General features: G+C 45.1%; 3 protein-coding genes across 3 annotated transcripts; all 3 read right to left on the bottom strand.

Annotated features, from left to right (window-relative positions):
* Positions 1–6,109: 6,109 nt before the first annotated feature.
* Positions 6,110–8,646, bottom strand: LOC308151992 (uncharacterized protein). The gene is made up of 2 exons (XM_080524896.1): positions 8,164–8,646; positions 6,110–7,959 (listed from the first exon to the last, which is right to left on the bottom strand). The coding sequence occupies exons 1-2, from the start codon at positions 8,312–8,314 to the stop codon at positions 6,983–6,985; spliced, it is 1,128 nt and encodes a 375-aa protein (XP_080381022.1). The 5' UTR covers positions 8,315–8,646; the 3' UTR covers positions 6,110–6,982.
* Positions 8,647–19,665: 11,019 nt separating this feature from the next.
* Positions 19,666–22,194, bottom strand: LOC308152048 (uncharacterized protein). Its single transcript, XM_080524954.1, has 2 exons — positions 21,712–22,194; positions 19,666–21,507 (listed from the first exon to the last, which is right to left on the bottom strand). The coding sequence occupies exons 1-2, from the start codon at positions 21,860–21,862 to the stop codon at positions 20,531–20,533; spliced, it is 1,128 nt and encodes a 375-aa protein (XP_080381080.1). The 5' UTR covers positions 21,863–22,194; the 3' UTR covers positions 19,666–20,530.
* An 11,057-nt stretch (positions 22,195–33,251) lies between these two features.
* LOC308149463 (uncharacterized protein) lies at positions 33,252–35,788 on the bottom strand. The gene is made up of 2 exons (XM_080522319.1): positions 35,306–35,788; positions 33,252–35,101 (listed from the first exon to the last, which is right to left on the bottom strand). The coding sequence occupies exons 1-2, from the start codon at positions 35,454–35,456 to the stop codon at positions 34,125–34,127; spliced, it is 1,128 nt and encodes a 375-aa protein (XP_080378445.1). The 5' UTR covers positions 35,457–35,788; the 3' UTR covers positions 33,252–34,124.
* Positions 35,789–65,367: the final 29,579 nt, after the last annotated feature.

Below are 65,367 nucleotides of genomic sequence, written 5' to 3'. Positions count from 1 at the left end.
GTAAAATGTGTTTTTAAGTTAAACAATTTAGGCTACTCACTGCCTTGTTTAAGAGGATTGTTATCTGACTGTAGTGTCTAGTTTGAATGTGAATGAATGAATGTGTGCAATAGCAACACAAATAAAGTTTTTTCCCCAAGGAAAAAAAAAAAAAAAACTTTAATGAACTTTAATGAAAAAAAAGGTTATCAATTAATCGATAATTGATCGTTAATTCTTGCGATTATCGAAAAAGAAATTTTGATCGTTTGCCCAGCCCTAGTCTGCACCAGCTCCTCGTCAATCTGCAGGGGGGGGGTCATACATACAGTCATCTGTAACAGGCGTCACACTGCTGCAAACACCATTGCTTCCTTGAACTCTGACCTCACACTAGCCTGGGTCCTCCGTATGGATATACATCAACACACGTGACCGTCACAAAACACCCAAGGTTAACCTGCTATCCCACAGAAATGGCAATTTAAGGCACAGGTGAGTGGGGGGATTTAACTTGAGCAGTGAGTTTACCATATCCACTCAGTTACACATACAACATTCATTAGCACCGTTGCTAAAAAAAAATTCTCATTAGCAGTCTCAGCGCTTCTGTCAGGGTAGTGATGCAGCCAGGAGTGAACCTACCTTGAGGAGGAGCTCCTTCTGCCTGCCGCTAGGGGGGGCTGCAGCACCCTCAGCACCCCCCTTCCCGCGTGCGTCCCTGCTAGCAAACAAGTTTTTCAGTTGTCAAACATGAGTTGGTAAGTTCTGTTATGTTTCAAATGTCTGCTTTGTGCAAGCCTCGCTGCAGCTGTTAGCCGACTAGCTAGCAGACTTGTGATAACTTCTTGCTATCGACGTTATTACAGTGATATTTGTCGACCATCCGTCTAACTTAGCAAATGTATGAAATGTTAACAGCTTGAAGGAAGAACCACGCAGCGTGTCCGAGTCTGAGGGAGCACAGGGTACAGCGATGGAGGAGACCGTGCCTGACACCGGTAGGGCTGTTGACATCTTTTAAAAGTTAGGAATGGGATGAAAGTGTTCGTTTTCTTCTAACGTCAGGTTTGTCTACAATACGTGTAAATCTAGCTGCAGCAGACGGAAGATGGAGTCCCTGAAGTTCTCCTCACTAAGGACATGGAGGAAGAGGAGAAGCAGTTGATGGAGGAGCGAGTGAAAAAAGAGATGAGTGTTAGTTTTCTTCTAACGTAATTTATTTTTTCTCTATTTTCAAGTCGGAGGAAAGAAGCGTGGGCGTGAGGAAGATTACAACATTGCCGATGTCAAGTCTGAAGAGGTAGGCTAACATACTTTGAAATGGGGCAAATGGGCCTAGTTAATAGTTTCATTTTGATTTAATTGTTTGCATGTTTTTGTGTTTCAGGAAATGATGTCTAAGGCCAAAATAGCTAAAGTGGAGGAAGAGGAAGAGGTAAGGAATTGTAATCACAATGTAAGGGATACATTTTATAGTTTTCAGCCTATTTTATAGCCTGAACCACCATAAAGGGATGGTTCAGCCTATATTCATGTTTAGGTGAAATATCATCGGTTCTCATAGTATCAGTTGTCCTCATAGGCCAGTAGTGGAATCCTGTATGACCTTTTCTACTGTCCTACCTAGGCCTGTAGTGTATCCTCGATATAAATATAATAGGATGAGAATGGATCAGGCTAAATAATCCTATGATGGCATCTCTGCCAGAAGACAACAAATGTAATGCTGAATTTATAAGGTCACTATTGTATTCTGTCACTGTAATAGTTTTTAGGCATATCATTAATTCAGTTCTGACTGTATTTGAATGCTCTTGCACTGCTAATTGAGTGGTTAAGATTACTTCACTTACCTTTATGAGTTTTCACAGTAATTTTGTGGAGTGTTGTTGATATCAGGGTATCCGCGGTGTCTTGAAAAGTATTAAAAGTTGATCAATCAATTTTGGGAAAATCAAGACCCTTAATAAGGGTTAGGGTTAGTGGGGTGTCCTGCTACACAAACGGGAGATGGGGATCCTGCGTTATGAGCCATTGCTGGTTCATGTGACCTGGTTTGCACAAGGTGTAGCCTACTTACAGTTCACATAAAAAGGTAAAGTATGCAGGTTCCCAGAGAGCTGATCTGCGTTGTGGTAAATGGTCATTTATTTATTGTGTTGTCTGTTTCAGAGTGAAAAGCCACGGGGCTTTGCCAGGAACCTTGACCCAGAGAGGATCATCCTCGTAACAGACAGCAGTGGTGGTGAACTGATGTTCCTGATGAAATGGTGAGTCTCACATGCACAAATGCCGACCTTGTACTTGTTGTCAAGTCACACATTCACTCGTATTGCTTTTTGTAGTCACTTTGGAACCCAACTTTGTTTGGAACCCAACTCTACATGGCAATACTTGAAATTGGGGGTGTTCATGATTAACAGTTATTAGATTACGTCTAGTGATCGCAAGGTCGGCAGATCGTTGGTTCGAACGCCGGCTGGCTACATGTCGAGGTGTCATGGGCAAGACACTGAACCCCAAATTGCTCCCAATGAGCAGGTCAGCACCTTGCATGGTAGCTTGCCACCATTGGTGTATGAATGGGTGAATGAGAGGCCATTGTAAAGTAGGGCTGCCACAAACGATTATTTTCATAGTCGACTAGTCACCGATTATTTTAACGATTAGTCGACTAATCGGATCATAAATTACAGCTTATCGCACAATTACTCAATCGCTCTTATTTAGCTATCATCTTCTAAATCAGCTTCTAAATTTAGCTTGAAGTTGTTAGTTGTTGTTGTAGGCATGTGCTAACTAAAAATAAAGACAATTAAAATGATTGTTCACTCAAAAATAGATATTTTAATGAACTTTGCAGATTTATTTCTGGCATCACATGCATGTAATGTAATGTAAAGAGTAGTAGAGAGTGCAAACTGCTGAGTAAAATGAGGTAGGCTAGGCACTAGGCAACCAAAAGAATACAAAAACAAAAATAAATACTTGTACAGAGTACAAAAGTTTTGCTTTGCTTCACTCATCTCTGGCATCAAACATACATTTTAAATGTATTGAATAGTGCTGCAAAATAAAATGAGGTAGGCACTAAGGCAACTAAAAAAGAGCAATTATCCACAAAAAGAAATGTTTGTAGAGAAAAGGTTCGTCAGCAACCATGGACAAGGGTCTCATATCCTTAACCAGCATGTTCAGGATTGATCCGGTCAGGACGGTGGCTTGCTGGGGTGTGCACGTTGGCATCTTGACAAGATAACTATCCATAGTAGAACGCGCCTTCTTAGCACTGTAACGTTAAGACAACATTTTTAGCTATTTGATAAGTATTGCTTTGATGACAACGTTACAGCACATAACGTAAAATAATGTAAGAAGGCTTTTAACGTAACGATATCGTTAGCCAATAACAAGCTAACTAGCTTACCGAGACGAGCCATCGTCTTCCTCGTCATCTGCCACAACGTGCTTCCTTTTGAGATGCTCGCGCATCATAGACGTGCTGCCATGATAAGCGAGTTCAGCTTTGCAAACTTTACATTTCACATTCTTTTTTTCAACGTTGTGGTTGAAATGCCCCCACACTTTAGACGTACGAGGACGGGAAGACATTTCTCTGTTTGTTTTTCCGGGGATGTCACGTGTGCCCCGGATGACCGACACTGCGCATGTACATCAAAGACACTGGGAGACGCTAGCCAGTGGCAGCTTCAGGGAAGAAAAACGAATGCTTATCGCTTATTTCAGCTACAAAAAAACATGCGACGACGTCGATTACCAAATATGTCGGCGACGATTTTGGTAATCGACGTCGTCGCGACTAGTCGACTAATCGTGGCAGCCCTATTGTAAAGCGCTATGGAATAAGGCGCTTTAAGTCAGTCCATTTACCATTTAGATTAACCGTTGACTAGAAATGTAACCGGTTATTCTTATTGATTGATTTGATTCATTTAGTAAAATAACATTGGCAGATGGTGGTGGGTTGATAAAACCAGAGGTGTAAGTTTGATAATTAAAAAAATTGACTTTCTGCTGGGTTTTTCCCTAACTGAAAAAGGGTCTTAAATGGGGGTCAGGGGAGAGTTATGGCTGCTAGGGGGGTTTTAGGACGGCTTTTAAGGCCCATTCCCGATTCCCTTCCCTACGGCTCGTTTTGGAGTGCTGCTCACTTTGGAGCCAAGGCCTCTGAACAGAGCCACAAGGCGTAGGTAGTGGTTGAAATCTTTCCCAATTAAATGGGACAACCCTTCAAGACCCTGATGGGTCATCAGTAGTGTCATAGAAAAACATTGACGTTAGTGATTCATTCACAATTTAAATTTTTACACTATCAATCGATCAAACACGTCAAATCAAGTCATCAAATAACAAATAACAATACTTAATTATCAGACCATGACAGAATAACAGTGCTCTGTAGGCTATCAACTGTGCTCCTACCGTGCCAGTCTGCACTGATATAGGACAACCGTGCAACAACTTCGTGGCTTTAGTTAAATTCGGGTGTCATATGCCATCAAAGGGGGGAAATACGACATGGAAATATGTCAAAATGCATGACTATCATGCCCAAATCAGCCGTAAAATATGTAACATTAGGTAGATAACGTTAGTAGACACGGAGCGCAGTTTTAGTTTAATAAGTGCAATAGCGTCATATGCCATCAAAGGGGGGAAATGCGACATGAAATGTTAAAATGCACCACTATCATGCACAAAACATGTAACGTCAGATAGATAACATTAGACACAGAGCGCAGATTTATTTTTATGGAGTTCTAAAATCCGATATGACAGGAACGCTGGAGAAACAGCCGCTGTCCATGTTATTAGTCAGCTACATGATATAACCCATCAATAATATGGCATAATAACAACTGTTCGGATTAGATTGCGTGTTTTGGTTCAAGAAGTGCCATAGCTATAGCTTCATGCCATCGAAGGGGGAAAATGCGACATGGAAAAATGGTTGTGCTTGTTATAAAGAAAAGGTCTATAATACATTGAAAGGACATTAAACTAAGATAATAATATGGTTATAATTTTTCAAATCTTTATTAACAAGTAATTACAGAGAAACTAATAACATTTGTGGTTGTCTTCCACATTGCCTAGAGCAAAATCTGATTTCTGATGATTCGCAAGGCATCCTGGGAGGTAGGGCCATGGGTCTGAATGTAGTCTTGTCATGAAAAATCTCCAAACAGAGCCATACTCTAAATGAAAACAAGAATTGGGACACCCCTACACGTGAACGTTCAAAACTGAGCCGAAGGGGTGTAATGGGATTGGCCCTAAATGGTCGATTCTGGTGGCTCGTAATGAATACTGGACATTAATCACAGACAATTTGATTGCCATTAAGTTGGCTGGTATACAGGCTATATGGTTTTACATCCTTACTATAGAATTACTAAAACTGAATCATAACCCATCCCTGCGTACTCCCTGCCTTTTGAAGTCCTCCTTACTACCGTACTTTTCATAATGCACTTCCAACTTTTGTTTACACTTATGTGAATCTGCCTTTTTATTAGGGACATTTTCAGAAATGTCTTAAATAAATACGCTTCTGTCCTTGCTAGTTTGTAAGCTTTGGGTTGCCATGGAAATGAGAGCATGACTGACATGATGGAAGTTTATCAAACTTGCTACTAAAGGTCTATAATTAGTATGAGTCCTGAGCTATTCTTTTTCTCCCTCTGCTCTACAGGAAGGGGTCAGACGAGGTTGATCTGGTTCCGGCCCGTGAGGCAAACACTCGCTGTCCTCAGGTGGTCATAGCCTTCTATGAGGAGAGGCTCACCTGGACTGAGGATGAGTCACAGTAGCACCTGACAAATGTCCCTGTTCAAATGTCCCTGTTCAAATGTCAAATGTCAAATGTCCCTGACAAATGGCCCAAATGGCCCTGTTCCTGCCATGTTTTGCAAATAAAAAGACAAACAGAAAGAGATTGTCAGGTTGATTTATTTTCCAATGAGGAATAGGTTTAACACCCAATGTGACATATATGTATTTCAGATCTTTGCCACTAGGGGGTAGTATTTAGAAAACAATGTCAGATGTGTTCTATGTGGTCTAATAATCTGTTTTATATCCCCCATAATTTTTCTTGAAGGAGAAATGGATCCGGGTTCTTATGGGTTAAACATGATCATGTTTATTAAGACCCAGCAGAAGCCAACCAAATAAACATATGTTTATAGCCACTCTTCAGTCCTAAGCAATGGGAGGAACTAAACGAAATGATATGGGAAGGGAATTATAAAAGTTACGTTGTTTGATATCTCAGGGTATCCGCGGTGTCTTGAAAAGTATTAAAAGTTGATAAATCAATTTTGGGAAAATCAAGACCCTTAATAAGTATTAAAAAGTCTTATCACGATTTTATGAGGTCTTGAATTTTGTAGGTATTTTTCTGAATTAGACTCTGTCCAAAGAGTTTGAGTCCTAAAAACTTTGAGTAAAAGTTCGTGAATTTATTAGTTTGATTAAAAAACAAAGATGAACCGGAAATTCTGTTGTATGATAGTGGTCTAGTCTATTGCAAACTCAAACTGTTAAGTTAAAGGTCTCACTGATGTAAACGGTTACAGCTCGAAATGGCGGTGAGGTCTGGAAAAATATTGACAAGGTCTTTAAAGGTGCAAATGGTTGAAACAATAGGTCTACTAATTGTTTTGTTATACAGTTGAGAGATGGGACATGTGACCAATCTCAAACATCGATCTCTGGATGCAAAAGCTAACAAAGCCTACTACAATAATGGAGTAAAACAACCTTATATTTTGGTTTATGATAAGGTAATTATAGCTGCAGCAAGATCAACAAACAAAAAGGGGCTGCTTTTGCATAATCATTTCACAATACAAACATATAAATCGCAGTTGAGAGAATGTGGTGGAACGTTGTTTTATTTCACCAAATAATCAAGGTTACCAATCCAGACCAATTTGTAACAATCAGAATACACTATCATTTTCATAGTAATATTTTAACTCTTCAGCTGAAAATCTCCCTGCTGCTTAATCAGCATGTCAAAGTCCTTCACTGTCCTCAGAAAGAAGTCTTTGATGTGTTGGAGTTTCTGAGCAGCGATAATGCGGACCACCAGGGTCTCTCCTAGGGCCTTGGCCTCACAGGGGCGGTGCTGCACCCCATGGGACGTGTTCCTGAAGGGCTCCACCACCAGCAGGCCTGAGCCTTGGGATGGAGCTCCCTTCTGGGGCCTTGAGGCTGGTGTCTCCTGGATGTTCTTTGCCAGATAATTTCTATAAGTAAGCAACAGCTCTGTGAAGTTCTGCAGGTAGTACTGGTTTAGTTCAAGGCGGCTTTCTGATGCAGAATCCACGGCCATTAGACGGTTGCTGTGGATACGCATGTGCACGTGGAACGCGGCGCCGTTCAGCCACTGTTTCATCCCAGCCGAGCTCATGCGCCGCTGCATCAGCATGCGTTCCATGAAGTCCAGTAGCTCGTACCTCAACTTCCTGTCGTAGAGTTCTAGAACCTCCGCCATCTTGGTCTGGTTGTTGGCGACTCCGGAGACCTGCTTCAGGTACTCGCTGACGAGAGTGGCGATCTGAGAGGAGGTGTCCGCTCCAAAGATGCGCTGAATGGGGTCAAGGCGTGATACCTGCCCCTTTATCTGGTGGGCTAGGACCTCGAAGAGCAGGGAGAGAGCCAGAGCTACGATCCCCACCCCCCCGTAACTCACCTTGGTACTCCCCCCAAAGGCTGACGTCAGGTCCCGGTTGAAGGCTGTTAGCTGTTCAGATGACAGGTTCTGCTGGATGGCAGCGTATTGCTGCTCCAGAGCAGTGGTGGAGTTGAGGGAGAGCAGGGTGATGAGGGTGGGGTCCAAGGTGATGTCAGGGAGGATACCTGCTTGGCTCGCCACTTCATACAGACAGTTGACAGTCTCTGGAGTCTCTGGAGTGCAAGCATTGTTCCCCATGGTAGGACTGCTGTCTAGAACCATACAATACAATACCATACAATCATTATAATCATAAACCATACTTAATATACTAGAAAATAAATTACATTTCTTCATTAATTAAAATTAATACAATATATACAATACAGTGATGTATGATATAAAACACTACAATAGAGTATGATGTGTCCAAAAACTATATGATACAATGTAATACGATATGATGCAATACTCACAATGATACAATACACAATTCTGTGCTCCAAAGACTAACACATGGGCTCCGGGTCTGAGGGACGGTGTACTGTCCAGGACACAAACATCGTATAAGCAAACAGTGGATTGCAGGAGACACATTGATAAGAAAGACTTCATCCAATGGAACATGCTCAACGAATCAGATCATCGTCCAATGAAAAAGCAGGTCATTGTCACTAACTGATAGGGCGACAAAGAAGAGACATGGTGCATGTTTGTGTTGGGAAGGAATCTCAACAGTCTAAAAGCAGCTTCCTCTCCTCGTCTCCTCCTCCACAAACGGGGTTAAACACCCCTGTCTGTAGCCGTATAGAGGGACCGTTATTTACATCAAAAACCCCTCCATGTCTATCAGGATCTGGCCCAGCTCATGAGCGTGCGGCCGGTTCTTTGATTATCAGGCATAATAAACCTGCGTCAATAAAGGGCATTGTTACACATAACAAACACTCTTTACAGACGGCAGCCCATCCCTTTCGAAATGACCCCACCTTGGGCTGTGCCACCTCCTCGGTGTGCAGCGGCGGCTGGGGTCATACAGAAATTCAAGCTTTTTCTGTCGACTGCACCACAACAGACGGCCCAGCCGCTGTCGTTGCGTTATGCAGAATGGCTAGAAGGGGCAGGTATTCTGTCGGGCTGGCTGGACAGGACATTGAGGAGGGGATATGCACTACAGTTCATTCAGCCTCCTCCGCCCTTCAGGGGCGTGAGAGAGACTGTTTTGTCCTGCCCGATAAAAACACGTGCGCTCCAGGAGGAGATTACGAATCTCCTAACAAAGGGCGCAGTGACAATGGTTCCGAGGGACCAGTGGGACATGGGGTGGTACTCCCCGTATTTCCTTGTCCCAAAGAAATCCGGAGGCATGAGACCCATACTAGATTTAAGGGTCCTCAACGAGAGAGTGGCGAAACGCCCCTTTCGTATGTTGACGACGAGGCGCCTTCTGTCTTGTATACAGAAGGGCGACTACGGAATCAGCATAGACCTGAGGGACGCGTATTTTCATGTGCCAATCACAGAGAGGCACAGGAAATTTCTACGTTTTGCCTTCCAAGGGAAGGTTTACGAGTACACGCGCCTGCCCTTCGGGTACGCGCTTGCTCCTCGAACTTTCTCCAAATGCGTGCAGACAGCACTCGAACCACTGAGGCGAAACGGGATACGCATATTAGCATATCTCGACGACCTACTGGTCTTGGCCCAATGCCCAAATCGAGCCATTCGGGACGCAACCTCACTGGTGCAGCACCTCACTCAGCTGGGGTTAGCTGTCAACTGGACAAAGAGTGCTCCGTGGCCGGCTCAACAGTTTTCCTATCTAGGCATTCAGTTGGATACTGCCAAGATGAGGGCCAGTTTATCGGCACCACGGAGAGCGACACTGACGTCAGCTCTCCGGGTGTGTCGAGTGACAAATACAATCACCGCTCTGTCAATGATGTCCTTACTAGGACTGATGTCTGCAGCCCATGTAGTGGTCCCCTTAGGCCTATTACACATGCGCAGACTGCAGAGGTGGTTCGCACGACTGCGACTGGATCCAGTGAGACACCGTCGCAAGTTGATTGTAATACCGAGATCGGTCAAAACCGACCTGAGCTACTGGAGAGACCCGCGCGTCATCGCGCGCGGAGTCGCCATGGGCAGACCGGCATCCCACTACCCAGTCTTCACGGACGCGTCGTTGACTGGGTGGGGAGGAGTGTGGCAGGCAGGTTCGGTGGCAGGAAGATGGGGACCGTTGGAGACGCGTCACATCAACCTGCTGGAACTCGAGGCGGTGAAGTTAACGCTACTTCATTTTGCCCCGGTGTTAAAGGATCTGGACGTGTTAGTCAGATCTGACAACAGGACAACAGTAGCATACATCAATCGTCAAGGGGGAGTACGCTCAGCGTCACTTCATCGCCTAGCGACAGATGTATGTCTGTGGGCTGTCACACACCTGAGTTCGCTAAAAGCTCTCCACATTCCAGGTCTGCTCAACGAAGGAGCAGATCTGTTATCACGGGGAGGCCCGAGGGACGACGACTGGAGGTTAGCACCCTCCATTGTGTCTCTGATTTGGGCACGGTTCAGGCAAGCAGAAGTGGATCTGTTTGCGTCACGGACGAATGCGCAGTATCGCCTTTGGTTCTCCCTGCGCGAACAGGACAACCCGCCATTGGGAGTCGATGCATTCGCACACCACCCATGGCCGAGGGTCCTGTTATACGCGTTCCCACCCCTGACATCTATCCTCCCACTGTTGGCACGAGTGAGGTCAGAGAGGCTAGAGTTAATTCTTGTAGCCCCGGACCGTCCCGGAGCCCCGGGGTTTCCGGAACTGATGGAGATGTTGGTAGAGGGCCCATGGCCCATACCTCATCGACAAGATGCACTCTCTCAAGCCAGAGGCTTGGTGAGGGGGCCGCCTATGATGGGGGGCCCTCTCATGGCCTGGTTACTGAGAGGGACTTGTTAGAACGCAGGGGTCTGACAGACGCGGTCATTCAGACCATTCAGAGTGCGCGCGCGCAATCCACTGCAAAGGGATATGCGGCCCGCTGGCGAGTGTTTACACAGTGGTGTGAGGGACAGGACGTTGACCCAGTCTGCTGTCGGGTCGAAACGTTCTTGTGCTTCTTACAGTCGCTGTTTGACAAGGGATTGGCGGCGGGAACTATTAAAGTTTACGCGGCTGCCATCTCAGCTTGTCATGAGGGTTTTGCGACAACGACACTGTTCAGTCATTCGCTGGTTAAGCGTTTTTTGACTGGAGTGTGTAGGCTTAGACGCCCTCATAGGACTCTAATGCCAAAATGGGACCTGTCGATTGTGCTAGAGGCGCTGTGCGTGCCCCCATTCGAACCCATTGACACTGTGTCGTTGCGTTTATTGTCTCTCAAGACGAGTCTACTCCTCGCCTTGACTACGGCTAAGCGAGTGAGTGATTTATGCGCTCTCTCGACACGGGCAGATTGTTTGATCATATCTGATGACGAAACAAAAGCTGTGTTACGCCCTAACCCGGCTTTTATCCCTAAGGTTAATCGTGGGTTTAGGGTTCAGAGCTGTGCTCTGAGCGCCTTTTTTCCTCCTCCTCACGACGGAGAGAGGGAGAGGCGTTTACATTGTCTATGTCCGGTGCGCGCGTTGGCACATTATGTGAAGCGCACAGCAGGACTGAGATCTTCTCCCCAGCTTCTGATCTGCTACGGCGGACAGAAAGCCGGGGCACCACTCTCGAAGCAGAGGCTGTCCCATTGGATTTGCGAGGCGATTAGCCTCGCATACGAATCGAAGGGGCAGCCCGTGCCGACTGGCATTCGGGCTCATTCCACCAGGGGCATGGCCACATCAGTGGCCATTCTCAGGGGAGTGGGAGTGGAGGAGATATGTGAGGCGGCGTCTTGGTCGTCGCCATCACCTTTTGTACGGTATTACTTGAAAGATATTTCTTCCTCATCCTTTTCTCATTCTGTCCTCAGTTTTGCTGATGACTGATGTAGTGGGGAAGGCACTTGGATTACCCTGGTCATGGGGATTCTATTCAAGTGCTGTCAGGATGAATACGGATGTGCCTGGGGAGGGGACCTTCCTCCAGGACATGTTCCGTTAGATCTACAACCCTACGTGCTCACGTAAGGGCTAGATCAGTGATATTTCTTCCTCATCCTTTTCTCATTCTGTCCTCAGTTTTGCTGATGACTGATGTAGTGGGGAAGGCACTTGGATTACCCTGGTCATGGGGATTCTATTCAAGTGCTGTCAGGATGAATACGGATGTGCCTGGGGAGGGGACCCTCCTCCAGGACATGTTCCGTTAGATCTACAACCCTACGTGCTCACGTAAGGGCTAGATCAGTGGAGCAGACTCGGTGTGGGTTGGGCCAACTTTTTAAGGTTGTCTTGAACCAACATCAGTGGTCAGCTCCGGGTGCCGCTGAGATTGTTTTCGGACTAATAGTCTCAGTGGGGGTACATTTGGCCTCGCTCGCTCCGCCTAAACCAATAGGAGCAGAGCTCCCCTATGGGGCGGAGCTCCACGATATAGAACGATAGTTATGGAGATAGACTCAAGTTCTATGAGTGGAGCGGAGCCCCATTGGGCTGCTGGCCCACTTCGACTTGTTCAAACCCGGCTGTATTGTATGTTTGGGAGAATGAGGAGCGAAGGACGCCCCTTTATATAGCACCCCAGGGCGGGCGCAGGCATCGAAAAATTCAGTCATTGGCTACTTTAGGTAGCGGGGTAAACCAATAGGAGCAGAGCTCCCCTATGGGGCTCCGCTCCACTCATAGAACTGGAGTCTATCTCCATAACTATCGTACTCCGGCAAGTCTTTCCCATTCAAGTCAATTGAGTCTGGCTTAAGCAGTGGCTTCTCAAAGATATTTGTAGACTGTCTTCTCCAGTGTCTGAATCTCCAACTTCACAGGGCATTTGTAGAAGTGGGAGAGCAGTGCCTCTGTGTAGCCAATCAGGAAGTAGAATTTCTGTGGGGGCAGTTTCTGCAGCATCAGAGCACATATCACCAGCACATTACCTCGCCTCTTTATCACAAGCTCATTGGCCAGACAGTTATGGAATGTTCCGAACATGAAGCGTCGCACAGACACATCCTCTACTGTACGATCAGCTGCTCCTCCCTCCCCTTTGAGGTTACCTAAGAGAGAAAAAGATGTGAGGGTTAGCATTGACACACTGTACTACAGCAGTTAGTTTGTTCACGTTCATAACGAATAAGAGGTAACTGATAAGTTTCCAGTTGAGGCCTGAAATGAGCATAGACAGTTTTCTGCTTGATGGCTTTGTTGAATAATATCAGAATTAGAATGTGAGAGGCAGGAAGGCTGGCAGCTCACTGGTGGCCAATGTGATGTGGGTGAAGGGCCTGCTCATAGTTCAGTGGTCTGTCTCCTTTCCCCACACGAATACGGGCTGCCTTGTTCTGCAAAGACAAAATAAGGTATATCAGAAACAGGGCAGAAAGACAGGCAATGAACACAAAATGTGGTCATGCAACAACTGGCCTGCCCATGATTTGGAAAGGTTTTGTTTGAGCACAATCACTACCTTGTGTCCTCTCTTCTTCAGCGCTGGCAGAATTCTGTCCAGTATGAGGAACTTCCCAGATTATATATATATTTTTTTTTTAATAATAATAATGGAAATTAGTTTGTCCACGTGTCACCTGCCGTGTCGCCTGCCGCCTACAGTCTCTCGCTGGAGTTTAAATTTAAGTTAAGCTGGACGCTCTTAAGGACACTAACGTTTTCAGTCATCCTCCTATTTGTGAGTAACTGTTTTTTTACTGCTCCTATGGTGAGTTACTTATTTTCTATATTTTTATTGATAACGTAAAATGTGTTTTTAAGTTAAACAATTTAGGCTACTCACTGCCTTGTTTAAGAGGATTGTTATCTGACTGTAGTGTCTAGTTTGAATGTGAATGAATGAATGTGTGCAATAGCAACACAAATAAAGTTTTTTCCCCAAGGAAAAAAAAAAAAAAAACTTTAATGAACTTTAATGAAAAAAAAGGTTATCAATTAATCGATAATTGATCGTTAATTCTTGCGATTATCGAAAAAGAAATTTTGATCGTTTGCCCAGCCCTAGTCTGCACCAGCTCCTCGTCAATCTGCAGGGGGGGGGTCATACATACAGTCATCTGTAACAGGCGTCACACTGCTGCAAACACCATTGCTTCCTTGAACTCTGACCTCACACTAGCCTGGGTCCTCCGTATGGATATACATCAACACACGTGACCGTCACAAAACACCCAAGGTTAACCTGCTATCCCACAGAAATGGCAATTTAAGGCACAGGTGAGTGGGGGGATTTAACTTGAGCAGTGAGTTTACCATATCCACTCAGTTACACATACAACATTCATTAGCACCGTTGCTAAAAAAAAAATCTCATTAGCAGTCTCAGCGCTTCTGTCAGGGTAGTGATGCAGCCAGGAGTGAACCTACCTTGAGGAGGAGCTCCTTCTGCCTGCCGCTAGGGGGGGCTGCAGCACCCTCAGCACCCCCCTTCCCGCGTGCGTCCCTGCTAGCAAACAAGTTTTTCAGTTGTCAAACATGAGTTGGTAAGTTCTGTTATGTTTCAAATGTCTGCTTTGTGCAAGCCTCGCTGCAGCTGTTAGCCGACTAGCTAGCAGACTTGTGATAACTTCTTGCTATCGACGTTATTACAGTGATATTTGTCGACCATCCGTCTAACTTAGCAAATGTATGAAATGTTAACAGCTTGAAGGAAGAACCACGCAGCGTGTCCGAGTCTGAGGGAGCACAGGGTACAGCGATGGAGGAGACCGTGCCTGACACCGGTAGGGCTGTTGACATCTTTTAAAAGTTAGGAATGGGATGAAAGTGTTCGTTTTCTTCTAACGTCAGGTTTGTCTACAATACGTGTAAATCTAGCTGCAGCAGACGGAAGATGGAGTCCCTGAAGTTCTCCTCACTAAGGACATGGAGGAAGAGGAGAAGCAGTTGATGGAGGAGCGAGTGAAAAAAGAGATGAGTGTTAGTTTTCTTCTAACGTAATTTATTTTTTCTCTATTTTCAAGTCGGAGGAAAGAAGCGTGGGCGTGAGGAAGATTACAACATTGCCGATGTCAAGTCTGAAGAGGTAGGCTAACATACTTTGAAATGGGGCAAATGGGCCTAGTTAATAGTTTCATTTTGATTTAATTGTTTGCATGTTTTTGTGTTTCAGGAAATGATGTCTAAGGCCAAAATAGCTAAAGTGGAGGAAGAGGAAGAGGTAAGGAATTGTAATCACAATGTAAGGGATACATTTTATAGTTTTCAGCCTATTTTATAGCCTGAACCACCATAAAGGGATGGTTCAGCCTATATTCATGTTTAGGTGAAATATCATCGGTTCTCATAGTATCAGTTGTCCTCATAGGCCAGTAGTGGAATCCTGTATGACCTTTTCTACTGTCCTACCTAGGCCTGTAGTGTATCCTCGATATAAATATAATAGGATGAGAATGGATCAGGCTAAATAATCCTATGATGGCATCTCTGCCAGAAGACAACAAATGTAATGCTGAATTTATAAGGTCACTATTGTATTCTGTCACTGTAATAGTTTTTAGGCATATCATTAATTCAGTTCTGACTGTATTTGAATGCTCTTGCACTGCTAATTGAGTGGTTAAGATTACTTCACTTACCTTTATGAGTTTTCACAGTAATTTTGTGGAGTGTTGTTGATATCAGGGTATCCGCGGTGTCTTGAAAAGTATTAAAAGTTGATCAATCAATTTTGGGAAAATCAAGACCCTTAATAAGGGTTAGGGTTAGTGGGGTGTCCTGCTACACAAACGGGAGATGGGGATCCTGCGTTATGAGCCATTGCTGGTTCATGTGACCTGGTTTGCACAAGGTGTAGCCTACTTACAGTTCACATAAAAAGGTAAAGTATGCAGGTTCCCAGAGAGCTGATCTGCGTTGTGGTAAATGGTAATTTATTTATTGTGTTGTCTGTTTCAGAGTGAAAAGCCACGGGGCTTTGCCAGGAACCTTGACCCAGAGAGGATCATCCTCGTAACAGACAGCAGTGGTGGTGAACTGATGTTCCTGATGAAATGGTGAGTCTCACATGCACAAATGCCGACCTTGTACTTGTTGTCAAGTCACACATTCACTCGTATTGCTTTTTGTAGTCACTTTGGAACCCAACTTTGTTTGGAACCCAACTCTACATGGCAATACTTGAAATTGGGGGTGTTCATGATTAACAGTTATTAGATTACGTCTAGTGATCGCAAGGTCGGCAGATCGTTGGTTCGAACGCCGGCTGGCTACATGTCGAGGTGTCATGGGCAAGACACTGAACCCCAAATTGCTCCCAATGAGCAGGTCAGCACCTTGCATGGTAGCTTGCCACCATTGGTGTATGAATGGGTGAATGAGAGGCCATTGTAAAGTAGGGCTGCCACAAACGATTATTTTCATAGTCGACTAGTCACCGATTATTTTAACGATTAGTCGACTAATCGGATCATAAATTACAGCTTATCGCACAATTACTCAATCGCTCTTATTTAGCTATCATCTTCTAAATCAGCTTCTAAATTTAGCTTGAAGTTGTTAGTTGTTGTTGTAGGCATGTGCTAACTAAAAATAAAGACAATTAAAATGATTGTTCACTCAAAAATAGATATTTTAATGAACTTTGCAGATTTATTTCTGGCATCACATGCATGTAATGTAATGTAAAGAGTAGTAGAGAGTGCAAACTGCTGAGTAAAATGAGGTAGGCTAGGCACTAGGCAACCAAAAGAATACAAAAACAAAAATAAATACTTGTACAGAGTACAAAAGTTTTGCTTTGCTTCACTCATCTCTGGCATCAAACATACATTTTAAATGTATTGAATAGTGCTGCAAAATAAAATGAGGTAGGCACTAAGGCAACTAAAAAAGAGCAATTATCCACAAAAAGAAATGTTTGTAGAGAAAAGGTTCGTCAGCAACCATGGACAAGGGTCTCATATCCTTAACCAGCATGTTCAGGATTGATCCGGTCAGGACGGTGGCTTGCTGGGGTGTGCACGTTGGCATCTTGACAAGATAACTATCCATAGTAGAACGCGCCTTCTTAGCACTGTAACGTTAAGACAACATTTTTAGCTATTTGATAAGTATTGCTTTGATGACAACGTTACAGCACATAACGTAAAATAATGTAAGAAGGCTTTTAACGTAACGATATCGTTAGCCAATAACAAGCTAACTAGCTTACCGAGACGAGCCATCGTCTTCCTCGTCATCTGCCACAACGTGCTTCCTTTTGAGATGCTCGCGCATCATAGACGTGCTGCCATGATAAGCGAGTTCAGCTTTGCAAACTTTACATTTCACATTCTTTTTTTCAACGTTGTGGTTGAAATGCCCCCACACTTTAGACGTACGAGGACGGGAAGACATTTCTCTGTTTGTTTTTCCGGGGATGTCACGTGTGCCCCGGATGACCGACACTGCGCATGTACATCAAAGACACTGGGAGACGCTAGCCAGTGGCAGCTTCAGGGAAGAAAAACGAATGCTTATCGCTTATTTCAGCTACAAAAAAACATGCGACGACGTCGATTACCAAATATGTCGGCGACGATTTTGGTAATCGACGTCGTCGCGACTAGTCGACTAATCGTGGCAGCCCTATTGTAAAGCGCTATGGAATAAGGCGCTTTAAGTCAGTCCATTTACCATTTAGATTAACCGTTGACTAGAAATGTAACCGGTTATTCTTATTGATTGATTTGATTCATTTAGTAAAATAACATTGGCAGATGGTGGTGGGTTGATAAAACCAGAGGTGTAAGTTTGATAATTAAAAAAATTGACTTTCTGCTGGGTTTTTCCCTAACTGAAAAAGGGTCTTAAATGGGGGTCAGGGGAGAGTTATGGCTGCTAGGGGGGTTTTAGGACGGCTTTTAAGGCCCATTCCCGATTCCCTTCCCTACGGCTCGTTTTGGAGTGCTGCTCACTTTGGAGCCAAGGCCTCTGAACAGAGCCACAAGGCGTAGGTAGTGGTTGAAATCTTTCCCAATTAAATGGGACAACCCTTCAAGACCCTGATGGGTCATCAGTAGTGTCATAGAAAAACATTGACGTTAGTGATTCATTCACAATTTAAATTTTTACACTATCAATCGATCAAACACGTCAAATCAAGTCATCAAATAACAAATAACAATACTTAATTATCAGACCATGACAGAATAACAGTGCTCTGTAGGCTATCAACTGTGCTCCTACCGTGCCAGTCTGCACTGATATAGGACAACCGTGCAACAACTTCGTGGCTTTAGTTAAATTCGGGTGTCATATGCCATCAAAGGGGGGAAATACGACATGGAAATATGTCAAAATGCATGACTATCATGCCCAAATCAGCCGTAAAATATGTAACATTAGGTAGATAACGTTAGTAGACACGGAGCGCAGTTTTAGTTTAATAAGTGCAATAGCGTCATATGCCATCAAAGGGGGGAAATGCGACATGAAATGTTAAAATGCACCACTATCATGCACAAAACATGTAACGTCAGATAGATAACATTAGACACAGAGCGCAGATTTATTTTTATGGAGTTCTAAAATCCGATATGACAGGAACGCTGGAGAAACAGCCGCTGTCCATGTTATTAGTCAGCTACATGATATAACCCATCAATAATATGGCATAATAACAACTGTTCGGATTAGATTGCGTGTTTTGGTTCAAGAAGTGCCATAGCTATAGCTTCATGCCATCGAAGGGGGAAAATGCGACATGGAAAAATGGTTGTGCTTGTTATAAAGAAAAGGTCTATAATACATTGAAAGGACATTAAACTAAGATAATAATATGGTTATAATTTTTCAAATCTTTATTAACAAGTAATTACAGAGAAACTAATAACATTTGTGGTTGTCTTCCACATTGCCTAGAGCAAAATCTGATTTCTGATGATTCGCAAGGCATCCTGGGAGGTAGGGCCATGGGTCTGAATGTAGTCTTGTCATGAAAAATCTCCAAACAGAGCCATACTCTAAATGAAAACAAGAATTGGGACACCCCTACACGTGAACGTTCAAAACTGAGCCGAAGGGGTGTAATGGGATTGGCCCTAAATGGTCGATTCTGGTGGCTCGTAATGAATACTGGACATTAATCACAGACAATTTGATTGCCATTAAGTTGGCTGGTATACAGGCTATATGGTTTTACATCCTTACTATAGAATTACTAAAACTGAATCATAACCCATCCCTGCGTACTCCCTGCCTTTTGAAGTCCTCCTTACTACCGTACTTTTCATAATGCACTTCCAACTTTTGTTTACACTTATGTGAATCTGCCTTTTTATTAGGGACATTTTCAGAAATGTCTTAAATAAATACGCTTCTGTCCTTGCTAGTTTGTAAGCTTTGGGTTGCCATGGAAATGAGAGCATGACTGACATGATGGAAGTTTATCAAACTTGCTACTAAAGGTCTATAATTAGTATGAGTCCTGAGCTATTCTTTTTCTCCCTCTGCTCTACAGGAAGGGGTCAGACGAGGTTGATCTGGTTCCGGCCCGTGAGGCAAACACTCGCTGTCCTCAGGTGGTCATAGCCTTCTATGAGGAGAGGCTCACCTGGACTGAGGATGAGTCACAGTAGCACCTGACAAATGTCCCTGTTCAAATGTCCCTGTTCAAATGTCCCTGTTCAAATGTCAAATGTCAAATGTCCCTGACAAATGGCCCAAATGGCCCTGTTCCTGCCATGTTTTGCAAATAAAAAGACAAACAGAAAGAGATTGTCAGGTTGATTTATTTTCCAATGAGGAATAGGTTTAACACCCAATGTGACATATATGTATTTCAGATCTTTGCCACTAGGGGGTAGTATTTAGAAAACAATGTCAGATGTGTTCTATGTGGTCTAATAATCTGTTTTATATCCCCCATAATTTTTCTTGAAGGAGAAATGGATCCGGGTTCTTATGGGTTAAACATGATCATGTTTATTAAGACCCAGCAGAAGCCAACCAAATAAACATATGTTTATAGCCACTCTTCAGTCCTAAGCAATGGGAGGAACTAAACGAAATGATATGGGAAGGGAATTATAAAAGTTACGTTGTTTGATATCTCAGGGTATCCGCGGTGTCTTGAAAAGTATTAAAAGTTGATAAATCAATTTTGGGAAAATCAAGACCCTTAATAAGTATTAAAAAGTCTTATCACGATTTTATGAGGTCTTGAATTTTGTAGGTATTTTTCTGAATTAGACTCTGTCCAAAGAGTTTGAGTCCTAAAAACTTTGAGTAAAAGTTCGTGAATTTATTAGTTTGATTAAAAAACAAAGATGAACCGGAAATTCTGTTGTATGATAGTGGTCTAGTCTATTGCAAACTCAAACTGTTAAGTTAAAGGTCTCACTGATGTAAACGGTTACAGCTCGAAATGGCGGTGAGGTCTGGAAAAATATTGACAAGGTCTTTAAAGGTGCAAATGGTTGAAACAATAGGTCTACTAATTGTTTTGTTATACAGTTGAGAGATGGGACATGTGACCAATCTCAAACATCGATCTCTGGATGCAAAAGCTAACAAAGCCTACTACAATAATGGAGTAAAACAACCTTATATTTTGGTTTATGATAAGGTAATTATAGCTGCAGCAAGATCAACAAACAAAAAGGGGCTGCTTTTGCATAATCATTTCACAATACAAACATATAAATCGCAGTTGAGAGAATGTGGTGGAACGTTGTTTTATTTCACCAAATAATCAAGGTTACCAATCCAGACCAATTTGTAACAATCAGAATACACTATCATTTTCATAGTAATATTTTAACTCTTCAGCTGAAAATCTCCCTGCTGCTTAATCAGCATGTCAAAGTCCTTCACTGTCCTCAGAAAGAAGTCTTTGATGTGTTGGAGTTTCTGAGCAGCGATAATGCGGACCACCAGGGTCTCTCCTAGGGCCTTGGCCTCACAGGGGCGGTGCTGCACCCCATGGGACGTGTTCCTGAAGGGCTCCACCACCAGCAGGCCTGAGCCTTGGGATGGAGCTCCCTTCTGGGGCCTTGAGGCTGGTGTCTCCTGGATGTTCTTTGCCAGATAATTTCTATAAGTAAGCAACAGCTCTGTGAAGTTCTGCAGGTAGTACTGGTTTAGTTCAAGGCGGCTTTCTGATGCAGAATCCACGGCCATTAGACGGTTGCTGTGGATACGCATGTGCACGTGGAACGCGGCGCCGTTCAGCCACTGTTTCATCCCAGCCGAGCTCATGCGCCGCTGCATCAGCATGCGTTCCATGAAGTCCAGTAGCTCGTACCTCAACTTCCTGTCGTAGAGTTCTAGAACCTCCGCCATCTTGGTCTGGTTGTTGGCGACTCCGGAGACCTGCTTCAGGTACTCGCTGACGAGAGTGGCGATCTGAGAGGAGGTGTCCGCTCCAAAGATGCGCTGAATGGGGTCAAGGCGTGATACCTGCCCCTTTATCTGGTGGGCTAGGACCTCGAAGAGCAGGGAGAGAGCCAGAGCTACGATCCCCACCCCCCCGTAACTCACCTTGGTACTCCCCCCAAAGGCTGACGTCAGGTCCCGGTTGAAGGCTGTTAGCTGTTCAGATGACAGGTTCTGCTGGATGGCAGCGTATTGCTGCTCCAGAGCAGTGGTGGAGTTGAGGGAGAGCAGGGTGATGAGGGTGGGGTCCAAGGTGATGTCAGGGAGGATACCTGCTTGGCTCGCCACTTCATACAGACAGTTGACAGTCTCTGGAGTCTCTGGAGTGCAAGCATTGTTCCCCATGGTAGGACTGCTGTCTAGAACCATACAATACAATACCATACAATCATTATAATCATAAACCATACTTAATATACTAGAAAATAAATTACATTTCTTCATTAATTAAAATTAATACAATATATACAATACAGTGATGTATGATATAAAACACTACAATAGAGTATGATGTGTCCAAAAACTATATGATACAATGTAATACGATATGATGCAATACTCACAATGATACAATACACAATTCTGTGCTCCAAAGACTAACACATGGGCTCCGGGTCTGAGGGACGGTGTACTGTCCAGGACACAAACATCGTATAAGCAAACAGTGGATTGCAGGAGACACATTGATAAGAAAGACTTCATCCAATGGAACATGCTCAACGAATCAGATCATCGTCCAATGAAAAAGCAGGTCATTGTCACTAACTGATAGGGCGACAAAGAAGAGACATGGTGCATGTTTGTGTTGGGAAGGAATCTCAACAGTCTAAAAGCAGCTTCCTCTCCTCGTCTCCTCCTCCACAAACGGGGTTAAACACCCCTGTCTGTAGCCGTATAGAGGGACCGTTATTTACATCAAAAACCCCTCCATGTCTATCAGGATCTGGCCCAGCTCATGAGCGTGCGGCCGGTTCTTTGATTATCAGGCATAATAAACCTGCGTCAATAAAGGGCATTGTTACACATAACAAACACTCTTTACAGACGGCAGCCCATCCCTTTCGAAATGACCCCACCTTGGGCTGTGCCACCTCCTCGGTGTGCAGCGGCGGCTGGGGTCATACAGAAATTCAAGCTTTTTCTGTCGACTGCACCACAACAGACGGCCCAGCCGCTGTCGTTGCGTTATGCAGAATGGCTAGAAGGGGCAGGTATTCTGTCGGGCTGGCTGGACAGGACATTGAGGAGGGGATATGCACTACAGTTCATTCAGCCTCCTCCGCCCTTCAGGGGCGTGAGAGAGACTGTTTTGTCCTGCCCGATAAAAACACGTGCGCTCCAGGAGGAGATTACGAATCTCCTAACAAAGGGCGCAGTGACAATGGTTCCGAGGGACCAGTGGGACATGGGGTGGTACTCCCCGTATTTCCTTGTCCCAAAGAAATCCGGAGGCATGAGACCCATACTAGATTTAAGGGTCCTCAACGAGAGAGTGGCGAAACGCCCCTTTCGTATGTTGACGACGAGGCGCCTTCTGTCTTGTATACAGAAGGGCGACTACGGAATCAGCATAGACCTGAGGGACGCGTATTTTCATGTGCCAATCACAGAGAGGCACAGGAAATTTCTACGTTTTGCCTTCCAAGGGAAGGTTTACGAGTACACGCGCCTGCCCTTCGGGTACGCGCTTGCTCCTCGAACTTTCTCCAAATGCGTGCAGACAGCACTCGAACCACTGAGGCGAAACGGGATACGCATATTAGCATATCTCGACGACCTACTGGTCTTGGCCCAATGCCCAAATCGAGCCATTCGGGACGCAACCTCACTGGTGCAGCACCTCACTCAGCTGGGGTTAGCTGTCAACTGGACAAAGAGTGCTCCGTGGCCGGCTCAACAGTTTTCCTATCTAGGCATTCAGTTGGATACTGCCAAGATGAGGGCCAGTTTATCGGCACCACGGAGAGCGACACTGACGTCAGCTCTCCGGGTGTGTCGAGTGACAAATACAATCACCGCTCTGTCAATGATGTCCTTACTAGGACTGATGTCTGCAGCCCATGTAGTGGTCCCCTTAGGCCTATTACACATGCGCAGACTGCAGAGGTGGTTCGCACGACTGCGACTGGATCCAGTGAGACACCGTCGCAAGTTGATTGTAATACCGAGATCGGTCAAAACCGACCTGAGCTACTGGAGAGACCCGCGCGTCATCGCGCGCGGAGTCGCCATGGGCAGACCGGCATCCCACTACCCAGTCTTCACGGACGCGTCGTTGACTGGGTGGGGAGGAGTGTGGCAGGCAGGTTCGGTGGCAGGAAGATGGGGACCGTTGGAGACGCGTCACATCAACCTGCTGGAACTCGAGGCGGTGAAGTTAACGCTACTTCATTTTGCCCCGGTGTTAAAGGATCTGGACGTGTTAGTCAGATCTGACAACAGGACAACAGTAGCATACATCAATCGTCAAGGGGGAGTACGCTCAGCGTCACTTCATCGCCTAGCGACAGATGTATGTCTGTGGGCTGTCACACACCTGAGTTCGCTAAAAGCTCTCCACATTCCAGGTCTGCTCAACGAAGGAGCAGATCTGTTATCACGGGGAGGCCCGAGGGACGACGACTGGAGGTTAGCACCCTCCATTGTGTCTCTGATTTGGGCACGGTTCAGGCAAGCAGAAGTGGATCTGTTTGCGTCACGGACGAATGCGCAGTATCGCCTTTGGTTCTCCCTGCGCGAACAGGACAACCCGCCATTGGGAGTCGATGCATTCGCACACCACCCATGGCCGAGGGTCCTGTTATACGCGTTCCCACCCCTGACATCTATCCTCCCACTGTTGGCACGAGTGAGGTCAGAGAGGCTAGAGTTAATTCTTGTAGCCCCGGACCGTCCCGGAGCCCCGGGGTTTCCGGAACTGATGGAGATGTTGGTAGAGGGCCCATGGCCCATACCTCATCGACAAGATGCACTCTCTCAAGCCAGAGGCTTGGTGAGGGGGCCGCCTATGATGGGGGGCCCTCTCATGGCCTGGTTACTGAGAGGGACTTGTTAGAACGCAGGGGTCTGACAGACGCGGTCATTCAGACCATTCAGAGTGCGCGCGCGCAATCCACTGCAAAGGGATATGCGGCCCGCTGGCGAGTGTTTACACAGTGGTGTGAGGGACAGGACGTTGACCCAGTCTGCTGTCGGGTCGAAACGTTCTTGTGCTTCTTACAGTCGCTGTTTGACAAGGGATTGGCGGCGGGAACTATTAAAGTTTACGCGGCTGCCATCTCAGCTTGTCATGAGGGTTTTGCGACAACGACACTGTTCAGTCATTCGCTGGTTAAGCGTTTTTTGACTGGAGTGTGTAGGCTTAGACGCCCTCATAGGACTCTAATGCCAAAATGGGACCTGTCGATTGTGCTAGAGGCGCTGTGCGTGCCCCCATTCGAACCCATTGACACTGTGTCGTTGCGTTTATTGTCTCTCAAGACGAGTCTACTCCTCGCCTTGACTACGGCTAAGCGAGTGAGTGATTTATGCGCTCTCTCGACACGGGCAGATTGTTTGATCATATCTGATGACGAAACAAAAGCTGTGTTACGCCCTAACCCGGCTTTTATCCCTAAGGTTAATCGTGGGTTTAGGGTTCAGAGCTGTGCTCTGAGCGCCTTTTTTCCTCCTCCTCACGACGGAGAGAGGGAGAGGCGTTTACATTGTCTATGTCCGGTGCGCGCGTTGGCACATTATGTGAAGCGCACAGCAGGACTGAGATCTTCTCCCCAGCTTCTGATCTGCTACGGCGGACAGAAAGCCGGGGCACCACTCTCGAAGCAGAGGCTGTCCCATTGGATTTGCGAGGCGATTAGCCTCGCATACGAATCGAAGGGGCAGCCCGTGCCGACTGGCATTCGGGCTCATTCCACCAGGGGCATGGCCACATCAGTGGCCATTCTCAGGGGAGTGGGAGTGGAGGAGATATGTGAGGCGGCGTCTTGGTCGTCGCCATCACCTTTTGTACGGTATTACTTGAAAGATATTTCTTCCTCATCCTTTTCTCATTCTGTCCTCAGTTTTGCTGATGACTGATGTAGTGGGGAAGGCACTTGGATTACCCTGGTCATGGGGATTCTATTCAAGTGCTGTCAGGATGAATACGGATGTGCCTGGGGAGGGGACCCTCCTCCAGGACATGTTCCGTTAGATCTACAACCCTACGTGCTCACGTAAGGGCTAGATCAGTGATATTTCTTCCTCATCCTTTTCTCATTCTGTCCTCAGTTTTGCTGATGACTGATGTAGTGGGGAAGGCACTTGGATTACCCTGGTCATGGGGATTCTATTCAAGTGCTGTCAGGATGAATACGGATGTGCCTGGGGAGGGGACCCTCCTCCAGGACATGTTCCGTTAGATCTACAACCCTACGTGCTCACGTAAGGGCTAGATCAGTGGAGCAGACTCGGTGTGGGTTGGGCCAACTTTTTAAGGTTGTCTTGAACCAACATCAGTGGTCAGCTCCGGGTGCCGCTGAGATTGTTTTCGGACTAATAGTCTCAGTGGGGGTACATTTGGCCTCGCTCGCTCCGCCTAAACCAATAGGAGCAGAGCTCCCCTATGGGGCGGAGCTCCACGATATAGAACGATAGTTATGGAGATAGACTCAAGTTCTATGAGTGGAGCGGAGCCCCATAGGGCTGCTGGCCCACTTCGACTTGTTCAAACCCGGCTGTATTGTATGTTTGGGAGAATGAGGAGCGAAGGACGCCCCTTTATATAGCACCCCAGGGCGGGCGCAGGCATCGAAAAATTCAGTCATTGGCTACTTTAGGTAGCGGGGTAAACCAATAGGAGCAGAGCTCCCCTATGGGGCTCCGCTCCACTCATAGAACTGGAGTCTATCTCCATAACTATCGTACTCCGGCAAGTCTTTCCCATTCAAGTCAATTGAGTCTGGCTTAAGCAGTGGCTTCTCAAAGATATTTGTAGACTGTCTTCTCCAGTGTCTGAATCTCCAACTTCACAGGGCATTTGTAGAAGTGGGAGAGCAGTGCCTCTGTGTAGCCAATCAGGAAGTAGAATTTCTGTGGGGGCAGTTTCTGCAGCATCAGAGCACATATCACCAGCACATTACCTCGCCTCTTTATCACAAGCTCATTGGCCAGACAGTTATGGAATGTTCCGAACATGAAGCGTCGCACAGACACATCCTCTACTGTACGATCAGCTGCTCCTCCCTCCCCTTTGAGGTTACCTAAGAGAGAAAAAGATGTGAGGGTTAGCATTGACACACTGTACTACAGCAGTTAGTTTGTTCACGTTCATAACGAATAAGAGGTAACTGATAAGTTTCCAGTTGAGGCCTGAAATGAGCATAGACAGTTTTCTGCTTGATGGCTTTGTTGAATAATATCAGAATTAGAATGTGAGAGGCAGGAAGGCTGGCAGCTCACTGGTGGCCAATGTGATGTGGGTGAAGGGCCTGCTCATAGTTCAGTGGTCTGTCTCCTTTCCCCACACGAATACGGGCTGCCTTGTTCTGCAAAGACAAAATAAGGTATATCAGAAACAGGGCAGAAAGACAGGCAATGAACACAAAATGTGGTCATGCAACAACTGGCCTGCCCATGATTTGGAAAGGTTTTGTTTGAGCACAATCACTACCTTGTGTCCTCTCTTCTTCAGCGCTGGCAGAATTCTGTCCAGTATGAGGAACTTCCCAGATTATATATATATTTTTTTTTTAATAATAATAATGGAAATTAGTTTGTCCACGTGTCACCAGATTGCGTTCGTCTCTCACCCCTGAACATGTTAACATGATCATCTTTCTGAACAAGAACCAGTAGGCCTGCCGCCTACAGTCTCTCGCTGGAGTTTAAATTTAAGTTAAGCTGGACGCTCTTAAGGACACTAACGTTTTCAGTCATCCTCCTATTTGTGAGTAACTGTTTTTTTACTGCTCCTATGGTGAGTTACTTATTTTCTATATTTTTATTGATAACGTAAAATGTGTTTTTAAGTTAAACAATTTAGGCTACTCACTGCCTTGTTTAAGAGGATTGTTATCTGACTGTAGTGTCTAGTTTGAATGTGAATGAATGAATGTGTGCAATAGCAACACAAATAAAGTTTTTTCCCCAAGGAAAAAAAAAAAAAAAACTTTAATGAACTTTAATGAAAAAAAAGGTTATCAATTAATCGATAATTGATCGTTAATTCTTGCGATTATCGAAAAAGAAATTTTGATCGTTTGCCCAGCCCTAGTCTGCACCAGCTCCTCGTCAATCTGCAGGGGGGGGGGGGGGGGTCATACATACAGTCATCTGTAACAGGCGTCACACTGCTGCAAACACCATTGCTTCCTTGAATTCTGACCTCACACTAGCCTGGGTCCTCCGTATGGATATACATCAACACACGTGACCGTCACAAAACACCCAAGGTTAACCTGCTATCCCACAGAAATGGCAATTTAAGGCACAGGTGAGTGGGGGGATTTAACTTGAGCAGTGAGTTTACCATATCCACTCAGTTACACATACAACATTCATTAGCACCGTTGCTAAAAATAATTTCTCATTAGCAGTCTCAGCGCTTCTGTCAGGGTAGTGATGCAGCCAGGAGTGAACCTACCTTGAGGAGGAGCTCCTTCTGCCTGCCGCTAGGGGGGGCTGCAGCACCCTCAGCACCCCCCTTCCCGCGTGCGTCCCTGCTAGCAAACAAGTTTTTCAGTTGTCAAACATGAGTTGGTAAGTTCTGTTATGTTTCAAATGTCTGCTTTGTGCAAGCCTCGCTGCAGCTGTTAGCCGACTAGCTAGCAGACTTGTGATAACTTCTTGCTATCGACGTTATTACAGTGATATTTGTCGACCATCCGTCTAACTTAGCAAATGTATGAAATGTTAACAGCTTGAAGGAAGAACCACGCAGCGTGTCCGAGTCTGAGGGAGCACAGGGTACAGCGATGGAGGAGACCGTGCCTGACACCGGTAGGGCTGTTGACATCTTTTAAAAGTTAGGAATGGGATGAAAGTGTTCGTTTTCTTCTAACGTCAGGTTTGTCTACAATACGTGTAAATCTAGCTGCAGCAGACGGAAGATGGAGTCCCTGAAGTTCTCCTCACTAAGGACATGGAGGAAGAGGAGAAGCAGTTGATGGAGGAGCGAGTGAAAAAAGAGATGAGTGTTAGTTTTCTTCTAACGTAATTTATTTTTTCTCTATTTTCAAGTCGGAGGAAAGAAGCGTGGGCGTGAGGAAGATTACAACATTGCCGATGTCAAGTCTGAAGAGGTAGGCTAACATACTTTGAAATGGGGCAAATGGGCCTAGTTAATAGTTTCATTTTGATTTAATTGTTTGCATGTTTTTGTGTTTCAGGAAATGATGTCTAAGGCCAAAATAGCTAAAGTGGAGGAAGAGGAAGAGGTAAGGAATTGTAATCACAATGTAAGGGATACATTTTATAGTTTTCAGCCTATTTTATAGCCTGAACCACCATAAAGGGATGGTTCAGCCTATATTCATGTTTAGGTGAAATATCATCGGTTCTCATAGTATCAGTTGTCCTCATAGGCCAGTAGTGGAATCCTGTATGACCTTTTCTACTGTCCTACCTAGGCCTGTAGTGTATCCTCGATATAAATATAATAGGATGAGAATGGATCAGGCTAAATAATCCTATGATGGCATCTCTGCCAGAAGACAACAAATGTAATGCTGAATTTATAAGGTCACTATTGTATTCTGTCACTGTAATAGTTTTTAGGCATATCATTAATTCAGTTCTGACTGTATTTGAATGCTCTTGCACTGCTAATTGAGTGGTTAAGATTACTTCACTTACCTTTATGAGTTTTCACAGTAATTTTGTGGAGTGTTGTTGATATCAGGGTATCCGCGGTGTCTTGAAAAGTATTAAAAGTTGATCAATCAATTTTGGGAAAATCAAGACCCTTAATAAGGGTTAGGGTTAGTGGGGTGTCCTGCTACACAAACGGGAGATGGGGATCCTGCGTTATGAGCCATTGCTGGTTCATGTGACCTGGTTTGCACAAGGTGTAGCCTACTTACAGTTCACATAAAAAGGTAAAGTATGCAGGTTCCCAGAGAGCTGATCTGCGTTGTGGTAAATGGTAATTTATTTATTGTGTTGTCTGTTTCAGAGTGAAAAGCCACGGGGCTTTGCCAGGAACCTTGACCCAGAGAGGATCATCGGTGCATCAGACAGCAGTGGTGAACTGATGTTCCTGATGAAATGGTGAGTCTCACATGCACAAATGCCGACCTTGTACTTGTTGTCAAGTCACACATTCACTCGTATTGCTTTTTGTAGTCACTTTGGAACCCAACTTTGTTTGGAACCCAACTCTACATGGCAATACTTGAAATTGGGGGTGTTCATGATTAACAGTTATTAGATTACGTCTAGTGATCGCAAGGTCGGCAGATCGTTGGTTCGAACGCCGGCTGGCTACATGTCGAGGTGTCATGGGCAAGACACTGAACCCCAAATTGCTCCCAATGAGCAGGTCAGCACCTTGCATGGTAGCTTGCCACCATTGGTGTATGAATGGGTGAATGAGAGGCCATTGTAAAGTAGGGCTGCCACAAACGATTATTTTCATAGTCGACTAGTCACCGATTATTTTAACGATTAGTCGACTAATCGGATCATAAATTACAGCTTATCGCACAATTACTCAATCGCTCTTATTTAGCTATCATCTTCTAAATCAGCTTCTAAATTTAGCTTGAAGTTGTTAGTTGTTGTTGTAGGCATGTGCTAACTAAAAATAAAGACAATTAAAATGATTGTTCACTCAAAAATAGATATTTTAATGAACTTTGCAGATTTATTTCTGGCATCACATGCATGTAATGTAATGTAAAGAGTAGTAGAGAGTGCAAACTGCTGAGTAAAATGAGGTAGGCTAGGCACTAGGCAACCAAAAGAATACAAAAACAAAAATAAATACTTGTACAGAGTACAAAAGTTTTGCTTTGCTTCACTCATCTCTGGCATCAAACATACATTTTAAATGTATTGAATAGTGCTGCAAAATAAAATGAGGTAGGCACTAAGGCAACTAAAAAAGAGCAATTATCCACAAAAAGAAATGTTTGTAGAGAAAAGGTTCGTCAGCAACCATGGACAAGGGTCTCATATCCTTAACCAGCATGTTCAGGATTGATCCGGTCAGGACGGTGGCTTGCTGGGGTGTGCACGTTGGCATCTTGACAAGATAACTATCCATAGTAGAACGCGCCTTCTTAGCACTGTAACGTTAAGACAACATTTTTAGCTATTTGATAAGTATCGCTTTGATGACAACGTTACAGCACATAACGTAAAATAATGTAAGAAGGCTTTTAACGTAACGATATCGTTAGCCAATAACAAGCTAACTAGCTTACCGAGACGAGCCATCGTCTTCCTCGTCATCTGCCACAACGTGCTTCCTTTTGAGATGCTCGCGCATCATAGACGTGCTGCCATGATAAGCGAGTTCAGCTTTGCAAATTTTACATTTCACATTCTTTTTTTCAACGTTGTGGTTGAAATGCCCCCACACTTTAGACGTACGAGGACGGGAAGACATTTCTCTGTTTGTTTTTCCGGGGATGTCACGTGTGCCCCGGATGACCGACACTGCGCATGTACATCAAAGACACTGGGAGACGCTAGCCAGTGGCAGCTTCAGGGAAGAAAGCGAATGCTTATCGCTTATTTCAGCTACAAAAAAACATGCGACGACGTCGATTACCAAATATGTCGGCGACGATTTTGGTAATCGACGTCGTCGCGACTAGTCGACTAATCGTGGCAGCCCTATTGTAAAGCGCTATGGAATAAGGCGCTTTAAGTCAGTCCATTTACCATTTAGATTAACCGTTGACTAGAAATGTAACCGGTTATTCTTATTGATTGATTTGATTCATTTAGTAAAATAACATTGGCAGATGGTGGTGGGTTGATAAAACCAGAGGTGTAAGTTTGATAATTAAAAAAATTGACTTTCTGCTGGGTTTTTCCCTAACTGAAAAAGGGTCTTAGATGGGGGTCAGGGGAGAGTTATGGCTGCTAGGGGGGTTTTAGGACGGCTTTTAAGGCCCATTCCCGATTCCCTTCCCTACGGCTCGTTTTGGAGTGCTGCTCACTTTGGAGCCACGGCCTCTGAACAGAGCCACAAGGCGTAGGTAGTGGTTGAAATCTTTCCCAATTAAATGGGACAACCCTTCAAGACCCTGATGGGTCATCAGTAGTGTCATAGAAAAACATTGACGTTAGTGATTCATTCACAATTTAAATTTTTACACTATCAATCGATCAAACACGTCAAATCAAGTCATCAAATAACAAATAACAATACTTAATTATCAGACCATGACAGAATAACAGTGCTCTGTAGGCTATCAACTGTGCTCCTACCGTGCCAGTCTGCACTGATATAGGACAACCGTGCAACAACTTCGTGGCTTTAGTTAAATTCGGGTGTCATATGCCATCAAAGGGGGGAAATACGACATGGAAATATGTCAAAATGCATGACTATCATGCCCAAATCAGCCGTAAAATATGTAACATTAGGTAGATAACGTTAGTAGACACGGAGCGCAGTTTTAGTTTAATAAGTGCAATAGCGTCATATGCCATCAAAGGGGGGAAATGCGACATGAAATGTTAAAATGCACCACTATCATGCACAAAACATGTAACGTCAGATAGATAACATTAGACACAGAGCGCAGATTTATTTTTATGGAGTTCTAAAATCCGATATGACAGGAACGCTGGAGAAACAGCCGCTGTCCATGTTATTAGTCAGCTACATGATATAACCCATCAATAATATGGCATAATAACAACTGTTCGGATTAGATTGCGTGTTTTGGTTCAAGAAGTGCCATAGCTATAGCTTCATGCCATCGAAGGGGGAAAATGCGACATGGAAAAATGGTTGTGCTTGTTATAAAGAAAAGGTCTATAATACATTGAAAGGACATTAAACTAAGATAATAATATGGTTATAATTTTTCAAATCTTTATTAACAAGTAATTACAGAGAAACTAATAACATTTGTGGTTGTCTTCCACATTGCCTAGAGCAAAATCTGATTTCTGATGATTCGCAAGGCATCCTGGGAGGTAGGGCCATGGGTCTGAATGTAGTCTTGTCATGAAAAATCTCCAAACAGAGCCATACTCTAAATGAAAACAAGAATTGGGACACCCCTACACGTGAACGTTCAAAACTGAGCCGAAGGGGTGTAATGGGATTGGCCCTAAATGGTCGATTCTGGTGGCTCGTAATGAATACTGGACATTAATCACAGACAATTTGATTGCCATTAAGTTGGCTGGTATACAGGCTATATGGTTTTACATCCTTACTATAGAATTACTAAAACTGAATCATAACCCATCCCTGCGTACTCCCTGCCTTTTGAAGTCCTCCTTACTACCGTACTTTTCATAATGCACTTCCAACTTTTGTTTACACTTATGTGAATCTGCCTTTTTATTAGGGACATTTTCAGAAATGTCTTAAATAAATACGCTTCTGTCCTTGCTAGTTTGTAAGCTTTGGGTTGCCATGGAAATGAGAGCATGACTGACATGATGGAAGTTTATCAAACTTGCTACTAAAGGTCTATAATTAGTATGAGTCCTGAGCTATTCTTTTTCTCCCTCTGCTCTACAGGAAGGGGTCAGACGAGGTTGATCTGGTTCCGGCCCGTGAGGCAAACACTCGCTGTCCTCAGGTGGTCATAGCCTTCTATGAGGAGAGGCTCACCTGGACTGAGGATGAGTCACAGTAGCACCTGACAAATGTCCCTGTTCAAATGTCCCTGTTCAAATGTCAAATGTCAAATGGCCCTGACAAATGGCCCAAATGGCCCTGTTCCTGCCATGTTTTGCAAATAAAAAGACAAACAGAAAGAGATTGTCAGGTTGATTTATTTTCCAATGAGGAATAGGTTTAACACCCAATGTGACATATATGTATTTCAGATCTTTGCCACTAGGGGGTAGTATTTAGAAAACAATGTCAGATGTGTTCTATGTGGTCTAATAATCTGTTTTATATCCCCCATAATTTTTCTTGAAGGAGAAATGGATCCGGGTTCTTATGGGTTAAACATGATCATGTTTATTAAGACCCAGCAGAAGCCAACCAAATAAACATATGTTTATAGCCACTCTTCAGTCCTAAGCAATGGGAGGAACTAAACGAAATGATATGGGAAGGGAATTATAAAAGTTACGTTGTTTGATATCTCAGGGTATCCGCGGTGTCTTGAAAAGTATTAAAAGTTGATAAATCAATTTTGGGAAAATCAAGACCCTTAATAAGTATTAAAAAGTCTTATCACGATTTTATGAGGTCTTGAATTTTGTAGGTATTTTTCTGAATTAGACTCTGTCCAAAGAGTTTGAGTCCTAAAAACTTTGAGTAAAAGTTCGTGAATTTATTAGTTTGATTAAAAAACAAAGATGAACCGGAAATTCTGTTGTATGATAGTGGTCTAGTCTATTGCAAACTCAAACTGTTAAGTTAAAGGTCTCACTGATGTAAACGGTTACAGCTCGAAATGGCGGTGAGGTCTGGAAAAATATTGACAAGGTCTTTAAAGGTGCAAATGGTTGAAACAATAGGTCTACTAATTGTTTTGTTATACAGTTGAGAGATGGGACATGTGACCAATCTCAAACATCGATCTCTGGATGCAAAAGCTAACAAAGCCTACTACAATAATGGAGTAAAACAACCTTATATTTTGGTTTATGATAAGGTAATTATAGCTGCAGCAAGATCAACAAACAAAAAGGGGCTGCTTTTGCATAATCATTTCACAATACAAACATATAAATCGCAGTTGAGAGAATGTGGTGGAACGTTGTTTTATTTCACCAAATAATCAAGGTTACCAATCCAGACCAATTTGTAACAATCAGAATACACTATCATTTTCATAGTAATATTTTAACTCTTCAGCTGAAAATCTCCCTGCTGCTTAATCAGCATGTCAAAGTCCTTCACTGTCCTCAGAAAGAAGTCTTTGATGTGTTGGAGTTTCTGAGCAGCGATAATGCGGACCACCAGGGTCTCTCCTAGGGCCTTGGCCTCACAGGGGCGGTGCTGCACCCCATGGGACGTGTTCCTGAAGGGCTCCACCACCAGCAGGCCTGAGCCTTGGGATGGAGCTCCCTTCTGGGGCCTTGAGGCTGGTGTCTCCTGGATGTTCTTTGCCAGATAATTTCTATAAGTAAGCAACAGCTCTGTGAAGTTCTGCAGGTAGTACTGGTTTAGTTCAAGGCGGCTTTCTGATGCAGAATCCACGGCCATTAGACGGTTGCTGTGGATACGCATGTGCACGTGGAACGCGGCGCCGTTCAGCCACTGTTTCATCCCAGCCGAGCTCATGCGCCGCTGCATCAGCATGCGTTCCATGAAGTCCAGTAGCTCGTACCTCAACTTCCTGTCGTAGAGTTCTAGAACCTCCGCCATCTTGGTCTGGTTGTTGGCGACTCCGGAGACCTGCTTCAGGTACTCGCTGACGAGAGTGGCGATCTGAGAGGAGGTGTCCGCTCCAAAGATGCGCTGAATGGGGTCAAGGCGTGATACCTGCCCCTTTATCTGGTGGGCTAGGACCTCGAAGAGCAGGGAGAGAGCCAGAGCTACGATCCCCACCCCCCCGTAACTCACCTTGGTACTCCCCCCAAAGGCTGACGTCAGGTCCCGGTTGAAGGCTGTTAGCTGTTCAGATGACAGGTTCTGCTGGATGGCAGCGTATTGCTGCTCCAGAGCAGTGGTGGAGTTGAGGGAGAGCAGGGTGATGAGGGTGGGGTCCAAGGTGATGTCAGGGAGGATACCTGCTTGGCTCGCCACTTCATACAGACAGTTGACAGTCTCTGGAGTCTCTGGAGTGCAAGCATTGTTCCCCATGGTAGGACTGCTGTCTAGAACCATACAATACAATACCATACAATCATTATAATCATAAACCATACTTAATATACTAGAAAATAAATTACATTTCTTCATTAATTAAAATTAATACAATATATACAATACAGTGATGTATGATATAAAACACTACAATAGAGTATGATGTGTCCAAAAACTATATGATACAATGTAATACGATATGATGCAATACTCACAATGATACAATACACAATTCTGTGCTCCAAAGACTAACACATGGGCTCCGGGTCTGAGGGACGGTGTACTGTCCAGGACACAAACATCGTATAAGCAAACAGTGGATTGCAGGAGACACATTGATAAGAAAGACTTCATCCAATGGAACATGCTCAACGAATCAGATCATCGTCCAATGAAAAAGCAGGTCATTGTCACTAACTGATAGGGCGACAAAGAAGAGACATGGTGCATGTTTGTGTTGGGAAGGAATCTCAACAGTCTAAAAGCAGCTTCCTCTCCTCGTCTCCTCCTCCACAAACGGGGTTAAACACCCCTGTCTGTAGCCGTATAGAGGGACCGTTATTTACATCAAAAACCCCTCCATGTCTATCAGGATCTGGCCCAGCTCATGAGCGTGCGGCCGGTTCTTTGATTATCAGGCATAATAAACCTGCGTCAATAAAGGGCATTGTTACACATAACAAACACTCTTTACAGACGGCAGCCCATCCCTTTCGAAATGACCCCACCTTGGGCTGTGCCACCTCCTCGGTGTGCAGCGGCGGCTGGGGTCATACAGAAATTCAAGCTTTTTCTGTCGACTGCACCACAACAGACGGCCCAGCCGCTGTCGTTGCGTTATGCAGAATGGCTAGAAGGGGCAGGTATTCTGTCGGGCTGGCTGGACAGGACATTGAGGAGGGGATATGCACTACAGTTCATTCAGCCTCCTCCGCCCTTCAGGGGCGTGAGAGAGACTGTTTTGTCCTGCCCGATAAAAACACGTGCGCTCCAGGAGGAGATTACGAATCTCCTAACAAAGGGCGCAGTGACAATGGTTCCGAGGGACCAGTGGGACATGGGGTGGTACTCCCCGTATTTCCTTGTCCCAAAGAAATCCGGAGGCATGAGACCCATACTAGATTTAAGGGTCCTCAACGAGAGAGTGGCGAAACGCCCCTTTCGTATGTTGACGACGAGGCGCCTTCTGTCTTGTATACAGAAGGGCGACTACGGAATCAGCATAGACCTGAGGGACGCGTATTTTCATGTGCCAATCACAGAGAGGCACAGGAAATTTCTACGTTTTGCCTTCCAAGGGAAGGTTTACGAGTACACGCGCCTGCCCTTCGGGTACGCGCTTGCTCCTCGAACTTTCTCCAAATGCGTGCAGACAGCACTCGAACCACTGAGGCGAAACGGGATACGCATATTAGCATATCTCGACGACCTACTGGTCTTGGCCCAATGCCCAAATCGAGCCATTCGGGACGCAACCTCACTGGTGCAGCACCTCACTCAGCTGGGGTTAGCTGTCAACTGGACAAAGAGTGCTCCGTGGCCGGCTCAACAGTTTTCCTATCTAGGCATTCAGTTGGATACTGCCAAGATGAGGGCCAGTTTATCGGCACCACGGAGAGCGACACTGACGTCAGCTCTCCGGGTGTGTCGAGTGACAAATACAATCACCGCTCTGTCAATGATGTCCTTACTAGGACTGATGTCTGCAGCCCATGTAGTGGTCCCCTTAGGCCTATTACACATGCGCAGACTGCAGAGGTGGTTCGCACGACTGCGACTGGATCCAGTGAGACACCGTCGCAAGTTGATTGTAATACCGAGATCGGTCAAAACCGACCTGAGCTACTGGAGAGACCCGCGCGTCATCGCGCGCGGAGTCGCCATGGGCAGACCGGCATCCCACTACCCAGTCTTCACGGACGCGTCGTTGACTGGGTGGGGAGGAGTGTGGCAGGCAGGTTCGGTGGCAGGAAGATGGGGACCGTTGGAGACGCGTCACATCAACCTGCTGGAACTCGAGGCGGTGAAGTTAACGCTACTTCATTTTGCCCCGGTGTTAAAGGATCTGGACGTGTTAGTCAGATCTGACAACAGGACAACAGTAGCATACATCAATCGTCAAGGGGGAGTACGCTCAGCGTCACTTCATCGCCTAGCGACAGATGTATGTCTGTGGGCTGTCACACACCTGAGTTCGCTAAAAGCTCTCCACATTCCAGGTCTGCTCAACGAAGGAGCAGATCTGTTATCACGGGGAGGCCCGAGGGACGACGACTGGAGGTTAGCACCCTCCATTGTGTCTCTGATTTGGGCACGGTTCAGGCAAGCAGAAGTGGATCTGTTTGCGTCACGGACGAATGCGCAGTATCGCCTTTGGTTCTCCCTGCGCGAACAGGACAACCCGCCATTGGGAGTCGATGCATTCGCACACCACCCATGGCCGAGGGTCCTGTTATACGCGTTCCCACCCCTGACATCTATCCTCCCACTGTTGGCACGAGTGAGGTCAGAGAGGCTAGAGTTAATTCTTGTAGCCCCGGACCGTCCCGGAGCCCCGGGGTTTCCGGAACTGATGGAGATGTTGGTAGAGGGCCCATGGCCCATACCTCATCGACAAGATGCACTCTCTCAAGCCAGAGGCTTGGTGAGGGGGCCGCCTATGATGGGGGGCCCTCTCATGGCCTGGTTACTGAGAGGGACTTGTTAGAACGCAGGGGTCTGACAGACGCGGTCATTCAGACCATTCAGAGTGCGCGCGCAATCCACTGCAAAGGGATATGCGGCCCGCTGGCGAGTGTTTACACAGTGGTGTGAGGGACAGGACGTTGACCCAGTCTGCTGTCGGGTCGAAACGTTCTTGTGCTTCTTACAGTCGCTGTTTGACAAGGGATTGGCGGCGGGAACTATTAAAGTTTACGCGGCTGCCATCTCAGCTTGTCATGAGGGTTTTGCGACAACGACACTGTTCAGTCATTCGCTGGTTAAGCGTTTTTTGACTGGAGTGTGTAGGCTTAGACGCCCTCATAGGACTCTAATGCCAAAATGGGACCTGTCGATTGTGCTAGAGGCGCTGTGCGTGCCCCCATTCGAACCCATTGACACTGTGTCGTTGCGTTTATTGTCTCTCAAGACGAGTCTACTCCTCGCCTTGACTACGGCTAAGCGAGTGAGTGATTTATGCGCTCTCTCGACACGGGCAGATTGTTTGATCATATCTGATGACGAAACAAAAGCTGTGTTACGCCCTAACCCGGCTTTTATCCCTAAGGTTAATCGTGGGTTTAGGGTTCAGAGCTGTGCTCTGAGCGCCTTTTTTCCTCCTCCTCACGACGGAGAGAGGGAGAGGCGTTTACATTGTCTATGTCCGGTGCGCGCGTTGGCACATTATGTGAAGCGCACAGCAGGACTGAGATCTTCTCCCCAGCTTCTGATCTGCTACGGCGGACAGAAAGCCGGGGCACCACTCTCGAAGCAGAGGCTGTCCCATTGGATTTGCGAGGCGATTAGCCTCGCATACGAATCGAAGGGGCAGCCCGTGCCGACTGGCATTCGGGCTCATTCCACCAGGGGCATGGCCACATCAGTGGCCATTCTCAGGGGAGTGGGAGTGGAGGAGATATGTGAGGCGGCGTCTTGGTCGTCGCCATCACCTTTTGTACGGTATTACTTGAAAGATATTTCTTCCTCATCCTTTTCTCATTCTGTCCTCAGTTTTGCTGATGACTGATGTAGTGGGGAAGGCACTTGGATTACCCTGGTCATGGGGATTCTATTCAAGTGCTGTCAGGATGAATACGGATGTGCCTGGGGAGGGGGCCCTCCTCCAGGACATGTTCCGTTAGATCTACAACCCTACGTGCTCACGTAAGGGCTAGATCAGTGATATTTCTTCCTCATCCTTTTCTCATTCTGTCCTCAGTTTTGCTGATGACTGATGTAGTGGGGAAGGCACTTGGATTACCCTGGTCATGGGGATTCTATTCAAGTGCTGTCAGGATGAATACGGATGTGCCTGGGGAGGGGACCCTCCTCCAGGACATGTTCCGTTAGATCTACAACCCTACGTGCTCACGTAAGGGCTAGATCAGTGGAGCAGACTCGGTGTGGGTTGGGCCAACTTTTTAAGGTTGTCTTGAACCAACATCAGTGGTCAGCTCCGGGTGCCGCTGAGATTGTTTTCGGACTAATAGTCTCAGTGGGGGTACATTTGGCCTCGCTCGCTCCGCCTAAACCAATAGGAGCAGAGCTCCCCTATGGGGCGGAGCTCCACGATATAGAACGATAGTTATGGAGATAGACTCAAGTTCTATGAGTGGAGCGGAGCCCCATAGGGCTGCTGGCCCACTTCGACTTGTTCAAACCCGGCTGTATTGTATGTTTGGGAGAATGAGGAGCGAAGGACGCCCCTTTATATAGCACCCCAGGGCGGGCGCAGGCATCGAAAAATTCAGTCATTGGCTACTTTAGGTAGCGGGGTAAACCAATAGGAGCAGAGCTCCCCTATGGGGCTCCGCTCCACTCATAGAACTGGAGTCTATCTCCATAACTATCGTACTCCGGCAAGTCTTTCCCATTCAAGTCAATTGAGTCTGGCTTAAGCAGTGGCTTCTCAAAGATATTTGTAGACTGTCTTCTCCAGTGTCTGAATCTCCAACTTCACAGGGCATTTGTAGAAGTGGGAGAGCAGTGCCTCTGTGTAGCCAATCAGGAAGTAGAATTTCTGTGGGGGCAGTTTCTGCAGCATCAGAGCACATATCACCAGCACATTACCTCGCCTCTTTATCACAAGCTCATTGGCCAGACAGTTATGGAATGTTCCGAACATGAAGCGTCGCACAGACACATCCTCTACTGTACGATCAGCTGCTCCTCCCTCCCCTTTGAGGTTACCTAAGAGAGAAAAAGATGTGAGGGTTAGCATTGACACACTGTACTACAGCAGTTAGTTTGTTCACGTTCATAACGAATAAGAGGTAACTGATAAGTTTCCAGTTGAGGCCTGAAATGAGCATAGACAGTTTTCTGCTTGATGGCTTTGTTGAATAATATCAGAATTAGAATGTGAGAGGCAGGAAGGCTGGCAGCTCACTGGTGGCCAATGTGATGTGGGTGAAGGGCCTGCTCATAGTTCAGTGGTCTGTCTCCTTTCCCCACACGAATACGGGCTGCCTTGTTCTGCAAAGACAAAATAAGGTATATCAGAAACAGGGCAGAAAGACAGGCAATGAACACAAAATGTGGTCATGCAACAACTGGCCTGCCCATGATTTGGAAAGGTTTTGTTTGAGCACAATCACTACCTTGTGTCCTCTCTTCTTCAGCGCTGGCAGAATTCTGTCCAGTATGAGGAACTTCCCAGATTATATATATATATTTTTTTTAATAATAATAATGGAAATTAGTTTGTCCACGTGTCACCAGATTGCGTTCGTCTCTCACCCCTGAACATGTTAACATGATCATCTTTCTGAACAAGAACCAGTAGGCCTGCCGCCTACAGTCTCTCGCTGGAGTTTAAATTTAAGTTAAGCTGGACGCTCTTAAGGACACTAACGTTTTCAGTCATCCTCCTATTTGTGAGTAACTGTTTTTTTACTGCTCCTATGGTGAGTTACTTATTTTCTATATTTTTATTGATAACGTAAAATGTGTTTTTAAGTTAAACAATTTAGGCTACTCACTGCCTTGTTTAAGAGGATTGTTATCTGACTGTAGTGTCTAGTTTGAATGTGAATGAATGAATGTGTGCAATAGCAACACAAATAAAGTTTTTTCCCCAAGGAAAAAAAAAAAAAAAACTTTAATGAACTTTAATGAAAAAAAAGGTTATCAATTAATCGATAATTGATCGTTAATTCTTGCGATTATCGAAAAAGAAATTTTGATCGTTTGCCCAGCCCTAGTCTGCACCAGCTCCTCGTCAATCTGCAGGGGGGGGGGTCATACATACAGTCATCTGTAACAGGCGTCACACTGCTGCAAACACCATTGCTTCCTTGAACTCTGACCTCACACTAGCCTGGGTCCTCCGTATGGATATACATCAACACACGTGACCGTCACAAAACACCCAAGGTTAACCTGCTATCCCACAGAAATGGCAATTTAAGGCACAGGTGAGTGGGGGGATTTAACTTGAGCAGTGAGTTTACCATATCCACTCAGTTACACATACAACATTCATTAGCACCGTTGCTAAAAAAAAATTCTCATTAGCAGTCTCAGCGCTTCTGTCAGGGTAGTGATGCAGCCAGGAGTGAACCTACCTTGAGGAGGAGCTCCTTCTGCCTGCCGCTAGGGGGGGCTGCAGCACCCTCAGCACCCCCCTTCCCGCGTGCGTCCCTGCTAGCAAACAAGTTTTTCAGTTGTCAAACATGAGTTGGTAAGTTCTGTTATGTTTCAAATGTCTGCTTTGTGCAAGCCTCGCTGCAGCTGTTAGCCGACTAGCTAGCAGACTTGTGATAACTTCTTGCTATCGACGTTATTACAGTGATATTTGTCGACCATCCGTCTAACTTAGCAAATGTATGAAATGTTAACAGCTTGAAGGAAGAACCACGCAGCGTGTCCGAGTCTGAGGGAGCACAGGGTACAGCGATGGAGGAGACCGTGCCTGACACCGGTAGGGCTGTTGACATCTTTTAAAAGTTAGGAATGGGATGAAAGTGTTCGTTTTCTTCTAACGTCAGGTTTGTCTACAATACGTGTAAATCTAGCTGCAGCAGACGGAAGATGGAGTCCCTGAAGTTCTCCTCACTAAGGACATGGAGGAAGAGGAGAAGCAGTTGATGGAGGAGCGAGTGAGTGAGATGAGTGTTAGTTTTCTTCTAACGTAATTTATTTTTTCTCTATTTTCAAGTCGGAGGAAAGAAGCGTGGGCGTGAGGAAGATTACAACATTGCCGATGTCAAGTCTGAAGAGGTAGGCTAACATACTTTGAAATGGGGCAAATGGGCCTAGTTAATAGTTTCATTTTGATTTAATTGTTTGCATGTTTTTGTGTTTCAGGAAATGATGTCTAAGGCCAAAATAGCTAAAGTGGAGGAAGAGGAAGAGGTAAGGAATTGTAATCACAATGTAAGGGATACATTTTATAGTTTTCAGCCTATTTTATAGCCTGAACCACCATAAAGGGATGGTTCAGCCTATATTCATGTTTAGGTGAAATATCATCGGTTCTCATAGTATCAGTTGTCCTCATAGGCCAGTAGTGGAATCCTGTATGACCTTTTCTACTGTCCTACCTAGGCCTGTAGTGTATCCTCGATATAAATATAATAGGATGAGAATGGATCAGGCTAAATAATCCTATGATGGCATCTCTGCCAGAAGACAACAAATGTAATGCTGAATTTATAAGGTCACTATTGTATTCTGTCACTGTAATAGTTTTTAGGCATATCATTAATTCAGTTCTGACTGTATTTGAATGCTCTTGCACTGCTAATTGAGTGGTTAAGATTACTTCACTTACCTTTATGAGTTTTCACAGTAATTTTGTGGAGTGTTGTTGATATCAGGGTATCCGCGGTGTCTTGAAAAGTATTAAAAGTTGATCAATCAATTTTGGGAAAATCAAGACCCTTAATAAGGGTTAGGGTTAGTGGGGTGTCCTGCTACACAAACGGGAGATGGGGATCCTGCGTTATGAGCCATTGCTGGTTCATGTGACCTGGTTTGCACAAGGTGTAGCCTACTTACAGTTCACATAAAAAGGTAAAGTATGCAGGTTCCCAGAGAGCTGATCTGCGTTGTGGTAAATGGTAATTTATTTATTGTGTTGTCTGTTTCAGAGTGAAAAGCCACGGGGCTTTGCCAGGAACCTTGACCCAGAGAGGATCATCGGTGCATCAGACAGCAGTGGTGAACTGATGTTCCTGATGAAATGGTGAGTCTCACATGCACAAATGCCGACCTTGTACTTGTTGTCAAGTCACACATTCACTCGTATTGCTTTTTGTAGTCACTTTGGAACCCAACTTTGTTTGGAACCCAACTCTACATGGCAATACTTGAAATTGGGGGTGTTCATGATTAACAGTTATTAGATTACGTCTAGTGATCGCAAGGTCGGCAGATCGTTGGTTCGAACGCCGGCTGGCTACATGTCGAGGTGTCATGGGCAAGACACTGAACCCCAAATTGCTCCCAATGAGCAGGTCAGCACCTTGCATGGTAGCTTGCCACCATTGGTGTATGAATGGGTGAATGAGAGGCCATTGTAAAGTAGGGCTGCCACAAACGATTATTTTCATAGTCGACTAGTCACCGATTATTTTAACGATTAGTCGACTAATCGGATCATAAATTACAGCTTATCGCACAATTACTCAATCGCTCTTATTTAGCTATCATCTTCTAAATCAGCTTCTAAATTTAGCTTGAAGCTGTTAGTTGTTGTTGTAGGCATGTGCTAACTAAAAATAAAGACAATTAAAATGATTGTTCACTCAAAAATAGATATTTTAATGAACTTTGCAGATTTATTTCTGGCATCACATGCATGTAATGTAATGTAAAGAGTAGTAGAGAGTGCAAACTGCTGAGTAAAATGAGGTAGGCTAGGCACTAGGCAACCAAAAGAATACAAAAACAAAAATAAATACTTGTACAGAGTACAAAAGTTTTGCTTTGCTTCACTCATCTCTGGCATCAAACATACATTTTAAATGTATTGAATAGTGCTGCAAAATAAAATGAGGTAGGCACTAAGGCAACTAAAAAAGAGCAATTATCCACAAAAAGAAATGTTTGTAGAGAAAAGGTTCGTCAGCAACCATGGACAAGGGTCTCATATCCTTAACCAGCATGTTCAGGATTGATCCGGTCAGGACGGTGGCTTGCTGGGGTGTGCACGTTGGCATCTTGACAAGATAACTATCCATAGTAGAACGCGCCTTCTTAGCACTGTAACGTTAAGACAACATTTTTAGCTATTTGATAAGTATCGCTTTGATGACAACGTTACAGCACATAACGTAAAATAATGTAAGAAGGCTTTTAACGTAACGATATCGTTAGCCAATAACAAGCTAACTAGCTTACCGAGACGAGCCATCGTCTTCCTCGTCATCTGCCACAACGTGCTTCCTTTTGAGATGCTCGCGCATCATAGACGTGCTGCCATGATAAGCGAGTTCAGCTTTGCAAATTTTACATTTCACATTCTTTTTTTCAACGTTGTGGTTGAAATGCCCCCACACTTTAGACGTACGAGGACGGGAAGACATTTCTCTGTTTGTTTTTCCGGGGATGTCACGTGTGCCCCGGATGACCGACACTGCGCATGTACATCAAAGACACTGGGAGACGCTAGCCAGTGGCAGCTTCAGGGAAGAAAAACGAATGCTTATCGCTTATTTCAGCTACAAAAAAACATGCGACGACGTCGATTACCAAATATGTCGGCGACGATTTTGGTAATCGACGTCGTCGCGACTAGTCGACTAATCGTGGCAGCCCTATTGTAAAGCGCTATGGAATAAGGCGCTTTAAGTCAGTCCATTTACCATTTAGATTAACCGTTGACTAGAAATGTAACCGGTTATTCTTATTGATTGATTTGATTAATTTAGTAAAATAACATTGGCAGATGGTGGTGGGTTGATAAAACCAGAGGTGTAAGTTTGATAATTAAAAAAATTGACTTTCTGCTGGGTTTTTCCCTAACTGAAAAAGGGTCTTAGATGGGGGTCAGGGGAGAGTTATGGCTGCTAGGGGGGTTTTAGGACGGCTTTTAAGGCCCATTCCCGATTCCCTTCCCTACGGCTCGTTTTGGAGTGCTGCTCACTTTGGAGCCAAGGCCTCTGAACAGAGCCACAAGGCGTAGGTAGTGGTTGAAATCTTTCCCAATTAAATGGGACAACCCTTCAAGACCCTGATGGGTCATCAGTAGTGTCATAGAAAAACATTGACGTTAGTGATTCATTCACAATTTAAATTTTTACACTATCAATCGATCAAACACGTCAAATCAAGTCATCAAATAACAAATAACAATACTTAATTATCAGACCATGACAGAATAACAGTGCTCTGTAGGCTATCAACTGTGCTCCTACCGTGCCAGTCTGCACTGATATAGGACAACCGTGCAACAACTTCGTGGCTTTAGTTAAATTCGGGTGTCATATGCCATCAAAGGGGGGAAATACGACATGGAAATATGTCAAAATGCATGACTATCATGCCCAAATCAGCCGTAAAATATGTAACATTAGGTAGATAACGTTAGTAGACACGGAGCGCAGTTTTAGTTTAATAAGTGCAATAGCGTCATATGCCATCAAAGGGGGGAAATGCGACATGAAATGTTAAAATGCACCACTATCATGCACAAAACATGTAACGTCAGATAGATAACATTAGACACAGAGCGCAGATTTATTTTTATGGAGTTCTAAAATCCGATATGACAGGAACGCTGGAGAAACAGCCGCTGTCCATGTTATTAGTCAGCTACATGATATAACCCATCAATAATATGGCATAATAACAACTGTTCGGATTAGATTGCGTGTTTTGGTTCAAGAAGTGCCATAGCTATAGCTTCATGCCATCGAAGGGGGAAAATGCGACATGGAAAAATGGTTGTGCTTGTTATAAAGAAAAGGTCTATAATACATTGAAAGGACATTAAACTAAGATAATAATATGGTTATAATTTTTCTAATCTTTATTAACAAGTAATTACAGAGAAACTAATAACATTTGTGGTTGTCTTCCACATTGCCTAGAGCAAAATCTGATTTCTGATGATTCGCAAGGCATCCTGGGAGGTAGGGCCATGGGTCTGAATGTAGTCTTGTCATGAAAAATCTCCAAACAGAGCCATACTCTAAATGAAAACAAGAATTGGGACACCCCTACACGTGAACGTTCAAAACTGAGCCGAAGGGGTGTAATGGGATTGGCCCTAAATGGTCGATTCTGGTGGCTCGTAATGAATACTGGACATTAATCACAGACAATTTGATTGCCATTAAGTTGGCTGGTATACAGGCTATATATGGTTTTACATCCTTACTATAGAATTACTAAAACTGAATCATAACCCATCCCTGCGTACTCCCTGCCTTTTGAAGTCCTCCTTACTACCGTACTTTTCATAATGCACTTCCAACTTTTGTTTACACTTATGTGAATCTGCCTTTTTATTAGGGACATTTTCAGAAATGTCTTAAATAAATACGCTTCTGTCCTTGCTAGTTTGTAAGCTTTGGGTTGCCATGGAAATGAGAGCATGACTGACATGATGGAAGTTTATCAAACTTGCTACTAAAGGTCTATAATTAGTATGAGTCCTGAGCTATTCTTTTTCTCCCTCTGCTCTACAGGAAGGGGTCAGACGAGGTTGATCTGGTTCCGGCCCGTGAGGCAAACACTCGCTGTCCTCAGGTGGTCATAGCCTTCTATGAGGAGAGGCTCACCTGGACTGAGGATGAGTCACAGTAGCACCTGACAAATGTCCCTGTTCAAATGTCCCTGTTCAAATGTCCCTGTTCAAATGTCAAATGTCAAATGTCCCTGACAAATGGCCCAAATGGCCCTGTTCCTGCCATGTTTTGCAAATAAAAAGACAAACAGAAAGAGATTGTCAGGTTGATTTATTTTCCAATGAGGAATAGGTTTAACACCCAATGTGACATATATGTATTTCAGATCTTTGCCACTAGGGGGTGGTATTTAGAAAACAATGTCAGATGTGTTCTATGTGGTCTAATAATCTGTTTTATATCCCCCATAATTTTTCTTGAAGGAGAAATGGATCCGGGTTCTTATGGGTTAAACATGATCATGTTTATTAAGACCCAGCAGAAGCCAACCAAATAAACATATGTTTATAGCCACTCTTCAGTCCTAAGCAATGGGAGGAACTAAACGAAATGATATGGGAAGGGAATTATAAAAGTTACGTTGTTTGATATCTCAGAGTATCCGCGGTGTCTTGAAAAGTATTAAAAGTTGATAAATCAATTTTGGGAAAATCAAGACCCTTAATAAGTATTAAAAAGTCTTATCACGATTTTATGAGGTCTTGAATTTTGTAGGTATTTTTCTGAATTAGACTCTGTCCAAAGAGATTACGAATCTCCTAACAAAGGGCGTAGTGACAATGGTTCCGAGGGACCAGTGGGACATGGGGTGGTACTCCCCGTATTTCCTTGTCCCAAAGAAATCCGGAGGCATGAGACCCATACTAGATTTAAGGGTCCTCAACGAGAGAGTGGCGAAACGCCCCTTTCGTATGTTGACGACGAGGCGCCTTCTGTCTTGTATACAGAAGGGCGACTACGGAATCAGCATAGACCTGAGGGACGCGTATTTTCATGTGCCAATCACAGAGAGGCACAGGAAATTTCTACGTTTTGCCTTCCAAGGGAAGGTTTACGAGTACACGCGCCTGCCCTTCGGGTACGCGCTTGCTCCTCGAACTTTCTCCAAATGCGTGCAGACAGCACTCGAACCACTGAGGCGAAACGGGATACGCATATTAACATATCTCGACGACCTACTGGTCTTGGCCCAATGCCCAAATCGAGCCATTCGGGACGCAACCTCACTGGTGCAGCACCTCACTCAGCTGGGGTTAGCTGTCAACTGGACAAAGAGTGCTCCGTGGCCGGCTCAACAGTTTTCCTATCTAGGCATTCAGTTGGATACTGCCAAGATGAGGGCCAGTTTATCGGCACCACGGAGAGCGACACTGACGTCAGCTCTCCGGGTGTGTCGAGTGACAAATACAATCACCGCTCTGTCAATGATGTCCTTACTAGGACTGATGTCTGCAGCCCATGTAGTGGTCCCCTTAGGCCTATTACACATGCGCAGACTGCAGAGGTGGTTCGCACGACTGCGACTGGATCCAGTGAGACACCGTCGCAAGTTGATTGTAATACCGAGATCGGTCAAAACCGACCTGAGCTACTGGAGAGACCGCGCGGAGTCGCCATGGGCAGACCGGCATCCCACTACCCAGTCTTCACGGACGCGTCGTTGACTGGGTGGGGAGGAGTGTGTCAGGCAGGTTCGGTGGCAGGAAGATGGGGACCGTTGGAGACGCGTCACATCAACCTGCTGGAACTCGAGGCGGTGAAGTTAACGCTACTTCATTTTGCCCCGGTGTTAAAGGATCTGGACGTGTTAGTCAGATCTGACAACAGGACAACAGTAGCATACATCAATCGTCAAGGGGGAGTACGCTCAGCGTCACTTCATCGCCTAGCGACAGATGTATGGCTGTGGGCTGTCACACACCTGAGTTCGCTAAAAGCTCTCCACATTCCAGGTCTGCTCAACGAAGGAGCAGATCTGTTATCACGGGGAGGCCCGAGGGACGACGACTGGAGGTTAGCACCCTCCATTGTGTCTCTGATTTGGGCACGGTTCGGGCAAGCAGAAGTGGATCTGTTTGCGTCACGGACGAATGCGCAGTGTCGCCTTTGGTTCTCCCTGCGCGAACAGGACAACCCGCCATTGGGAGTCGATGCATTCGCACACCACCCATGGCCGAGGGTCCTGTTATACGCGTTCCCACCCCTGACATCTATCCTCCCACTGTTGGCACGAGTGAGGTCAGAGAGGCTAGAGTTAATTCTTGTAGCCCCGGACCGTCCCGGAGCCCCGTGGTTTCCGGAACTGATGGAGATGTTGGTAGAGGGCCCATGGCCCATACCTCATCGACAAGATGCACTCTCTCAAGCCAGAGGCTTGGTGAGGGGGCCGCCTATGATGGGGGGCCCCCTCATGGCCTGGTTACTGAGAGGGACTTGTTAGAACGCAGGGGTCTGACAGACGCGGTCATTCAGACCATTCAGAGTGCGCGCGCGCAATCCACTGCAAAGGGATATGCGGCGCGCTGGCGAGTGTTTACACAGTGGTGTGAGGGACAGGACGTTGACCCAGTCTGCTGTCGGGTCGAAACGTTCTTGTGCTTCTTACAGTCGCTGTTTGACAAGGGATTGGCGGCGGGAACTATTAAAGTTTACGCGGCTGCCATCTCAGCTTGTCATGAGGGTTTTGCGACAACGACACTGTTCAGTCATTTGCTGGTTAAGCGTTTTTTGACTGGAGTGTGTAGGCTTAGACGCCCTCATAGGACTCTAATGCCAAAATGGGACCTGTCGATTGTGCTAGAGGCGCTGTGCGTGCCCCCATTCGAACCCATTGACACTGTGTCGTTGCGTTTATTGTCTCTCAAGACGAGTCTACTCCTCGCCTTGACTACGGCTAAGCGAGTGAGTGATTTATGCGCTCTCTCGACACGGGCAGATTGTTTGATCATATCTGATGACGAAACAAAAGCTGTGTTACGCCCTAACCCGGCTTTTATCCCTAAGGTTAATCGTGGGTTTAGGGTTCAGAGCTGTGCTCTGAGCGCCTTTTTTCCTCCTCCTCACGACGGAGAGAGGGAGAGGCGTTTACATTGTCTATGTCCGGTGCGCGCGTTGGCACATTATGTGAAGCGCACAGCAGGACTGAGATCTTCTCCCCAGCTTCTGATCTGCTACGGCGGACAGAAAGCCGGGGCACCACTCTCGAAGCAGCGGCTGTCCCATTGGATTTGCGAGGCGATTAGCCTCGCATACGAAGCCCGTGCCGACTGGCATTCGGGCTCATTCCACCAGGGGCATGGCCACATCAGTGGGGCACCACTCTCGAAGCAGCGGCTGTCCCATTGGACCAAACCAATAGGAGCAGAGCTCCCCTATGGGGCGGAGCTCCACGATATAGAATGATAGTTATGGAGATAGACTCCAGTTCTATGAGTGGAGCGGAGCCCCATAGGGCTGCTGGCCCACTTCGACTTGTTCAAACCCGGCTGTATTGTATGTTTGGGAGAATGAGGAGCGAAGGACGCCCCTTTATATAGCACCCCAGGGCGGGCGCAGGCATCGAAAAATTCAGTCATTGGCTACTTTAGGTAGCGGGGTAAACCAATAGTAGAGCTCCCCTATGGGGCTCCGCTCCACTCATAGAACTGGAGTCTATCTCCATAACTATCGTACTCCGGCAAGTCTTTCCCATTCAAGTCCCTTGAGTCTGGCTTAAGCAGTGGCTTCTCAAAGATATTTGTAGACTGTCTTCTCCTCCAGTGTCTGAATCTCCAACTTCACAGGGCATTTGTAGAAGTGGGAGAGCAGTGCCTCTGTGTAGCCAATCAGGAAGTAGAATTTCTGTGGGGGCAGTTTCTGCAGCATCAGAGCACATATCACCAGCACATTACCTCGCCTCTTTATCACAAGCTCATTGGCCAGACAGTTATGGAATGTTCCGAACATGAAGCGTCGCACAGACACATCCTCTACTGTACGATCAGCTGCTCCTCCCTCCCCTTTGAGGTTACCTAAGAGAGAAAAATATGTGAGGGTTAGCATTGACACACGGTACTACAGCAGTTAGTTTGTTCACGTTCATAACGAATAAGAGGTAACTGATAAGTTTCCAGTTGAGGCCTGAAATGAGCATAGACAGTTTTCTGCTTGATGGCTTTGTTGAATAATATCAGAATTAGAATGTGAGAGGCAGGAAGGCTGGCAGCTCACTGGTGGCCAATGTGATGTGGGTGAAGGGCCTGCTCATAGTTCAGTGGTCTGTCTCCTTTCCCCACACGAATACGGGCTGCCTTGTTCTGCAAAGACAAAATAAGGTATATCAGAAACAGGGCAGAAAGACAGGCAATGAACACAAAATGTGGTCATGCAACAACTGGCCTGCCCATGATTTGGAAAGGTTTTGTTTGAGCACAATCACTACCTTGTGTCCTCTCTTCTTCAGCGCTGGCAGAATTCTGTCCAGTATGAGGAACTTCCCAGATTATATATATTTTTTTTTTTAAATAATAATAATAATGGAAATTAGTTTGTCCACGTGTCACCAGATTGCGTTCGTCTCTCACCCCTGAACATGTTAACATGATCATCTTTCTGAACAAGAACCAGTAGGCCTGCCGCCTACAGTCTCTCGCTGGAGTTTAAATTTAAGTTAAGCTGGACGCTCTTAAGGACACTAACGTTTTCAGTCATCCTCCTATTTGTGAGTAACTGTTTTTTTACTGCTCCTATGGTGAGTTACTTATTTTCTATGTTTTTATTTATAACGTAAAATGTGTTTTTAAGTTAAACAATTTAGGCTACTCACTGCCTTGTTTAAGAGGATTGTTATCTGACTGTAGTGTCTAGTTTGAATGTGAATGAATGAATGTGTGCAATAGCAACACAAATAACGTTTTTTCCCCAAGGAAAAAAAAAAAAAAAAACTTTAATGAACTTTAATGAAAAAAAAGGTTATCAATTAATCGATAATTGATCGTTAATTCTTGCGATTATCGAAAAAGAAATGTTTATCGTTTGCCCAGCCCTAGTCTGCACCAGCTCCTCGTCAATCTGCAGGGGGGGGGGGGGGTCATACATACAGTCATCTGTAACAGGCGTCACACTGCTGCAAACACCATTGCTTCCTTGAACTCTGACCTCACACTAGCCTGGGTCCTCCGTATGGATATACATCAACACACGTGACCGTCACAAAACACCCAAGGTTAACCTGCTATCCCACAGAAATGGCAATTTAAGGCACAGGTGAGTGGGGGGATTTAACTTGAGCAGTGAGTTTACCATATCCACTCAGTTACACATACAACATTCATTAGCACCGTTGCTAAAAATAATTTCTCATTAGCAGTCTCAGCGCTTCTGTCAGGGTAGTGATGCAGCCAGGAGTGAACCTACCTTGAGGAGGAGCTCCTTCTGCCTGCCGCTAGGGGGGGCTGCAGCACCCTCAGCACCCCCCTTCCCGCGTGCGTCCCTGCTAGCAAACACGTTTTTCAGTTGTCAAACATGAGTTGGTAAGTTCTGTTATGTTTCAAATGTCTGCTTTGTGCAAGCCTCGCTGCAGCTGTTAGCCGACTAGCTAGCAGACTTGTGATAACTTCTTGCTATCGACGTTATTACAGTGATATTTGTCGACCATCCGTCTAACTTAGCAAATGTATGAAATGTTAACAGCTTGAAGGAAGAACCACGCAGCGTGTCCGAGTCCGAGGGAGCACAGGGTACAGCGATGGAGGAGACCGTGCCTGACACCGGTAGGGCTGTTGACATCTTTTAAAAGTTAGGAATGGGATGAAAGTGTTCGTTTTCTTCTAACGTCAGGTTTGTCTACAATACGTGTAAATCTAGCTGCAGCAGACGGAAGATGGAGTCCCTGAAGTTCTCCTCACTAAGGACATGGAGGAAGAGGAGAAGCAGTTGATGGAGGAGCGAGTGAAAAAAGAGATGAGTGTTAGTTTTCTTCTAACGTCATTTATTTTTTCTCTATTTTCAAGTCGGAGGAAAGAAGCGTGGGCGTGAGGAAGATTACAACATTGCCGATGTCAAGTCTGAAGAGGTAGGCTAACATACTTTGAAATGGGGCAAATGGGCCTAGTTAATAGTTTCATTTTGATTTAATTGTTTGCATGTTTTTGTGTTTCAGGAAATGATATCTAAGGCCAAAATAGCTAAAGTGGAGGAAGAGGAAGAGGTAAGGAATTGTAATCACAATGTAAGGGATACATTTTATAGTTTTCAGCCTATTTTATAGCCTGAACCACCATAAAGGGATGGTTCAGCCTATATTCATGTTTAGGTGAAATATCATCGGTTCTCATAGTATCAGTTGTCCTCATAGGCCAGTAGTGGAATCCTGTATGACCTTTTCTACTGTCCTACCTAGGCCTGTAGTGTATCCTCGATATAAATATAATAGGATGAGAATGGATCAGGCTAAATAATCCTATGATGGCATCTCTGCCAGAAGACAACAAATGTAATGCTGAATTTATAAGGTCACTATTGTATTCTGTCACTGTAATAGTTTTTAGGCATATCATTAATTCAGTTCTGACTGTATTTGAATGCTCTTGCACTGCTAATTGAGTGGTTAAGATTACTTCACTTACCTTTATGAGTTTTCACAGTAATTTTGTGGAGTGTTGTTGATATCAGGGTATCCGCGGTGTCTTGAAAAGTATTAAAAGTTGATAAATCAATTTTGGGAAAATCAAGACCCTCAATAAGGGTTAGGGTTAGTGGGGTGTCCTGCTACACAAACGGGAGATGGGGATCCTGCGTTATGAGCCATTGCTGGTTCATGTGACCTGGTTTGCACAAGGTGTAGCCTACTTACAGTTCACATAAAAAGGTAAAGTATGCAGGTTCCCAGAGAGCTGATCTGCGTTGTGGTAAATGGTAATTTATTTATTGTGTTGTCTGTTTCAGAGTGAAAAGCCACGGGGCTTTGCCAGGAACCTTGACCCAGAGAGGATCATCCTCGTAACAGACAGCAGTGGTGAACTGATGTTCCTGATGAAATGGTGAGTCTCACATGCACAAATGCCGACCTTGTACTTGTTGTCAAGTCACACATTCACTCGTATTGCTTTTTGTAGTCACTTTGGAACCCAACTTTGTTTGGAACCCAACTCTACATGGCAATACTTGAAATTGGGGGTGTTCATGATTAACAGTTATTAGATTACGTCTAGTGATCGCAAGGTCGGCAGATCGTTGGTTCGAACGCCGGCTGGCTACATGTCGAGGTGTCATGGGCAAGACACTGAACCCCAAATTGCTCCCAATGAGCAGGTCAGCACCTTGCATGGTAGCTTGCCACCATTGGTGTATGAATGGGTGAATGAGAGGCCATTGTAAAGTAGGGCTGCCACAAACGATTATTTTCATAGTCGACTAGTCACCGATTATTTTAACGATTAGTCGACTAATCGGATCATAAATTACAGCTTATCGCACAATTACTCAATCGCTCTTATTTAGCTATCATCTTCTAAATCAGCTTCTAAATTTAGCTTGAAGTTGTTAGTTGTTGTTGTAGGCATGTGCTAACTAAAAATAAAGACAATTAAAATGATTGTTCACTCAAAAATAGATATTTTAATGAACTTTGCAGATTTATTTCTGGCATCACATGCATGTAATGTAATGTAAAGAGTAGTAGAGAGTGCAAACTGCTGAGTAAAATGAGGTAGGCTAGGCACTAGGCAACCAAAAGAATACAAAAAAAAAAATAATACTTGTACAGAGTACAAAAGTTTTGCTTTGCTTCACTCATCTCTGGCATCAAACATACATTTTAAATGTATTGAATAGTGCTGCAAAATAAAATGAGGTAGGCACTAAGGCAACTAAAAAAGAGCAATTATCCACAAAAAGAAATGTTTGTAGAGAAAAGGTTCGTCAGCAACCATGGACAAGGGTCTCATATCCTTAACCAGCATGTTCAGGATTGATCCGGTCAGGACGGTGGCTTGCTGGGGTGTGCACGTTGGCATCTTGACAAGATAACTATCCATAGTAGAACGCGCCTTCTTAGCACAGGGATTAAAGTTCTCCGTCGCTACGACGGATTTCCGTCAATTTTTTCCAAGTCGCGACGGATTTCCGTCAATTGGCTACATATGTCCAGTGTACTAGAACCACTCTACTACGGAGTGTTTGTCCGTGAATAACACCGGCTATGCCCCGGGGTAGAAACACAAGACTATGGCTGGATAAGGTCTACAGGTCTCCACGGTCATTTTAAGCCGTCAACCAGCCCGCTACGACCACGGGAAGTCATGTTAAAAGTGAAGTTACTTCTGTTAAACTGGCGCTAAGCTAACATCGCTAGTCGCTAACTCCCTCCTGGCCTTAAAGAGACAAGCGCCCTTTTCTCATCTCAATCTCAAAGAGCTTCATTAGCTCACCACATCTACACATTTGGTCCCACACACTCCAGATTTGAACCCAAGGTTCTACCCAGGGTTAGTTACCCCTGGTAGAAAGCCCTTTGCTCTCAGACCTTCAGAACCCATTGAAAGTAGTGGAGGTACTCCAGAAGTCCAAATGCATCTCTAACACTAGGAAGCCCTAACCCTAATGGCATGAAAATGCAACATGTTGTACTCCCTGTACCCCTGTACGTGTGAGAACATGTCTTTTTACACTAGGCACTTCACATCAAGCATTAGAGCTCCCTACAGGTTCCCGCTAGCTCGCGTGCAAGGCCTCCCAGGAATGGCCTAGGACTCTGAAAGTTGATTTGGTACAATGTAGGGATACAATCAAGGAGTGTGTAGAGTTTGGTGACTGTGACTCTTTCCATGCCCGTTCCCTGGGCCCAAACGTACGCCAGCAGCAGCCACCCACTTTAATGAAGGCTTTTCCGGCCTAGTGGTTAAAAGAAGGTTAAAGGACTTTAGCTCAGCAACCACAAGTGCCACAGACACGGTTCAGATATTTTACGAATCGGCTCGGCCCCACCGACAGGCCACACCCACTTTCATACAAGCCACTCCCCCTAATTGTCTAAGCCACACCCATTATCTGATTATTTGTATGTCAGAGTCAACCCTTGCAATAAGTATCAATTTTATTTCATGAATTGAAAACAGCATTGATATCACATAAATCAGAATCAGAATCAGAAGACTTTTATTGCCATGACATGTAAACATGTTAGGAATTTGGTTTGGAACAATGGAGCACGGTTTACAGCAGGACAGGTGCAAGACAGGACAAGACAGTGCAAACCAACATCGAAGTGCAAGAGTCATAATTAATATAAATATAAAGTGCAGAGATCAAGTGTTCAAGTGTTCATATCCAGACAGTCCAGTGGGGGTGGAGGGAGGGTAGATAGATAGATAGGGGGTCAGGTCAGGGGGGGGGGGGGGGCAGCGGCATTTAGGAGCCGGATGGCTGTGGGGAAAAAGCTGTTTGTATGTTGGGCCTTCACAGTTTTTAGGGACCGCACCCTCCTGCCTGAGGGGAGCGGGGCGAAGAGACCGTGTCCTGGGTGTGCGGGGTCAGCCATGATCTTCCTGGCCCTCCCCAAAGCCCTACTTTTAAACAGGGCCTCAAGGGGGGGCAAAGGGCAGCCAATCACCCTCTCCGCCGAGCGTATCACATAAAAGCAAACTGGCAATAGAAAAGCTGTTCAAAAGAATCTTCTTCCCTTAAAACGCTAACGTTATAAAATACAAACATAGTGGAGGTTAAAATGAGAATATGACTTGGCTTGAACACATTTTCAGTCAGGAGATTTTTTTTTGCTTTAATCCCTGTTAGCACTGTAACGTTAAGACAACATTTTTAGCTATTTGATAAGTATCGCTTTGATGACAACGTTACAGCACATAACGTAAAATAATGTAAGAAGGCTTTTAACGTAACGATATCGTTAGCCAATAACAAGCTAACTAGCTTACCGAGACGAGCCATCGTCTTCCTCGTCATCTGCCACAACGTGCTTCCTTTTGAGATGCTCGCGCATCATAGACGTGCTGCCATGATAAGCGAGTTCAGCTTTGCAAATTTTACATTTCACATTCTTTTTTTCAACGTTGTGGTTGAAATGCCCCCACACTTTAGACGTACGAGGACGGGAAGACATTTCTCTGTTTGTTTTTCCGGGGATGTCACGTGTGCCCCGGATGACCGACACTGCGCATGTACATCAAAGACACTGGGAGACGCTAGCCAGTGGCAGCTTCAGGGAAGAAAAACGAATGCTTATCGCTTATTTCAGCTACAAAAAAACATGCGACGACGTCGATTACCAAATATGTCGGCGACGATTTTGGTAATCGACGTCGTCGCGACTAGTCGACTAATCGTGGCAGCCCTATTGTAAAGCGCTATGGAATAAGGCGCTTTAAGTCAGTCCATTTACCATTTAGATTAACCGTTGACTAGAAATGTAACCGGTTATTCTTATTGATTGATTTGATTAATTTAGTAAAATAACATTGGCAGATGGTGGTGGGTTGATAAAACCAGAGGTGTAAGTTTGATAATTAAAAAAATTGACTTTCTGCTGGGTTTTTCCCTAACTGAAAAAGGGTCTTAGATGGGGGTCAGGGGAGAGTTATGGCTGCTAGGGGGGTTTTAGGACGGCTTTTAAGGCCCATTCCCGATTCCCTTCCCTACGGCTCGTTTTGGAGTGCTGCTCACTTTGGAGCCAAGGCCTCTGAACAGAGCCACAAGGCGTAGGTAGTGGTTGAAATCTTTCCCAATTAAATGGGACAACCCTTCAAGACCCTGATGGGTCATCAGTAGTGTCATAGAAAAACATTGACGTTAGTGATTCATTCACAATTTAAATTTTTACACTATCAATCGATCAAACACGTCAAATCAAGTCATCAAATAACAAATAACAATACTTAATTATCAGACCATGACAGAATAACAGTGCTCTGTAGGCTATCAACTGTGCTCCTACCGTGCCAGTCTGCACTGATATAGGACAACCGTGCAACAACTTCGTGGCTTTAGTTAAATTCGGGTGTCATATGCCATCAAAGGGGGGAAATACGACATGGAAATATGTCAAAATGCATGACTATCATGCCCAAATCAGCCGTAAAATATGTAACATTAGGTAGATAACGTTAGTAGACACGGAGCGCAGTTTTAGTTTAATAAGTGCAATAGCGTCATATGCCATCAAAGGGGGGAAATGCGACATGAAATGTTAAAATGCACCACTATCATGCACAAAACATGTAACGTCAGATAGATAACATTAGACACAGAGCGCAGATTTATTTTTATGGAGTTCTAAAATCCGATATGACAGGAACGCTGGAGAAACAGCCGCTGTCCATGTTATTAGTCAGCTACATGATATAACCCATCAATAATATGGCATAATAACAACTGTTCGGATTAGATTGCGTGTTTTGGTTCAAGAAGTGCCATAGCTATAGCTTCATGCCATCGAAGGGGGAAAATGCGACATGGAAAAATGGTTGTGCTTGTTATAAAGAAAAGGTCTATAATACATTGAAAGGACATTAAACTAAGATAATAATATGGTTATAATTTTTCTAATCTTTATTAACAAGTAATTACAGAGAAACTAATAACATTTGTGGTTGTCTTCCACATTGCCTAGAGCAAAATCTGATTTCTGATGATTCGCAAGGCATCCTGGGAGGTAGGGCCATGGGTCTGAATGTAGTCTTGTCATGAAAAATCTCCAAACAGAGCCATACTCTAAATGAAAACAAGAATTGGGACACCCCTACACGTGAACGTTCAAAACTGAGCCGAAGGGGTGTAATGGGATTGGCCCTAAATGGTCGATTCTGGTGGCTCGTAATGAATACTGGACATTAATCACAGACAATTTGATTGCCATTAAGTTGGCTGGTATACAGGCTATATATGGTTTTACATCCTTACTATAGAATTACTAAAACTGAATCATAACCCATCCCTGCGTACTCCCTGCCTTTTGAAGTCCTCCTTACTACCGTACTTTTCATAATGCACTTCCAACTTTTGTTTACACTTATGTGAATCTGCCTTTTTATTAGGGACATTTTCAGAAATGTCTTAAATAAATACGCTTCTGTCCTTGCTAGTTTGTAAGCTTTGGGTTGCCATGGAAATGAGAGCATGACTGACATGATGGAAGTTTATCAAACTTGCTACTAAAGGTCTATAATTAGTATGAGTCCTGAGCTATTCTTTTTCTCCCTCTGCTCTACAGGAAGGGGTCAGACGAGGTTGATCTGGTTCCGGCCCGTGAGGCAAACACTCGCTGTCCTCAGGTGGTCATAGCCTTCTATGAGGAGAGGCTCACCTGGACTGAGGATGAGTCACAGTAGCACCTGACAAATGTCCCTGTTCAAATGTCCCTGTTCAAATGTCCCTGTTCAAATGTCAAATGTCAAATGTCCCTGACAAATGGCCCAAATGGCCCTGTTCCTGCCATGTTTTGCAAATAAAAAGACAAACAGAAAGAGATTGTCAGGTTGATTTATTTTCCAATGAGGAATAGGTTTAACACCCAATGTGACATATATGTATTTCAGATCTTTGCCACTAGGGGGTGGTATTTAGAAAACAATGTCAGATGTGTTCTATGTGGTCTAATAATCTGTTTTATATCCCCCATAATTTTTCTTGAAGGAGAAATGGATCCGGGTTCTTATGGGTTAAACATGATCATGTTTATTAAGACCCAGCAGAAGCCAACCAAATAAACATATGTTTATAGCCACTCTTCAGTCCTAAGCAATGGGAGGAACTAAACGAAATGATATGGGAAGGGAATTATAAAAGTTACGTTGTTTGATATCTCAGAGTATCCGCGGTGTCTTGAAAAGTATTAAAAGTTGATAAATCAATTTTGGGAAAATCAAGACCCTTAATAAGTATTAAAAAAGTCTTATCACGATTTTATGAGGTCTTGAATTTTGTAGGTATTTTTCTGAATTAGACTCTGTCCAAAGAGATTACGAATCTCCTAACAAAGGGCGTAGTGACAATGGTTCCGAGGGACCAGTGGGACATGGGGTGGTACTCCCCGTATTTCCTTGTCCCAAAGAAATCCGGAGGCATGAGACCCATACTAGATTTAAGGGTCCTCAACGAGAGAGTGGCGAAACGCCCCTTTCGTATGTTGACGACGAGGCGCCTTCTGTCTTGTATACAGAAGGGCGACTACGGAATCAGCATAGACCTGAGGGACGCGTATTTTCATGTGCCAATCACAGAGAGGCACAGGAAATTTCTACGTTTTGCCTTCCAAGGGAAGGTTTACGAGTACACGCGCCTGCCCTTCGGGTACGCGCTTGCTCCTCGAACTTTCTCCAAATGCGTGCAGACAGCACTCGAACCACTGAGGCGAAACGGGATACGCATATTAACATATCTCGACGACCTACTGGTCTTGGCCCAATGCCCAAATCGAGCCATTCGGGACGCAACCTCACTGGTGCAGCACCTCACTCAGCTGGGGTTAGCTGTCAACTGGACAAAGAGTGCTCCGTGGCCGGCTCAACAGTTTTCCTATCTAGGCATTCAGTTGGATACTGCCAAGATGAGGGCCAGTTTATCGGCACCACGGAGAGCGACACTGACGTCAGCTCTCCGGGTGTGTCGAGTGACAAATCCAATCACCGCTCTGTCAATGATGTCCTTACTAGGACTGATGTCTGCAGCCCATGTAGTGGTCCCCTTAGGCCTATTACACATGCGCAGACTGCAGAGGTGGTTCGCACGACTGCGACTGGATCCAGTGAGACACCGTCGCAAGTTGATTGTAATACCGAGATCGGTCAAAACCGACCTGAGCTACTGGAGAGACCGCGCGGAGTCGCCATGGGCAGACCGGCATCCCACTACCCAGTCTTCACGGACGCGTCGTTGACTGGGTGGGGAGGAGTGTGTCAGGCAGGTTCGGTGGCAGGAAGATGGGGACCGTTGGAGACGCGTCACATCAACCTGCTGGAACTCGAGGCGGTGAAGTTAACGCTACTTCATTTTGCCCCGGTGTTAAAGGATCTGGACGTGTTAGTCAGATCTGACAACAGGACAACAGTAGCATACATCAATCGTCAAGGGGGAGTACGCTCAGCGTCACTTCATCGCCTAGCGACAGATGTATGGCTGTGGGCTGTCACACACCTGAGTTCGCTAAAAGCTCTCCACATTCCAGGTCTGCTCAACGAAGGAGCAGATCTGTTATCACGGGGAGGCCCGAGGGACGACGACTGGAGGTTAGCACCCTCCATTGTGTCTCTGATTTGGGCACGGTTCGGGCAAGCAGAAGTGGATCTGTTTGCGTCACGGACGAATGCGCAGTGTCGCCTTTGGTTCTCCCTGCGCGAACAGGACAACCCGCCATTGGGAGTCGATGCATTCGCACACCACCCATGGCCGAGGGTCCTGTTATACGCGTTCCCACCCCTGACATCTATCCTCCCACTGTTGGCACGAGTGAGGTCAGAGAGGCTAGAGTTAATTCTTGTAGCCCCGGACCGTCCCGGAGCCCCGTGGTTTCCGGAACTGATGGAGATGTTGGTAGAGGGCCCATGGCCCATACCTCATCGACAAGATGCACTCTCTCAAGCCAGAGGCTTGGTGAGGGGGCCGCCTATGATGGGGGGCCCCCTCATGGCCTGGTTACTGAGAGGGACTTGTTAGAACGCAGGGGTCTGACAGACGCGGTCATTCAGACCATTCAGAGTGCGCGCGCGCAATCCACTGCAAAGGGATATGCGGCGCGCTGGCGAGTGTTTACACAGTGGTGTGAGGGACAGGACGTTGACCCAGTCTGCTGTCGGGTCGAAACGTTCTTGTGCTTCTTACAGTCGCTGTTTGACAAGGGATTGGCGGCGGGAACTATTAAAGTTTACGCGGCTGCCATCTCAGCTTGTCATGAGGGTTTTGCGACAACGACACTGTTCAGTCATTTGCTGGTTAAGCGTTTTTTGACTGGAGTGTGTAGGCTTAGACGCCCTCATAGGACTCTAATGCCAAAATGGGACCTGTCGATTGTGCTAGAGGCGCTGTGCGTGCCCCCATTCGAACCCATTGACACTGTGTCGTTGCGTTTATTGTCTCTCAAGACGAGTCTACTCCTCGCCTTGACTACGGCTAAGCGAGTGAGTGATTTATGCGCTCTCTCGACACGGGCAGATTGTTTGATCATATCTGATGACGAAACAAAAGCTGTGTTACGCCCTAACCCGGCTTTTATCCCTAAGGTTAATCGTGGGTTTAGGGTTCAGAGCTGTGCTCTGAGCGCCTTTTTTCCTCCTCCTCACGACGGAGAGAGGGAGAGGCGTTTACATTGTCTATGTCCGGTGCGCGCGTTGGCACATTATGTGAAGCGCACAGCAGGACTGAGATCTTCTCCCCAGCTTCTGATCTGCTACGGCGGACAGAAAGCCGGGGCACCACTCTCGAAGCAGCGGCTGTCCCATTGGATTTGCGAGGCGATTAGCCTCGCATACGAATCGAAGGGGCAGCCCGTGCCGACTGGCATTCGGGCTCATTCCACCAGGGGCATGGCCACATCAGTGGGGCACCACTCTCGAAGCAGCGGCTGTCCCATTGGACCAAACCAATAGGAGCAGAGCTCCCCTATGGGGCGGAGCTCCACGATATAGAATGATAGTTATGGAGATAGACTCCAGTTCTATGAGTGGAGCGGAGCCCCATAGGGCTGCTGGCCCACTTCGACTTGTTCAAACCCGGCTGTATTGTATGTTTGGGAGAATGAGGAGCGAAGGACGCCCCTTTATATAGCACCCCAGGGCGGGCGCAGGCATCGAAAAATTCAGTCATTGGCTACTTTAGGTAGCGGGGTAAACCAATAGTAGAGCTCCCCTATGGGGCTCCGCTCCACTCATAGAACTGGAGTCTATCTCCATAACTATCGTACTCCGGCAAGTCTTTCCCATTCAAGTCCCTTGAGTCTGGCTTAAGCAGTGGCTTCTCAAAGATATTTGTAGACTGTCTTCTCCTCCAGTGTCTGAATCTCCAACTTCACAGGGCATTTGTAGAAGTGGGAGAGCAGTGCCTCTGTGTAGCCAATCAGGAAGTAGAATTTCTGTGGGGGCAGTTTCTGCAGCATCAGAGCACATATCACCAGCACATTACCTCGCCTCTTTATCACAAGCTCATTGGCCAGACAGTTATGGAATGTTCCGAACATGAAGCGTCGCACAGACACATCCTCTACTGTACGATCAGCTGCTCCTCCCTCCCCTTTGAGGTTACCTAAGAGAGAAAAATATGTGAGGGTTAGCATTGACACACGGGTCAACTACAGCAGTTAGTTTGTTCACGTTCATAACGAATAAGAGGTAACTGATAAGTTTCCAGTTGAGGCCTGAAATGAGCATAGACAGTTTTCTGCTTGATGGCTTTGTTGAATAATATCAGAATTAGAATGTGAGAGGCAGGAAGGCTGGCAGCTCACTGGTGGCCAATGTGATGTGGGTGAAGGGCCTGCTCATAGTTCAGTGGTCTGTCTCCTTTCCCCACACGAATACGGGCTGCCTTGTTCTGCAAAGACAAAATAAGGTATATCAGAAACAGGGCAGAAAGACAGGCAATGAACACAAAATGTGGTCATGCAACAACTGGCCTGCCCATGATTTGGAAAGGTTTTGTTTGAGCACAATCACTACCTTGTGTCCTCTCTTCTTCAGCGCTGGCAGAATTCTGTCCAGTATGAGGAACTTCCCAGATTATATATATTTTTTTTTTTTAAATAATAATAATAATGGAAATTAGTTTGTCCACGTGTCACCAGATTGCGTTCGTCTCTCACCCCTGAACATGTTAACATGATCATCTTTCTGAACAAGAACCAGTAGGCCTGCCGCCTACAGTCTCTCGCTGGAGTTTAAATTTAAGTTAAGCTGGACGCTCTTAAGGACACTAACGTTTTCAGTCATCCTCCTATTTGTGAGTAACTGTTTTTTTACTGCTCCTATGGTGAGTTACTTATTTTCTATGTTTTTATTTATAACGTAAAATGTGTTTTTAAGTTAAACAATTTAGGCTACTCACTGCCTTGTTTAAGAGGATTGTTATCTGACTGTAGTGTCTAGTTTGAATGTGAATGAATGAATGTGTGCAATAGCAACACAAATAAAGTTTTTTCCCCAAGGAAAAAAAAAAAAAAAAACTTTAATGAACTTTAATGAAAAAAAAGGTTATCAATTAATCGATAATTGATCGTTAATTCTTGCGATTATCGAAAAAGAAATGTTTATCGTTTGCCCAGCCCTAGTCTGCACCAGCTCCTCGTCAATCTGCAGGGGGGGGGGGGGGGTCATACATACAGTCATCTGTAACAGGCGTCACACTGCTGCAAACACCATTGCTTCCTTGAACTCTGACCTCACACTAGCCTGGGTCCTCCGTATGGATATACATCAACACACGTGACCGTCACAAAACACCCAAGGTTAACCTGCTATCCCACAGAAATGGCAATTTAAGGCACAGGTGAGTGGGGGGATTTAACTTGAGCAGTGAGTTTACCATATCCACTCAGTTACACATACAACATTCATTAGCACCGTTGCTAAAAATAATTTCTCATTAGCAGTCTCAGCGCTTCTGTCAGGGTAGTGATGCAGCCAGGAGTGAACCTACCTTGAGGAGGAGCTCCTTCTGCCTGCCGCTAGGGGGGGCTGCAGCACCCTCAGCACCCCCCTTCCCGCGTGCGTCCCTGCTAGCAAACACGTTTTTCAGTTGTCAAACATGAGTTGGTAAGTTCTGTTATGTTTCAAATGTCTGCTTTGTGCAAGCCTCGCTGCAGCTGTTAGCCGACTAGCTAGCAGACTTGTGATAACTTCTTGCTATCGACGTTATTACAGTGATATTTGTCGACCATCCGTCTAACTTAGCAAATGTATGAAATGTTAACAGCTTGAAGGAAGAACCACGCAGCGTGTCCGAGTCCGAGGGAGCACAGGGTACAGCGATGGAGGAGACCGTGCCTGACACCGGTAGGGCTGTTGACATCTTTTAAAAGTTAGGAATGGGATGAAAGTGTTCGTTTTCTTCTAACGTCAGGTTTGTCTACAATACGTGTAAATCTAGCTGCAGCAGACGGAAGATGGAGTCCCTGAAGTTCTCCTCACTAAGGACATGGAGGAAGAGGAGAAGCAGTTGATGGAGGAGCGAGTGAAAAAAGAGATGAGTGTTAGTTTTCTTCTAACGTCATTTATTTTTTCTCTATTTTCAAGTCGGAGGAAAGAAGCGTGGGCGTGAGGAAGATTACAACATTGCCGATGTCAAGTCTGAAGAGGTAGGCTAACATACTTTGAAATGGGGCAAATGGGCCTAGTTAATAGTTTCATTTTGATTTAATTGTTTGCATGTTTTTGTGTTTCAGGAAATGATGTCTAAGGCCAAAATAGCTAAAGTGGAGGAAGAGGAAGAGGTAAGGAATTGTAATCACAATGTAAGGGATACATTTTATAGTTTTCAGCCTATTTTATAGCCTGAACCACCATAAAGGGATGGTTCAGCCTATATTCATGTTTAGGTGAAATATCATCGGTTCTCATAGTATCAGTTGTCCTCATAGGCCAGTAGTGGAATCCTGTATGACCTTTTCTACTGTCCTACCTAGGCCTGTAGTGTATCCTCGATATAAATATAATAGGATGAGAATGGATCAGGCTAAATAATCCTATGATGGCATCTCTGCCAGAAGACAACAAATGTAATGCTGAATTTATAAGGTCACTATTGTATTCTGTCACTGTAATAGTTTTTAGGCATATCATTAATTCAGTTCTGACTGTATTTGAATGCTCTTGCACTGCTAATTGAGTGGTTAAGATTACTTCACTTACCTTTATGAGTTTTCACAGTAATTTTGTGGAGTGTTGTTGATATCAGGGTATCCGCGGTGTCTTGAAAAGTATTAAAAGTTGATAAATCAATTTTGGGAAAATCAAGACCCTCAATAA

This window comes from Nansenia antarctica (assembly GCF_963989245.1).
Source record: "Nansenia antarctica genome assembly, chromosome: 2".
Classification (NCBI taxonomy): domain Eukaryota; kingdom Metazoa; phylum Chordata; class Actinopteri; order Argentiniformes; family Microstomatidae; genus Nansenia; species Nansenia antarctica.
Note: the sequence above shows the minus strand (reverse complement) of the source record. Positions and strands in the feature narration are given on the sequence as shown.

Bases quoted from the DNA above. Each gene is read 5' to 3' on its own strand.
- LOC308151992 (XM_080524896.1), bottom strand. From the start codon at position 8,314: ATGTTCCATTGGATGAAGTCTTTCTTATCAATGTGTCTCCTGCAATCC. The intron at 7,960-8,163 runs GTGAGTATTGCA...GTATGGTTCTAG, and splicing joins GAATTGTGTATTGTATCATT to ACAGCAGTCCTACCATGGGG.
- LOC308152048 (XM_080524954.1), bottom strand. From the start codon at position 21,862: ATGTTCCATTGGATGAAGTCTTTCTTATCAATGTGTCTCCTGCAATCC. The intron at 21,508-21,711 runs GTGAGTATTGCA...GTATGGTTCTAG, and splicing joins GAATTGTGTATTGTATCATT to ACAGCAGTCCTACCATGGGG.
- LOC308149463 (XM_080522319.1), bottom strand. From the start codon at position 35,456: ATGTTCCATTGGATGAAGTCTTTCTTATCAATGTGTCTCCTGCAATCC. The intron at 35,102-35,305 runs GTGAGTATTGCA...GTATGGTTCTAG, and splicing joins GAATTGTGTATTGTATCATT to ACAGCAGTCCTACCATGGGG.